Source organism: Mercenaria mercenaria, chromosome 11, assembly GCF_021730395.1.
Source record: "Mercenaria mercenaria strain notata chromosome 11, MADL_Memer_1, whole genome shotgun sequence".
Classification (NCBI taxonomy): Eukaryota; Metazoa; Mollusca; class Bivalvia; order Venerida; family Veneridae; genus Mercenaria; species Mercenaria mercenaria.
In genome coordinates, this window is record NC_069371.1 from 63,357,467 (window position 1) to 63,429,555 (window position 72,089).

The 72,089-nt window shown below is 34.1% G+C and overlaps 5 protein-coding genes and 1 long non-coding RNA gene across 6 annotated transcripts in view; 3 read left to right on the plus strand and 3 right to left on the minus strand.

Moving 5' to 3' along the window:
- The window catches only part of LOC128546614 (17-beta-hydroxysteroid dehydrogenase type 6-like), a 6,203-nt gene extending 2,224 nt beyond the window's left edge, over positions 1-3,979 (minus strand). The window contains exons 1-4 of the mRNA XM_053517572.1: positions 3,607-3,979; positions 1,855-2,113; positions 1,446-1,609; positions 1,017-1,119 (exon numbers count right to left, since the gene is read on the minus strand). Of these exons, the coding sequence (XP_053373547.1) occupies positions 1,017-1,119; positions 1,446-1,609; positions 1,855-2,113; positions 3,607-3,928 (848 nt within the window). The 5' untranslated portion in view covers positions 3,929-3,979. The remainder of the gene's footprint in view (positions 1-1,016; positions 1,120-1,445; positions 1,610-1,854; positions 2,114-3,606) is intronic.
- Positions 3,980-13,560: 9,581 nt separating this feature from the next.
- On the plus strand, positions 13,561-19,609 carry LOC123531318 (retinol dehydrogenase 7-like). The gene is made up of 5 exons (XM_053518146.1): positions 13,561-13,893; positions 15,150-15,438; positions 16,283-16,446; positions 17,019-17,121; positions 18,486-19,609. The coding sequence occupies exons 1-5, from the start codon at positions 13,572-13,574 to the stop codon at positions 18,589-18,591; spliced, it is 984 nt and encodes a 327-aa protein (XP_053374121.1). The 5' UTR covers positions 13,561-13,571; the 3' UTR covers positions 18,592-19,609.
- Positions 19,610-23,973: 4,364 nt separating this feature from the next.
- Positions 23,974-27,557, plus strand: LOC123532664 (17-beta-hydroxysteroid dehydrogenase type 6-like). The gene is made up of 3 exons (XM_053518147.1): positions 23,974-24,325; positions 26,305-26,548; positions 27,308-27,557. The coding sequence occupies exons 1-3, from the start codon at positions 24,004-24,006 to the stop codon at positions 27,555-27,557; spliced, it is 816 nt and encodes a 271-aa protein (XP_053374122.1). The 5' UTR covers positions 23,974-24,003.
- Positions 27,558-40,121: 12,564 nt separating this feature from the next.
- Positions 40,122-47,335, plus strand: LOC128546906 (uncharacterized). The gene is made up of 2 exons (XR_008366212.1): positions 40,122-40,329; positions 46,564-47,335. It is a non-coding gene; the product is annotated as an uncharacterized LOC128546906 (long non-coding RNA).
- Positions 47,336-54,309: 6,974 nt separating this feature from the next.
- Positions 54,310-57,534, minus strand: LOC128546799 (17-beta-hydroxysteroid dehydrogenase type 6-like). Its single transcript, XM_053518148.1, has 4 exons — positions 57,222-57,534; positions 55,751-55,869; positions 54,987-55,246; positions 54,310-54,457 (listed from the first exon to the last, which is right to left on the minus strand). The coding sequence occupies exons 1-4, from the start codon at positions 57,532-57,534 to the stop codon at positions 54,310-54,312; spliced, it is 840 nt and encodes a 279-aa protein (XP_053374123.1).
- A 6,179-nt stretch (positions 57,535-63,713) lies between these two features.
- On the minus strand, positions 63,714-68,315 carry LOC128546800 (17-beta-hydroxysteroid dehydrogenase type 6-like). The gene is made up of 5 exons (XM_053518149.1): positions 67,916-68,315; positions 65,435-65,693; positions 65,022-65,185; positions 64,597-64,699; positions 63,714-63,828 (listed from the first exon to the last, which is right to left on the minus strand). Exons 1-5 carry the CDS (start codon positions 68,235-68,237, stop codon positions 63,714-63,716), a joined length of 963 nt encoding a protein of 320 aa, XP_053374124.1. The 5' UTR covers positions 68,238-68,315.
- Between the last annotated feature and the right edge of the window lie 3,774 nt (positions 68,316-72,089).

The following is a 72,089-nucleotide window of genomic DNA, read 5'->3' on the forward strand; positions in this document are numbered from 1 at the left end:
GCCTAATAAAGATGCTACAAATCAAGTTTGATTAGAATACATGAGAAAAAATCAATTAAATGATTTTTTTATTTATTATTTTTATTTATTTCTAAAATAGGCCAACTGATTCCGCTTTAACAAATGCATATTCGCTATTCATGAATCTTTGGACAGTGACGTCACACCTATAAAAAAGTGAAGGTCAAGCAAAACATACAATTGTAATTATTTCAATATTTCTGTTTCATAAGCAAAGTTTGACCGTAGTCATACCACATAGATAAACTGTATGCAGCGTACCTTCATTTCAGTGTATTGAGATTCAGTCATTATATAGCATATATATAATAAAACAGATTTCAACTGAGTTCAATATTTGCATACCATACTAAAGAAAAATATCCATATAATTATAATAAATCAGTTAAATAATTTATAACAAATATATCAAAGCAAACAAGTACTCATTTTAATATGCAATCTGAATAAGTCACAAAAGCAAGAAACCTTTTCATATACAGACAATTGTAACAAGGAAAATCTTTTAAAAAGTACTTCTCTACATAAAAGACTCTTATCACACCCTTATTCATGTGATACGCAGACCTTATTCAGCTCTTTCTTTAATTCGATATATGTTGGTATTTGAACAGGTTTTAATCATATTTATTAAACGTACTTATCATTTTGAGATATATCAATATTCTTACTAAATATACTGAGCCAAAGTTAACTTTAAAACGGTGAACAGCGTCGTTTAGGATAAACGCTTTGTCTACATTTCACTCAGCGCAGCACAATCAACAGTGTGAAAGAAATTGACACTCTAGTCCAATCAGACAGAGTGTTGCAAAAATCTTCCATTTTGATAAATTATCTATAATGTGTTATCAAGTGGTTTGATTTGCAAACTGAAGTCACGTGGCATAGGTAACGAAAACGAATTTAGACGGCGTCGCCGAAAAACAAACTAAAGCAACAAAAGACTCTGACAGATATAGTTTTCTGATCATGTAGGCTATATTATTCTTTACCTTTTCAATGGATACTTTGCAGTAATGGCATGTATGTAGGCATCGACAACCTCATTGACGTTAGTGGAGGCATTAGAAGTTGCTTTCGTGAATCTGGCCATACCTTCAATACAATACTTAGTAATAATAACGATTTCAGTCTTACAGTTTAGGAAATAATATTACACCGTGAAAAACATATTTAACGGTTTACGGTTTGTTTCCAGATAAAGATGTTACTGTCATTACATGAACTTTTATTGTCAATGAGATTTTAAACAAATTTCAATTTTGAGCATCAACCAGTTGAAAAAAATATGCTAGCTTCAAAAACATCCATTATTTTTTAACAATTCAATACGTAATGAAAAGATTGAATGAACGAAACATTTTAAGTTCCTGAATTTGTTTTTGAAAGAAAAAAATAATTACTATAAACAACTTAAATACTTATGCTAATGTAATCCTCTCGCAGTTTCCCCTTTATTTCTTCTGGCAAGCTGTTGACTTTATTTTCAAGCCTTTTTAATTGAGCACTTGGATCAATTATTCCAGTTTTAAATGCACCAGGCTCAACTATGCATACCTTCACCCCTGTTCTGTAAAGTTCTCGTCTGTAATACAATTATAGAATAAAAGTTTTACCAGGACAGTTTAAATTAAAACATATTGCTATTTTGCAAGTTAATACTATAATATTATCTGATACCACCGTAAGTCTATTAACTTACAATTCAAGAACAGAGACATTCCAAAAACTTTTAAAAAACTGTTTAAAACTGGAAAAGAAACTGATTAGAAAATTTAAAACTGCTAGGGATTACATTTACATACTGTCTTGAACACATCAATACTTTACCTGAGTACATCAGAAAATGCTTCCACGCAATACTTTGATACGACGTATGTAGCCTGGCCAAATGCAATTCGTCCCATCATACTTGATGCATTCACAACACGACCACGTTCTTTCACTATCAGAGGACAAAAGGCATTCGTTACCATAGCAACACCATAGAAATTAACTGCTAACACAGTTTCAAAATCTTGTCTCGTTTGCCAGGTACATTGCCCTGCAGTTCCGGTTATTCCAGCATTATTAACAACAGCCCAAAGTCCTGAAAGAACATACAAAGAACATAAAGGAAATATTAAAACGTTTTGCTTTTTGAGGCGGCATACATTATCACAAAATAAACCATTTATCAATTAGTATGTTTAACGTAAGAATAGAAACTTTTCTATTTTCAATAATGTATTAATACAATCTAGTCTGAGCAGCTTTTCGTAACTTTCGTTTTGCATCCTCGCCTCCTTTAAACATATAAGTTGTTCGTAATTAGAATAGATCACGATATTTCTTTTAACGGTAATCTAGTAAATAATGGGTTACAACTGTTACGTTTATATGAATGTTTTCTTGCTGAGTGGGTAATATTTCTTTTTATATTTGTGATACCTTACAACAGATGAGTGTGCTCATGAATATATACACAATTATTATTTGTATCTCTAATAACTTTATCTAGTCATTTTAAAATGTGTTCAATCTTCAAAGGATTGACAGAAAAATCCAGGTGTGGAGTTAGACAAGTTGTTAATTTATACATTTATTGACTGCATCAATTATGATGTATGCTTTCTTTATTGACATTATTATTGAAAAAAAAAATCAAGGAAAGTATCCATTACTCCAAATTTTACCACGTATTTCCATAGAAATTAAAAATTTAGACATCAAAATACGTCTCACATGCGATGTCTAGTAAAACTCCATTTAATTATAAAACTGCTGGCGGGAAGTGATTCTGAATTTGCGATAAGTGCAGACAAAGACCAGACTGAACGTCCGTGCAGGCTGATTTTCATTATTTAGTCAGTAACTTTTCAGTGAACATCCAATTAAGCATGGTAAAGGTTGAATTAGACGTAAAAATGTTGTTTGTTTCCAGTATCCTGACATCCTCTAAGTTTTTGGTCCGACCCTAAATGTTTTCATAACCTTTGGGAATATTTGTTTCCACATTTAACAAAAAGTTGCGAAACTGCACTTTTTATGCTATAAACATGGTCAATGGTGTTAGAAATCAACATACTGATGCTCCAAATGCATAACTCCCTTTTTGTATTCTTTTTTTTTTTTTTTTTTTTTGACACGATATTAATTTCCGAAAAGTGTCACTAATTAAAACAAAATTTAAAAAAATAAGATTTTAAGGCCTTGCTTAGTAACACTGATTGTCAAAATATCAGCTTTTCAAAGCAAGTAGGTATGACCTTGAATATATGAACATGTGTGAATGTCAAGGGTTTAAACTGTCAAATGATGTACTGCGTTTAAACGTGCTTCACAAGAAGAAATGTAAATGCTACGCTTAAACGTAAAATTCAACGACCTAAATCTTTAATTATTAAATTCTGTAACCGTACATGGCTGGGTTATGTTAAACCTAGTTCATTGACGGATTTTAAACCACAACAGTTTACTGCACTTGACTGTATACATAACAAGTATTACGATACGTTATAGATAGTCCAACATACGAATGGTTGTTAGGTTTGTTAACATCTGACACGTATTTGCTTTTGCAAACATAAAATATCTACTAACCTTTATCTTTGGGTAGTTTTCTTTTAACTGTTTCCAACATTTGTTCAATACTTGCATCTTTTGAAACATCTACTTGTATAGCTGTCATATTCTGCGAACATTCTTCGGTCAACTGCATAACTGCCTTGCTTGTAAAACATCCCGCAAAAACATGGAACTGCATGGCGTCCAGCCTTTTAGCAAGCATGTTTCCAAATCCCGTATCGCATCCAGTAACGACAACATAACGCTGATTAAAGTTACTGATCTTTAATTTTCTCACTAACCTTTCTATTAATAAGGATACCAGAGATATGAACAAAATAACCCAGTATATATCCATCTTTTTTCATAAAGGTTTCTTTACTCAATGTTTTGCATACACAACACAAAAATTTCCCCATGCGTAACGATTAATACTTTGACCTGTTTTACCAAGGTTAACAGTTTATACATTAACTAAAAACATAGTCATTTAAGAAAACGCGGCGATTGAACAGACAAATGTCAACAAGTGACAAAAATACATAAAAAGAAAATTGTGGCATTGTATTTATTTACATATCATTATTATAGGAACGAGTGATATGTTTACCTGTATCAATAAGTCATAATCATGTTTATATTTATTAGCTCAAGGGCAGGGTGTGGTTAAATTACTTATAAAAAAACAACAACGCCGTTTTCTTATTTTGTCTTGAATTTTTTAAAATTCTTCAATATGAAATTTGGCGCATCGATCCCGCATATGGCGTGTAATGTTTTGCAATATTATAGCTTCTATAATTATTTTCTGCCTTTGTATTTTTATTCAATGTCGTGAACTATTTATTGCAAAACAGAAATATTTGTTCAATGTATTCATATATATCATTTCTATCTCTTAAAATATTCATTGTAAAACTAAAATAAATCTGCAATGCGGCAATATATTTATTCAATGTTTTATAATAATTTAATCACTTCTACAAAGTATTTGTTGCAAAATAAAAATATTTGTTCCATAAAACAAAAATATTTATCGCATGTCGCAAAAGATTTATTCAAAAATTTAATATTCTTATTCAGTCCTACACAATTTTTGTTCAATGCAGCAATAACACGGGTATGAAACGTTGCCTGCGGCACAAAATGTGCCGCACTGAAATGAAGGCATCGTGCCTCCGGAGGCGCAGGCATTGCGCAGGATGTTTACAAAAATAACGAGCAAGGTGAGTAAAATTGAATGTTTTTGGTTATTGTCTTTTTACAGTAAAAACTTATTAGAAATTGGGGAATGCAGCGGGATGTAGTTGTGTCTTGCCGACAAATCCATGCCCAATTTGTGAACAAATATGTAATATTGTTACTTTGTGCGTGTTTTTCATCGGATACAGTAACGTGAAAATTACAAAAGCAGTGAATATTCAGAGTCATTTCACCTCCTGCTGGAAAAGAAATGATGTATTTCTGCAGTATATCATATAAAGACATGATATCTGATCGATTGAGATAAAATACATGCCTAGGAAATGGCATATCCCCACGTTCTGCCGACTTTTCAGTCCAGTGCCGCAGGCATCTTTATGGTGCCGCAGATATCGCGAGAGGCGCAGTCATCTTGAATACTATTGTAGTCAGTAGTACGTGTAATTTCGACCTTTTAATATGTATTGAAGTACAAAAATATCAATGACAATGTTGTTCCTCCAGTTATTATAGTAGTAAGACAAATCTTCTCAATCCGAACTTTGTAATATAATAGCTATTTTAAGAAGTTTGCAGTATTTTTTCTCGTTGTGTTTGGGAATGGGGCCAGGGTAAATCACGTCATTTTGTATCAAGTTGGGATTCATTTTCTCCCGTAAAATAGCAATATTCAATTACTAAATATCCCATTTGTAACAATTATTGATGATTATAGTTCAAAGCAAGGTATGAAAATCAGCGTCCGAGCACAAAAACTGTCATAATTTTTGCCATTTTTCAACCAATTTTAATGTTTTTGTTTTAGCATCGAGGTTTTTTTTACAGTTTAGGCGTACTGTTTTATTAGCGGCGAGCTGAATTTCACCCCCGCCCCGTCCCCTCCAAAAAATAATAAAAATAAATAAAAACAAAATAATAAAAAAAAGAATAAATGGTGAGCAAAAAAAAAACCAAAAAAACACACACACACACAAACATGAAATCTCTCTCGCTTATCTCGCGTTATGTTTTTCTATAACAGTATATCAGCACAAATTTCACTGTTAAGTCAAGATATTTACATACGAACGAAGAATATTTAAAACGATACTGTTCCAAAGTTTTGTGTTGAAAAGAACCAATGAAAAAAATGTCCGAAATGGGGCTTAACTTGTTCTAATCATTTCTGAAATTCTACAAAAATATTAACATATTTTACTCACTCTTAGTCGTTCAACTATGATTTAGGTCTGTGCACTGATTGTACACATAAAATTTTCGTTTGATCATAAGGTGAAATGATTTTCTTTTTCCTTTTTATATACACTGAATGCATGTACATCCATCTGAAAATATAATATAAACAAGATATTTAACTATAGATAACTTCATTGTTTCTTTTCCACACAAAACTTGGGAACGGTATCGTTTTAAGGGAAGTTTCATGTTTTTACGTTTTTTGTGTCTTCAGAAAACCCCAAAACAGTGATATTTCGCCATTTTATTCGGGGGGGGGGAGGGGGAGGGGGGGGGGGCGAAATTCAGCTCATCGCTTATCAAAATAGTACGCCCAAACTGTAAACAAAGAACTAAAAATACAAGCTCTTTGCTGTGAAAAATAAAAACTTGATGCTGAAACAAAAACATCAAAATTGGTTGAAAACTGACAAAAGTTATAACAGTTTTTGTGCTCAAATGCTAGTTTCCATACCTTGCTTCGAACTTAGCAACTATAATTGTTACAAATGGGAATGTTTGGTAATTGAATATTGTTTTTCAGGAGAAAATAATCCTAATTCGATATAAAATGACGCGATTTTCTCAACTGGGAGGCACCTGGTCCCATCCCCCAAAAGAGCAAGAAAAAATATTGCAAACTTCTTAAAATAGCTATTTATATTACAAAGTTCGGATTGAGAAGACTTGTCTTACACAATAACTGGAGGAACAACATTGTTATTGATATTTTTGTACTTAAATACATCTTTCAGGTCGAAATTACACGTACTACCGACTAAAATAGTATTCAAGATGACTGCGCCTCTCACGATGTCTGCGGCACCATCGTGATGCCTGCGGCACTGGACTGAAAAGTCGGCAGAACGTGGGGATATGCCTTTTCCTTCACATGTATCTTATCTCAGTCGATCAGATGTCATGCCTTTATATAATATACTACAGAAATACATCATTCCTTATACAGCAGGATATGAAATGACTCTGAATATTCACTGCTTTTGTAATTTTCACGTTACTATATCCAATGAAAAACACGCGCAAAGTAACAATATTACATATTTCTTCACAAACTGGGCATGGATTTGTCGGCAAGACACAACTTCATCCCGCTACATTCCCCGATTTCTAAAAAGTTTTTACTGTAAAAAGACAATAACCAAAAACATTCAATTTTACTCACCTTGCTCGTTATTTTTGTAAACATCCTGCGCAATGCCTGCGCCTCCGGAGGCACGATGCCTTCATTTCAGTGCGGCACATTTTGTGCCGCGGGCAACGTTTCATACCCGTGGAATAATAAGTATCTGCTAAAAAATATTTGATAAAAAGAAGACTTGTAAATTACATTTTTTTGGACATTCTGTGGCCGTTTTGCCAAATTTGCACTTATATATACAGCCAAATGCGGCACATTTTATTAAGCTCCCGAAGGAGCGGGAGCATATAGTCGCCGCCTTTTTCATCTATCCGTTCGTCCGTCTTTCCGTCTGTCACAATTATATTTAATTGTAAATTCACACAATAATAGAGCTCTTTGAGAGAAAATGCAGTTATAAGGAACAAGAGCTTTAATTCGAGTACCAGTTATGCGACATGTATATCGTATAGCCGTATGAAAACGTAAATCCCATGCAATCAGCTCAGTTAGCTAGTTAAAACTTGACAGTCAACACAAACTTTCCCGCCCACCACATCCCGTGGTTATTATTGCATTATTGTTGTTTCTGCTATTTTGAATTAAAGACTGTTTAAAAACAGTCTCGGGTTATACAACATTGTCATGTAGTGTTTTCGATATGAACATCTCCATTGTTTTTTGTTGTTTTTTTTTTCTGTAGTTATACCGATGCAATACTTCTTGTAAATGTGGTTATGGAAATGGCCCTGTATGAACAGAGAATACCTTAATCTGTTAACAACATGAACATTGTGAGTCGTTAATCGATCGAGGAACCTTGTCTAGAGAAACATCAACTGGCTGTGTTTGGAGAACATTTTCAATATAGTCTGTTCCACCAGTGCTGTACAGTAATGCACAGACACTTGGTGTCAGAATAACCCAAACCCACCCCACTCTCCCCCGCCCTTGCCTAAGTTTAGCAAATCTTTTTAGCATTTTAACATGTATTTAGCATATGCGATGATCATAAAGCACATTTTGTAACATTTGCGTGTTTAAAAAAGATGCATTTTTACCATCAATTCTCTTAATACATGAAGATTTGGAACTAATACAGTGAAACTGAAATTAAAAAAACATTAGTCGATTTTGCTTTTTAATTAACACCTACCTATGAATCCCCGGTATCAATCTACGATTCTGTTACCATTCTGTCAAATGAAACCAGTCCTGACAACTGTCGTTCGGGTTCCAACGAGAAATCAATAATTCATAAATCAGTCAATCTTACTTGTATGGCACACATGCAAATAGATCCCTACTTTGCACTGCGCATAGCGTACGCGGGTACCAAACTTGGATTTTTATCATAGGAAGTGGAGATCCGGCATAATATAGTCGTAAGCGTATTAAGTTTTGTACCCGGTTTATCATACGCACAGTGCGAAGCGAGGGTTCAAGCGGCAAGCAAGTGTTCCCTGTGTAAGTTTCACTGTTGCAAATCTTCATACATAAAGAGAATTCATAGTAAAACACATTAAAAGAAAACACTCTAAAATGTTACGAAATGCATTTAATGATCGTCACATATGCCCAATACAACGATACATTTTAAAGTGCTAAAATATTCGCTAAAATTAGACAGGGGCGAGGAGAGCGGGAATGGGGGGGGGGAAGGGGGGGGGGGTCTGATCCCAAGTGTCTGTGCAGTAATGCAGGTATTCAATATAAAGTATGCTATCAATGGGACAGACATTCCTTACATACTCATCTGATAAAAGCAGTTCTGTTATACAGGCCTTTCTTAAACATTGACATAGATCAGATGAATACTAAGTTTAGTTTTGGATTATAAACAGATGAACAGTTTTATATTCATTATACAAGTTCACGTTGTGTGCTTTTTATGTGATATGAAGTTTGAAGATTTGTGTTTAATCTTATGCAAGAAAGATGTTACTTTCAGTGTCAAAAACAATTAATTCAATCACCTTTATTTACTCATTTGTTTTTCTTTCTTTCTTTCTAAATGTCGCTCCCGTCACAGAAAAATTCTATTTGTACATACCGAAAGGCGATCAGATGTGTCAAAATATTGATTGAAGCTCTGAAAATCCGCGCAGTCTGGTCAGGATCCATGATGTTCGCTTTCAAAGCCTATTGCAATTAGAAAAACCGTTGGCGAACAACATGGATCCTGACCAGGCTGCGCAGATTCGCAGGCTGGTCTGGAGCTATGCTGGTCGCAAAGCCACTATGTTGGTTTTCTCAAGGCGCAGCTCAAATATTGATTGAATGTGATTCACAACGTTATTATCTTATGCATACACGAACATTGATTTTATTGAAAATGTAATTCATTAACATATCTTAATAGCAACAGAATCTTTCGTAAATTATGCGGATGTCGACGAAAACTTACCTGTATAAAACTGTGTTTTAAGATAAAATCAAAGTTTACTAATACATAATAATAATGTATATTAATCTTAATATAATACATGTAGTATGGTCGGATTACTTTTTATGCCCACAGGCAAGCAATCTATATCAAAGTAAAAGTAAAGAGTGTTAAAAACACATTACATTTTGAAATCATTTGAGGAAAGAAACGTATCAGTATGTTGATCAGTAAATGTAAGCAATCTTTCCATTAAATTGGTTTCATGTTGACAAAATATGCAGTTCTATAAGTTCACTGGAACTAAGGTGCTGCTGGCCAGCTTTGTCGGATCTTTAATTAATAATATGTTTTTCGATTGTTCTACCTGAAGTAGCATTTAGTGTATGAATATACTGAATAACATGCACGAATATTTTTACATCTGCACCTTATGTCTTAGTTACCATTGCGTGTGTAAGGGATCAACCTGACAGGACAAATTTTGCTTCTACTGTCCTTGGCATTGGAATGTGGTTGGGATAACAAGTGGGGTTTGTGTAAAATTAATCGCTTTATCTTAGAGCGTGGCTTATTCATTTTATATGTTTTGTATAAACTCTATATATTTATAAAACGAAACTGTAATTAAAGAAAGAAGTAATGGGGTTTAAAAAATTAAACAAAGAACAGAAGAGTTCTGAGATGATCTCATTCATTAAACATTTGTCATTCTACACGATGCTACAGGAGTATGCATAACAAGTAAACTATCAAAAAGTGTAGTACACCAAATGCGGTCTCTATGTTGTGTTGTAAACCTTCAAAACTAAAATAAGATGTTTTAACAGTGTTGTTATATTTTCTGGTCCTTTGGGATTATGGAGTTCATTCAACATTTGAGCCGCGCCATGAGAAAACCAACATAGTGGGTTGGCGGCCAGCATGGATCCAGACCAGCCTGCGCTACCGCGCAGTCTGGTCAGGATCCATGCTGTTCGCTAACAGTTTCTCTAATTGCTATAGGCTGTGAAAGCGAACAGCATGGATCCTGACCAGACTGCGCGGATGCGCAGGCTGGTCTGGATCCATGCTGGTCGCAAAGCCATTATGTTGGTTTTCTCATGGCGCGGCTCATATGTGTAATAGGATTCCTCTTAAGCCGGTGCTAGGGGACGTGAGAGGTTTTGCACATTTCATTACCTCTCATGAAAAAAGTCAATAAAACCGAATCTACTATTATTCTTCTTAGTTGCATTCTTTGCTTCCAAAGGATCGTTTTACAGATTTTATTTAATTTAATAGGTAACAAGGGGAAATTGAGCCTACATTATTGTTTTTATTTTGACCTTTTTATTATTTACGTACAAAACATAATTAGTACGTTAGGCTTAAATGAAAACATTTTAATAAGACAATAATGCTTATTTTTCAATTGATGTGTACAACATCGTGTATGTATGTATATATAATATATAATAATGCATGCTGCGCATGTGCGGTTTGTGATTTCTAGTTCGACTCTCGGTAACATTTACATATCTTTTAAAACGTTATAGTCAAACGTCTTAAAACAAAATGAAAATTATTTTAATCGAGTTTTTTTTAATCAAAATTTTGTGATATTGATAAAGTACATGTAGTATCACAATTTTGCAAAATATAAACAAAAAATAAACACATAAAACTTGTGTGGTCCTCAGAAATATTGAAAATAAATTTATCACTTTGATCAATGTAGATCTATGTCCATTATGATCTTATTATTTTTAAATTACGTAAAGGACGGCTGGTGAAAAATGATATCGTATTTTAACTAACTCGCCAAAAGTATTATAAACACATCCGCAATAACGTTACATTTATAGTTATAATTAACATAATTATATTACTACTTCGTACAGAAAGTCCAAGCACCACCTGCCCACGTTCCGGCCGAAAGGTTGTTATTTTGACATTCATGACCTGTCAAACGCTGAATATTTTACAAACAACAACTGTTGATCATAAATGTGTTTGTTTCAATAAAGGATATAGATACACTAGATAGGGGTGGTAAGTTATAAGAGTTAAATAATTTGTACTGATTTAATAGGTATGCGTAGAAACTGTGGTTAGGTCATCTTTAAATAAAATAACGTATAAAAGTGTTAAAAAACTTTGGATTTAAAAACTGTCTGATTAGTACCCATATGTAATACGACGATAGGTAAATTTAAAGAAAAATAACTTTATACAACACTGATAAATGTGGTTGTGTTAAAAAAGACCCTAAAATACCAATTTTGAGGAACAAAAACTGCCTTTGTTGTTTTTGTCTTATTGATATTGACAGTTTCACAAACAAGCTGAGAGATAGCGTTATGTTCGGATATATTATATCAATTGTATTTTCTTTTATTCTATGCGAAAAAAAATTAATCGTTGATTGATCTGTTCAAATTTGGTTCCAGAGAACTCAATCTTAGCTTTGCATTATTTTCAAAGAAGAAATATGTCGACTTCAAATAAACTATTTCATATGCCTTTAAACATTGTATACATTTTAGTATTGAAATAATTCATAGTTTGACCATTGTTTAGTTTAGTTTACACATAATTTATTTTAGGTCGATTGTGAAGGAAGTTCTACAACTTATATTAATCACTCTCGACGTCTCATTCCTAATGGAATCCATCGCCACGAGGGTATGAGAGAAGAGGCCAGTTTCCCTTTTAATGCTGAGCGCCAAGCAAGGGAGCTACTGGTACCATTTTTCACGTCTTTGGTATGACGCGGCCGGTGATCGAACCCACGACATCCCGCACTCGAAGTGGACGCTTTACTACTAGGCTATCGAGGCGGTTAGTTTGCGTCATGTCTCTAAATTTAAGTTGTGATTCTATTTCAGATATTATGATAACAATATGGCATAAGTTTTGTCTAAAATTTGTTTAACAGTAGCATCTTTTAAACAGTTGTAAAAACAATCGGTGGGCACTATAGTAGTATAAACTTGCAACGAATTTTTATACATGATTCAATTTTAAACAACACTAAACAGAGTTTTTACTTTTGTATATAAGAACCTCAACATAATAAAATAATGAAATTAACTAAAATAGTTATGATCCGTTCCAGGGACCTTTACAATAGATATGAAATTTAGATGTCCATATGGAAAATATTGACGTGTCAGGCTCCAATATAAGTGAATATCAAACAAACGTGTCGAATGGTTAATGTGCCAGGGCTATTTCTAAATTTGGAATATTTGAATAGCACTTTTCTGCGTGCTAGTTCAATCATTTCATTATTACGGCTTGATGTTGCAAGATTCATGAATACAGGGCGAGGGCCACGCCAGCCTAAACAAATACGTACTATTTTTCACGTCTTTGATAAGACTCGGCCAGGGAGCATAACCACGAGCTCTTGAACTCGAAGTGGCCGCTCTATAATTAGGCTGCCGAGTCGGTAGGCAATATAAGTAAAGGTTACTAGTTACATAATAAAAAGAGATTTGTCATTAAAAAAGTATCAAATAACTGTATTCAATACTGGCCAGTAGGTAGCCTGGTGAGTGGCGGGTCCGTAACATATTAAACAGTTCAAGCGATACATGATCGACAAAATATACAATCGTTTGTTTCCGCCTTCGCTTGCTTGATTAAACGACTTGATAAAAGGGTCGCAGTGCGGTTCCGCATAATCCGAACTTAATCGAATAATTTCATTGTCTGCTATATCATACATGATGATACATGTATATTGTACACAATGAAAAAGTAATTGTTATCCACATCTAGGTCTAAATAAGTTTGTAAATATACATTCATATAAAAGAAGACATATACTTTCTAAAAGTGCAAACTCGGCTATTGGTTAGGCTATAAATTAAGATTTTACATTTTCCTATAGCCAGTCACACTAACTGTATAAAGGATTTAAATCTAGGTCTCTGAATATAACTGAACACTAAACGTACAGTCGTCTGACAATGGCTCAGAAACCCAGACTTTTTTATCATTTATAACATTTCTTTATATAATTTCAGGTCTTTACTCGTCGGATGAAAGCGCAAAATAATTAATATTAGAATGGATCTTTTACTGCTATTGTCTTTCGTTTTCATTGTTGCATTTATCCTTGACTGGCTGTTCAGGAAATTGAAAATCGGCAATTTCGAATCACGTTATGTACTTATTACCGGATGTGATTCCGGTTTCGGACATAAACTGGCTAAGAAGCTGGAAAAATTAGGATTTAATGTGTTTGCCGGTTGTCTGACAAAGGCTGCAGTTGAGAAATTTAATCAAACAAGTTCTTCTAAGTTGAAAGCGATAGAAATGGACGTATCAAAGGATACAAGCATTGAAAAGGCAATGGAAATTGTACAGCGGACACTCCCAGGGGGAAAGGGTAAGAGACATGATCTACAAGTGTTCATGTAGTGTGTGTGATAAACGTTGTTGTCCTAATTAATGTCACAATTCTCAGTTAACTACAAAAGTATTAAAGTTTTGGACGAGTGCTTATTCGGAGAATTTATATTGAAAATGATATATATTAAGAGCTACTTTTGTACTTTTTGTACCTATCCATTTTCATTCGTAAAGTTCCAGAATCATTAACAGTATTTCGAGGGTATTTTGTGAGTGTGTTGATGTTATATATTTACGGACTAATTCAATAGCATACTGGATAGCACTACTTTTTTGTAAATGTACCATATATGTTTTTTCTCTCCCGACAAATGGAGGATCGTACCTTCTTTTAAGCTAGTGAATTCGAAACGATGTTTCTCATGACTGATCTGGTGCGTTCTGCCCATGTCAGAAGTCCATTGTACTCGGGTGCAGGGCAAATATATGCAATTTTTTTTGCATGTTCGCACGCATAAAGTGTATGCTATATACATTATACTGTCTAAAGGTTAAGGTTAAGATTACCATGGTTACAGAAAATATACATTAAAGATGCTAGATATTTAAATTGCTTTAATCCGGTATATACCGGTGTCTGCAATATATCAAAGGCGCTTCAGATCTATTTTTAGTCAGTCAACTCGTAATGACAATCGGCCCTTCCCGTTCTTTTACGTATTTTCCGTATGCGTTTTATCAACGTCCAGTAGTTATCAAAATGAATTTTCTGCTACGGTACGGCTAAAGGATGCCGAAATAGTATACGAGAATACGCATTATACGGAGATTTGCAATTGTCATTGCGAATTTACTACTTAAAGACCATAAATGCAACAACTTAAGTGCATGGACTAGACATTTATTACCTTTTAGGATATAGATGACATATAGGTTGCATATAGTTAGTGGTTTGTTTATGTATTAGTGCTCGTGACAATGTCTGTTTTTAATTAAGTCTACAAGAAAGTTCTGTAGAAACACAGGAATCTACCCAGTAAAATCTTTGTTCTCAAAAGTAGCAGACTGTTGAGTCTGTTCAAGACCTGTGATGACATCGGCAACACCCCTGTTGCCCCTGATGCCCGCTTATGACGTTAAAACGTAACTAAATATAGATGAATACTTTAAACTCGAATCTTTCTCATGATTTATTAAGACGTCGCAATTTGTTTCATATACTTGCAGCAAAATTAATTTTAGATATTTGTTATGAAATAATGAGTTATTGTTTTTATATTGTACTATAATCAGCCCATAAATGGCCAGATTTTACATTTACAGGACTGTGGGCAGTTGTGAACAATGCTGGTATTTTGGGTGGAATTGGGTCGATTAAACTTCACACAAGACAGGACTACGAAAACACACTTGCTGTAAATCTGTACGGCGTTATCATGGTAACGAAAGCATGCATGCCATTAGTTTTGAAAGAAAAGGGGCGTATTGTTAATACAGCAAGTGTTTTGGGAAGAATCGCGTTGTTAAACTCGTCCTATTGCATATCCAAATATGGTGTAGAGGCCTTCTCTGATGTCCTCAGGTAAGTATCACTTTATCAGTTAAACTTTACAAGACATTGAGCAATTTATTTCATGAAAGAAAATGTAACGGTAATCGGTACGTTCCGTGCGATAACGTATACTAGTATGAACCTTCGGTATTTTTTGGACGATAATATAGCTCTTGCATATGGAGAATACATAAGCAAAAGGGAATTTCCAGGATCTTCATGTAAAGTGTTTGCTGCAGTCAATATTTATAAAAATTAATCTTTTTGTCGAAGGTAATTAAAGAAGACATTTAGAAACATTGTTCAAATTTTGTCTTTAATTACCTTGTAGTAATTAGATAAAGAACCTGCAAATCGCGGAATGACAGAAAATACAATAAGATTGCATGAAACAACATATAAATGTATTATCTTAAGGATTTAGTCATAACTAAAACTACCTTCGCTCGATTGTTGCAAAAAGACGCACTAGCAATTAAAGACACGATAAGTTGTCTAGTATTGTCGAAACCTGCTAATAATCAAACTTTGAACCATTCCAGATGAGCAGAGTTTTTGCTTTACCTCAACACTATATAACTATGTATATAGTCACCAATAGCATATACTTCTTTGTCAAATCAACTTGGATGTATGCCTATCTTTTTATAATTTCTTTAATGCCTGACTCGCTATGTTGTTTTCGATGCGTCTCTAAAGAGCGAATTAAACAAGGTAGTACGGTAACTAATTTATTTCATCAAGCAGGATCATCAAGCTAATGTTTCTTGATATTCTATCTTCATTTTTAGCGACAGCATTTCTTTAAAGTAACAATTATATATCAGTTTCTAAAAACGGCTCCTAATTTTTTTATACTTTTTATTTTTAAAAGGCGAGAGCTGTATAGAACTGGCGTGAAGGTACAAATTATTGAGCCCGGGGCTTTTAAAACGCCCATATTTGGCAGAGAATATATCAGGCGAATGGCCGAAAACAAGGTAGCAAGTTTACCAGCTGAGATCAGATCTCAACTTCCTAACGACGCCGTTGGCCAGCGTAAGTTCTTTTTCTTAGCTAGGGGTTCAGTTATGAGATAGCTGGTCCGAGTGTCAATGACTTATGAATATGAATCCTCTTCACAAGAAACCAGCACTATTCTCCCATTAAATCAGCTGAATACTATATCGTGTAAAATTAAGACTTATATAATATTTCCTTAAAATACTGGAAAAGCTATTAGTAACTTGTACCTCTTTCACCCACGATTCCGTAATACAGTAACTTGAAACTGGCCTTACAGAGTATACTGTTGTGAAAAATGTTCTACAGTTCTACCGACAACATAAAGTTAATGATACAGCTTTTTAATGTTTAGCCGTTCTTGTGAAATTTCTGATAATTGAAATATGCATAAACTTTATTGTAAATGTGGTTGTTAATATACTGGTAACAACATTGTTTAAATATTATTCATTACGTTTATTTTTCTTCAAAATTTTCCAAACTAAATGTACTTACTTAACATAAAAGTTTGAATATGAATAAAGCTGGGTGTTAGTTTATTGTTCTAAGGGCATTGTTTGCTGCATATGCAAAGTCTGACGTAGTTTTCTTTTTCTTTTGTCCAGTGGAAGGATCCATTCATCGGTTAGAGGAAACAGGGTCAACAAACATTCATATTGTCGTAGATGCCTATATTCATGCTATCACAGCCAAATTTCCGAAAAAGAGGTAGGACGGATAAGTAGATGATAATCAGAAAAGCACACGATTTTAATGAGTGCAGGATGAACCGATCATCTCTTATTTAGCATCAATCACATTTAACCCTTATCCTGCTAAACTATGATGAATCTGTTCATCTTTCCATTTGGACAGTACCATTAACTGTTAAAAGGTGTGCTTTCCAAAAATATACTGACTGAATGGCGAACGGTGCATATCATCATCAGTCTGTACGGATGTGCAGGCTGGTCATGATATGCACTGGTCGCAAAGGCAAAATCAATCGTGTCCAGCATGGTAAGGCTTATTTTTTAAAGCAACAATTTAGTAAAACGAAGAGTTGCAAGGTAATGCAGAAACTGTGATATATATTAAGATTTAACTGTAAACATGCACTGTTTGTGGATAAACGCAAATTCTAACCCGACCAGATTGGTTTTCCTATTTAACATACTTTAAGAAGACTGAAAAGTGTGTGTTATTATGAAACAATTCACTGTTTAAACATCACAATTATAACGTCAAACGTCAAAGAAGCACTCACAAAACGGCAACTATCTGGTGGATGCCGTCAAGGATGTTCATAAGAAACCTTCAGAACGTGTATAATCGAAATAATATATCTCAAACAGTGATTTGTTTTTTAATAAAATCATTGTTTGCCGTTTAGTTGGTATTATTGTATCAGACAGACTGCGCCCTTATGACATAACTCCAATGATTTAATCCAACAACAAATCACTATTTTGAATATATTGTTTTTAAGTAATGCACTGAATAAAATAGCTGTTTGAAACCTAAGTAGTGACTTTTTTTTCTATTTCTGAAATGAACACTATTGATGATATTTCAATCAATACAGTAGATTTATACTCAAGCACTGTTTTTGGATAAACGCAAACTCTAACTCGACCAGATTTGTTCCGCTTAAGCCGGTGCGAGGGGGCGTGAGGGGTTGCATATTTCATTACCTCTCATGAACAGACTCAATCAAACCGAGTCTGCTATTATTTTGCTTGGTTGCATTCTATGCTTCCAAAGGATCTTCTATCAGATTTTATTAACTATCACAATGGCAATCTTTAAGTGCCGTATGGCGGCTGTAAAAAGTCTTCCCGTACTTGAATTCAGTGTTGTTATATTTTCTCGGGATCATGGAGTACAATTGCGCTTAAGCCGGTGCTAGAGGACGTGAGGGGTGTTGCATATTTCATTACCTCTCATGAACAGACTCAATCAAACTGAGTCTGCCATTATTTTGCTTAGTTGCAATCTGTGCTTCCAAAGGATCTTCTAACAGATTTTATACTGTCAGCATATTGTCATTCCGTAGACGTTAAGTTTTAGAGCAGCTTATTTTTCTTTTTTAGATACCTGGTTGGCAATGATGCAAAGTATGTATACTGGTTCTTGTCGGTTCTTCCCGAGTGTATAAGCGATTTCTACATAAACTGGCGAGGCGCGTACTCAATTTAGAAGGTCAGAACTTCTCAATCGATGGAGTTGACCACCATATGTCATAGACATAGTACTAGAGATCAATCAGTGACCCAAATAATAATCCTACCTTGCATTTACATTAACACCTGTGTGACGACAATTAAAGGGCAGAATGCAGTAACTGTATGGTTAAAAACTCAGTGATAAGTCATTTCATTTAAGTGTCCATTTTCATGATAAATACTGAAGAGTTTTTTCTTGTTTTTATATATGATGTGTGATACGATATAAGTAACATTATATCTAAATTTCAGCGTAAATAGTGGATCTGAATTTATTTTATATGTCTTAAAACATTTTGTGATATCATACAAAAAGCATGTATTTGACAATTCTTTTGCATTGACATAAGCTTTTTCTGCAATAATCCAGTTATAATTGGGGATTAAATATTTATCAATTGCTAGATAGGTAGGACTATCTGCAAGAGCGAGTACATGGAAATTAAATAAGAAATTTCAGAAAATCATCAATGAAATGCTTGAAAATGATCAGATCAAAACTTGAGTATTTTTTTGGTCTTAATTTATATATATAAGCAATCATCTTTATCTTTTTAATGGTTTTTCATAATTTGAAATTTTAGGTACTATCTCTAATATCATATGATTTAACCGGATGATTTTATGTGTTCAATATTTCTAAATTAACGTTGTTATCAAAGTAGACAGACACGTTGTTACGGACTGGTAGACGGATATTCCTATGTTTCCTAGCGTAGTTTGCTTTTTATTTACTTGAGCATATAGTAGCAATCACTTTGAATATAGAATGAACATTTACTAGACATATAATGTTCAAGCGGACACATGAACTAAAATACCAACACCTCCAGGTACGAGAGATTTTTTATCAAAGAGCGTCCTGGAAATATTTTCATAATTAGTACAGTTTGATAACCTTTAAATTTAAAAGTGTAATTAATCATAGTTACTTTTTTGCTTATTTATACATGTAAATATAAAAGCAAAACGTTTACGACACAGTTAATAAAGCAAAAGGGTCGGACACAAGTTGTTATGTAACATTGGGGGGAGACCCTCCTACAGAGAGTGAATATATATAATAATATCACCACATGTGATATCAGAATTTTGAGCTATTTGTAACATGCATATGTATATATTAAGCAAAAAAAAACGAAAATGTGTTACATTGGAAATAATCGTATTTTTTCCGGATACTTCAATTTAAATTAATATATATAATAACAATGGTAAGGCCTTTGAATCCCGTACGAGAGCACCCCAAGAACATGGAGTTTTTTGATACCAACATAATTATGCATATAAGAAATGTTTGCAACAGAGTAACAATGTAGTAATCAGGCTTGTATCTGGGTGTACGCCTATACGCCTGTGCGTACAATTCAAATTTGTCACAAACTGTCAACGAGGACAAAACAAACATATAAAGGAACACAGTGGGCACCGCAAAGGAATGGCCGGGGGCAACACCTTCGAACGATATACCTATGTATATTTTTCTTCTTTCTAAATGATGCATTGCTTACAAAGCTGGTTATACTGACAGTGTTTCATTTCTTTATATCATACTTAGTCTAATCTTCATTGCACTTTGCAGTTCACGTGATCAGTGGCATCAAGATTATTGTACTCCGTAGCGTAAAAGTGAACAAACCTTATTTATGGAGTACGGACATATCAACTGATGCTGAACATGTATTGTTAATCGTTTTAAATTTCGTATAATTGAATTCGTAGTGTCATATGATCTTGATTACATATGTGTATAACTTGCATCCTTTTGGTCGAAGTTTCCTATACATGTAGAAGACATTTCGCATAGATACATATGACACTCAAGAACCAAAAATTCTGTCTGCCTAAGTGACAAACCTAAGTAGAAACAAGTGAAATGGAAGTAAGCAAGTGTTTTAATGCCACGGAAAAATAAATTTTACAAGTGTATTTTTACAAGTACATGTTTATGTCTCAAAAGAACTGTCCAGCTTTTAACACTGTTTAATGTAGAGCGGAAGATCCAGGATATCTCCTTCGGACATAACATTAGGTATGAACAGAAACCTCAATAAAGCCATACACTTGTTCACAAAGGCAACCTGATGGTTTCCTCACGACGAAAAAATAAAAATAGACACCTCGTGCGGGGTTTCGAACATACAAAGATTCAAGCGGATACAAACTACAGACTATGTCTCAAAGGTATACTAGATCCGAGTTTCATATTAGAAAATATGAAAAGTTACTACATATAGTTTATGTAAATATAAAGTAACAGGTTTATCTGTATTAACAGTACTATATGCCCTAGGTTTGAAATAAGACGTAATGCATGTATAGCTAAACACAGTAAAAATATTTGCTGCTATTACAAAAAGTTTAGCCAATTATTTATTATATTTAATTGGCGCTAAATCTCAGCATACCGATACATGTATACAAATTGGATGTTTGGATGTTTTAGATTTAGAGCACCTCTTCAGTCGAAACATTTTGCCACAAACCCCTAGTTGCGATACTCAGTCAAAAGTGAGATTCTGTTGTGCATGCAAGTTTCTACGGCAGCTACCGAGCGCTCTTTTCTACATATCACTTTGCCCATTGAACCTCGGTATACTCAATTTCGGCATGTCGGAATCTATTTTACACAAAAGATCACCCGCTAACTGCTATTCAATTATCAATGAGATCCAATAAAACAGAGCAAGGGGAGAATAAAAATGATAGTCATCCGTTATCTCGAGTAAGAAAAACGAGAACCTATATCTAGATCTGAATACAGAAGTACTATTTAGCAATTCGCGCAGTTTGAATTTGCCTTTGCCAAAATTAAATGTTTACTTTTACTAAACAAATGCCAAGTTTCCCGCGAGAAAACTTGAGACATTGGCAATCTACATCTATCAAAATAAACCTGCCAAAATGCTGATGCAGACGCAATGCATTAAATTAAACACAGACAAAGATTTCAAATACGATAACAACCCCAAAAAAAACACCCTAGTATACCTGTAATGTGCGAGGTAACGTTCCATTCATTGCCTATGTAATCTTGACGTTGTGGAGGATATTAAATGAATAATAAATAAATAATGATTATGACAGCTTTGCACACGGTTCGAATATGCGATTTTTTCACATGTATAGCATTTAGATGCAGTTACCCAAACTGCCCTAGTGTTAGGTCCCTTTGGCGTGCGCGGGTCTTGGCAGTTGTACAATAAAGTTTATCATAGAATGACAAAGTTTCAGTGACGCAAACATTTTGAAACATATCCATATATCTACTGTTACTCTACTAGTGTACGAAAACAGGAAGTATATTGTGTAGAGCAATTCACAGAACTCTTATTCTTCAACATTCTAAGTCTCAGCCGTGCTAGAGCGATACATAAATTCATCGTCAAATTAATTAGGACTCTTAATTGTAAATAAAGTATACGAAAAATGGCTGTATTCCTCGAGTTGCAGTTTTTGCGTCACGATCCCTGCCATTAAGCATGAGCGGTGTGCTAAACTATGATTTTAAATGATTATCTTTGTAATATGTAGTACAAATGTGACAAACAAAATATATTAACGCTGGAATATAGGAAATATTTTACACTGTGAAAAAAAAAATACAAAGCGTGGTCTTAACTTAATTTAAAAACATCCAGTAGCGTGCATACTGCTGCAATAATTCAATAAAATGTTAGGACATTAAACACATTGCCTTGGTCTGATATATACATGTATATGCAACTATTAATTTGTAACTGGATACTAGTTTTTTTCTCATTTTCTTGGGGGCCAAATTATGTATAATTCCCATCAAAAGAATACAGTTATTTTGTGTTAGGTCTTTCATCTTAAATGTCATTATTGCAATATACATTATGCCACATCTTTCTTATTAGGATGAATTTTATTTGGTCTTCATTTACACAGTCTACTAAGACAATTTTATCGCTGCGTTCAACAATATCTTCTATACAGGGGCCGTATTCATAAAGCATCTTAAGTATAAGTATAAGAAATTGATTATTTACTTAAGTATTACTTAAGTAAGAAATTTATTTTACTTAAGTATATTTGTTATTCATAAAACAACTTAATAAGTAATTATTGGCTTTTATTGTGGACGAAAACATTTAAAAAAAAAACAACATTAATTTCAGACAGATACAACATACACAATTATGTTTAAAGTGCTTTTATATGAAAAACAACACTTTAATCGTACTCACGACGCCATTTTGTTTTCTGACTTAAGTAATTTCTTACGTATCTTAAGTTTAAGCTATTTTATGAATAGGTCTTAAGTGTTTTACTTAGACTTAAGCTGAAATCACCACAAACTTAAGTAAAATCTTCAACTTAAGTCAAAACATATACTTAAGATGCTTTATGAGTACGGCCCCAGATATTCAATTTGTTCCAGAATTATACGGATGCATCTGGCTGCCTTTATATACTGTACAGATTAGAAACTTAGAATATCTGTTAATTCAGTCAAGATTGATTGATTCTCGTCAGTAATCTTTGAACTCTGATTTACGCTTTGAAATTATATTGATCATAAGTATAAACTAAAATTCATAGAAAAAGGATTTTACAGAAAAAAATGTCTAATTCCGTATTGCAAGACATATGTCTGTGAAAATCGGACCACTTTTCTTCTACTTTACGATATAGAAGTTTTAAGCCCCGCTCCATGACCCTGCCTTTCGCGGTTGTCAATATTCGGCGGTTGAATTTCATCTGTGCTTGATAATTTCTATATACGCACGGGATTCCCCTGGGCTATACATGTGATGGGTATCATATTGTAGCTTGGAACATGCACTTTCGAACGACTATAAGCCGTCTGATATGTGTCATTGAACGGCTGAACACCAGTGCAGTAAACATAGTGCCAAAAACAAAATTTCCTATACATAATGATATACATGCGTACACAGAAGCGGCGTTTTACCCGAGTCCTGACCGGGAAATTTTGCTTGTAAGCCCGAGATGACTAAGCATTTACGACTTGACAGTATTAAGTGTCACCTCAGGGCCCTTCCCCTTTAAGTTGTCACTTTTCTTCGGTTTAATATTTCTATTACCGCAGCCTTCAGCTTGGTGTTAAAGGTATCCTATTGTAGCTTGGCTCATGCACTTTCCAACGACACTAAATGTCTACAAAAAGAATCCATAAAACTAACCGGTACATTGATTGCACTGCATATTTTAGAAGATACAAATGGATACAAATGGGTTATTTCGATAATATCGTTACAGTGTTTGCCTACTGTCAGCAGTTTAATGCAGTTTAATGAAATAAAGTATATTTTCTAATTGGTTGATCAATTTATTTTTGTATCTTACTTCTACATCCGTTTTACTTGACAGTGCTGAAAGTTTAAAAGTAAAGTTTAATATGGAGATTCTGTTGCTATTTGCTTTTGTTTTGGCTCTTGCCTTTGTCATTGAATGGCTTTTGAGGCAATTGAAGATTGCAGATTACGAATCACGATATGTACTAATTACTGGATGTGATTCGGGTTTCGGACATGAATTAGCAAGGAAGCTGGATAAGTTAAATTTTCACGTGTTTGCTTGTTGCTTGACCAAAGATGCTGTTGAGAAATTCAGTGCGACGAGTTCGTCGAAATTGAAAGCGATAGAAATGGACGTCTCAAAGGATGCTAGTATTGAAAAGGCAATGGAAATAGTAAAGAGGGTATTACCAGATGGAAAAGGTAAGGCTCAAAATTGATAACTTGTGTAATGTTTGCAGTTACTGCATTCAGTATGCATTCGTATGCCTAAGAGTATGAAATTTAAAGTGATACACGGTTTAAATTTTAGCCTGCTGGCGGAAAGAGGATTCTGCTTTTGCGACCAGCGCAGACCAAGATCAGCCTGTACATTATGGTCTGCACTGTTTGCTATTCAATCAATAAATTTTCAGTAAACGCCTCTTCGAATGATTAATGGTGCTGCTCAAATGGAATGATAGACCAGTCCATTTTAGAAATTTAGCAGGGTAAAGGTTAATTACCATGTATTAGACTGAACAAGATTCTTCAATGTAAAGAAATGACTGTTTAGTAGTGTTTAATACGTTAAAAAGGGCCTATAAAATGTCATTTTTGCCTTAAACTAATCTCAACCTGTTTATCATTTTCCAGTTTGATCGAGAAAAAATCGTATTTTGTATGTCGGAGAACTTTAATTTTTATCTTTTAGACAAGGTCAACCTCCCTTCTAGTCGTATGATAAGCAAATATCTTCTACATGCTGGATTATTTTATCATAAGTGTACTCTAGGGCTTTCGTAAAACATGCATTTTTATGATGTATTTCTAATTTATTTTGAATGCCATTAAATAGCATCGGTCTGATGTACACGTTTACAGACGATATTAATCATTTGTTAATTCACGAGCTACCCACACAGTTTACTAAAATACATATATGTTTAAGATCCCAGATAAAACACAAAAAAGCCATTATAAATGTTTATTACACGCATTTAGAAGTAGGTATTTATTTAGGCCAAACATAATAGTAGGTAATGTTTCTACATTCAATTTGGTCATTTTCTGTTTAAGTACAAATAGAATAATTAAAGAAATTCCATTAAAACATTTTGCTTTACAAAGAAGAAATGATTAAAAAATACACATTGAATTACAATCAGTATCATTATTAGTCTAGGTGAAAAGCAATGGTTATACTCTTTTTTATTTTTATTTTCGCTCGCTGAACAAAATGATCGGCGGTCAAAATGTTGTTTAATAATTTTTTGTTTGTTTGTTTGTTGGGTTTTTTTTGTTGGTTTTTTGGGGGGTTTTTTTATCAACTGAAACGTACCTATTTCGGGCCTTATACCTCTTTGAAAATTCTATGCGCGAAAATGTCATCATCAACATAGTGATTTTCCTCTAGACTTAGATTATGAAAACTTGAATGAGGTACCAAATAATCTAGCAAAAGATCAGGCACACTATCCTATCTTTTTATGCGCCCAATTTTCTAAGTGCATTATGAAGTTTTGGCAAATCAAGGATTAAACAAATAAATGAAAATATTTTGACCCGAACGTGCAGGGCTTTATTTAGTCATATGCTTAGAATTGCCAGGCACTTCCACCACGAGCTGGGATTCGAACATTGCCGAATATTCTGCTGTCATAGAAATACACCTGCCCTTACCATTTGGAACTTCCGATATGTCTAGATCTTATTATTTTTCCATCATAAAAGTTACAGCTCATCACATTTGTATGCTGTATTTGTCTAAAGTTAGTACACGTTATCAAGATACTTACATTTTATTTCACAGACAGCGCAGTACAATTTGTTTATTTTTTAGATTTTATTCCTGTTAAGAATGGCAATTGGATACAATTGAAATGTTTGCCTTTCAGGTACTATTTAAGCACTATCAATATTTTCTGGGGCCTCCGTGATTAAGGTCACTGATTTTGAACCATTTGCCCCTCACCAATGTGGGTTCGAGCTACGGTGCGTTGAATTTTTCATGAAATGAAGCCATCCTGGCTGTATTACAAAAGGTCGGTAGTTTTTACACAGATGCCCCGTCCGTGACGAAATAATGCACGGAGGGGCACCTGGGGTCTTCATCCAAAAGCTAAAAGGTCTCCATATAACCTAATATTATGTCCCTGTGACGTTAAAACCAACAAAAATATTCTCTTATTTTACATTGACAGGACTTTGGGCAGTTGTGAACAATGCTGGTATTGTGGGTGGAATTGGGTCCATTAAACTTCAAACTAGACAGGACTACGAAAAAACACACGGCGTTATCATGGTAACGAAAGCATGCATGCCATTAGTTCTGAAGGAAAAAGGGCGTTTCGTTAATACAGCAAGTGTTTTGGGAAGAATCGCATTCTTAAACTCGTCATACGCAATTTCCAAATACGGCGTAGAGGCCTTTTCTGATGTACTTAGGTAACTATTTATTACATTGTCGCGTTCGCCCATTTAAACACCGCAATAACAGTTGATAAGGAAATGAAAAGTGACTTTGTCTGAAAATATTCAGATGGTTTGAGCTCATGAACACGATAAGATTTGAAGTTCTGTGTTTATCTGATGTCTAGTCATTTATGGGTATTAGAAGTATTTCAAGTGCAGTTAGTTAAGTACACATTCGAGAAAAAAAAACAATGTGTTTCCTGACATGTAACTAATCCGATGAAGTCCGGACTAATGGTTACATTTTTAAGTTCGGCGACATCTACATTATCATATTGTAAGTATGGGAATCATACTGCCATTGCTTCAGTAACATACAATGGACATACGACGTACATTGTCTACTCTACACGTAAGCCGAAAGAAAGAAGCAGTTACTTTCATGATAATTCTTCTTTGCAGCCAGTTTCAAAACATATGGTACATTACCACACCTATATTGAGATAGTGTATGTCTGTTGGCAAACAGAAAAAGAATGTTAATACTGTTCTGCAAAATCTTTTTAAAACAAGTTTGATATCAGTGATGCCGTTACGTATCTAAACGGAAATGAAATAAGAACACGTTTCTGTAAATCTAGAAAACAATTTCCTTCTTTCCAATACTTAGTCTAGTAAACATTTATTTTCTATACCAGTCGCAGTTTATTATTCAGTTATCCGCACATCAGAATTTGTAGTTTGTAAATGTCATGATAGTGATTTCAAATATTCTGTTTTGTACCTATAAAGACGAGAGCTTTATAGAACAGGTGTGAAGGTACAGATTATTGAGCCTGGGGCTTTCATAACGTCAATTTGGGGAACTGTCAGGCGGTTGGCTGAACAGAAAGCAGCGGGCTTGAATTTACCAGCCGAAGTCAGGTCGCAACTTCCTGATGATGCCTTAGCCCAACGTGAGTACTCTTTATCACTTGCACAAGCTGGTGTGTATTCGACAGTTCGCGGCATTAAACTACAACAGCAGATTGTGATAATGTAATTACGAATGGTGATCGCTTACGAATACAACAACTTCAAACAGATAATATTACCCGTAGACTGATGACGAAAATTTATCTGAAAAACAAAGTGAAAGAAGGTTTCGAACTCATGTTTTAATATTTTGGTTTTGTCAGGTTTAGCTTTAAACCAACATATTTGTATGTCATATTGTGACCTTCTAGCTTTCAACGGTAGTGCATGACCCCATTTGCCCCTGAGTAGAATCATCAACATTCCGTAAACCAAAAGAAGGGCTGCTGAACATGTGAGAGTTCTATACCCGAAGCGAGGTTTTGAACCCACGCTGGTGAGAAACAGGTGAATCAGTCTCAAGTGTACCTAAACTCAACTTCTTCTCCAGTTTAAAGTGCACATACGTCAAAAAAAAAACATATCTAAATTGACTCGACCCCAAATGCGGCTATAGCTAAAGGGGGCCAAAAGAGGGGTCAACGAACGATTAATCCAGCAAGAAAATTTTGTACGTTATTGAAAGGAAAAATTTTGCTACGTATCTGGCTTCGGAAAAGGGGTCATTAATGGAAGAAAACATTGTTTTAAAACGCCATCACTCACTTTTACCTTATTTTTGAAACCCCCCTCTTGACACTATTTTGGACGGGGGTCGGGCAAAATAAATCGTAAGAAGCCAAAACAAACGAAAACAATGAAAACTTGCCGACTTTTACCTTTATCTTTGCAGTAGGGACTCTCGAACATCGTAAGAAAAACCAACCCCCAGATTTTTTTTATTTTGTTCCCCCGTCATACATTTAGAGGGTCGGGGACTGTGCTGTGACTGAATTTCACTTACCTCATTTTCCCAAGAAGAAAAGACTGATCGTCTGCATTTGGTGCGAGAATCTTACGTTAGAGCCTTTATTTTCCCCTTCTAAAGGAAAAAAGAAAAAAAACCAGGTACAAAAAACTTAAATTTTTTAAAAAATAGCGTCCGGTGTATCTCCAGACTGTGAAATTTCTTTAATTCTGTGAGACTCAATTTTTAAAGGGAAATTTTCAACCTTGGAATTTAAAACGATCTTTTCCCGGTATTACCCTTTAAAAGTTTACCCATAAAGTGTACGATTATAAACAAAAATTTTGGGTACCGGGAATAAAACCGGGCCCGGAAAATGATACAACATTTTAAAAACCCCCGGACGGATACTGCACCTGGTTAAAGGGCCGTTACATCGTGGGTAGCGGTCTCTCTTAGGAAAAAGGCAAATAAAAAGCACCAGCATAAATGGTACTCCCTAGCAAGGCGCCAAATCCCCATAAATAAAAGTAAAAAGGAAGAGGGGTGAAACTCTAAAAGGGCTGTGGCCCCCCCCAAAAAAACCGTAAAAATACTCACCCAAAAACGTATACAAACCAAGAGATCAAACTTTGCAAATCCTGACTTCAGCTCAAAAAAAACATGGAAATTTTCATAAAAAAAGAGTTCTTTTTTCATTTACCCCCACAGCCCGACCTACAATCCCAGGAGTGGGTCACTTTGTCCAGAAATCAAGTTTCCACCTTTCGGCACTCGAATTTAAAATACCCCTCAGTCTCGGGGTATTTGGATCTGAAAGAACGTGTTGAAACCCTTAAACTGCAAATTGGAAAGGGTGCGCCCTGTAAACGCTGACGAAAAAGTTGGTCCATCAATCTACCCTTTTACACTGTTTTCAGCAGGTTGAGTATCTTTTCGCAGACCCTTTTGCGCATACTGAACAATTATCCCCCACAAAAACTTTCAAGACACGATTTTAAAATCAAAACCCAACAAAAAGGAAAAAATTTTTAACAATCAAATTTATCATGAAGATACCGGAAACGTTGGCACCCGTGATGGTAAAAACCGAAATAATTACGGTTTGGCTTACGATATGCGCATTTAAAGGTAGTAAAATTTTTGGTAATGGAAGGGCCTTACATATTTATTTGTTTCAAAACCCAAAATTTCTCATCAATGGGGGTCGCGTAGGATTAAACACATCTTAACTTGCGTAAAATGGCGGAGCTTATTTCAAACCCTATTCGTAGCTGAAAAAATGACTATTAGTTTGCGCACGACAATCTCATTAAGACTGTCGCCATTACCCTTACTTACGTAAGAGATAAACACGTCCCTTGCTTCGGGCAATTTAGTTACAGCGCGACGATAATTTAAGGACTTTTCCATGTAAATTTATATAGCTTTTTCCTAGTGCGGCATTTAAAGGCGATTTTGCAACAAACCCTTCAAATTCAAGCTTAAATGTAGTTCCATCGGCCTATACGTCGATGGACATCCGTGCCTTCCACCGATGCAACCAAATTATTCGGCGGGTCATACAGGATTTTTTACGAACAATGGCTCTGTTTTGGAAAGCATTAAAATTTCAACCGAGATTATAAGAAGGGAAATTTTTCTGTACCAATTTATGTAAACCTTACTATCGTTTTTGCACTAAAAGGCGGGACATTGTCGACTAGAAATCAAATTTCTGAGGATTCCAGAGGGGGTGACATTTATTATGTACGCCACTTCCCAGAAGTACTCCATTCAAAAAGTGCCCGGGGTCTATTTTAATTTAAAAATATAGAACTTGAAAGTTACTCATTTGGTATCCAGTAATTTTGTGCTCTGATCAATTAAGTTTTAAAAAAGGGCAGTTTGTTTTTCTAAAACGGATACGAGTGATGGGCCAGGAAAATACTGGGTCACTTTTTTTTTCCCCTACAAGGACCTTTTAATTCTTTGATTCCTTTTGGAAAAAATGCCCAAAAGACTACGACGGGTTTTAAAACCCTATTAAAACGGCACTGTTTTCTATCCTATTCAGACTCTAAAACGGACACCTGGGATTTATTCGTGTATCACGTCATGACTAGATGTACAGGAAGACTTTAAAAGCATTGTCAAATTTTTTGTGATAAAAAAAATGGAAGATATCTGTATTGAAGAATTGTAAACAAAAAACAAAATATAGAGAGTATTTTATTTATTTATTTTTTATGTATATAACAATAAAATAAAATAAAAGAAAAAAAAAATGTCTTTGTTTTAAAAAAGAGATCCATCTATATTTGTTTTTGGTCTTTTTAGTATTTTTCTCTTTCTTGATCACGCGTTCCCCCGGTGGAGTTAATGAGGTTCTAGCTACTTTAGGAAGTATGGGCTCATCATCTTTTGTTTCTCCAGATCCTGTATACTTGAAATGTTGCATACGCTTATATTTTTCGTAGAAAACCAGAATAAACTTTTCCATTATTGTAACACAGGTTCCAAGTAAACGGAAGCAATTTTCACCAAAATATTAACCGTTCGCACCTTATGTTGAATGGCTCCTTTCTTTTGTTTGAATCCAATTCGTCTGTTTCCCAAAAGATGAATGAACCGTCTTTGACGTTTAAGACGAGCTTTTTCAGAAGGTGTCAGACGTAGTTTAAATCTGAGAATATTGTAGGCAACCTGAGTGAGAGCTTTCAGTTGATTTCTAATAACTGTACTCAACAATGCTTTCCTTTGTGATGCTGTAGTGTACACAAGTAAGTTAAGGAAATGACGTTGTTGTTTGATTAGTTCAACCATGGTTACTCTTACGCTGATTCCGTCTTCCATCTTACGTTAATTTGTAAACGATAGGGTCTTCTCCTGGAAAAATATAGGTCCTTAGACGATATTTATCCTCGGCGTGAGGGCTCATATCCACCAAAAAGTAACAGTGTTTTGTGCTTAACGCATCTTGATAGGCTTTCATGAATCCTTTTGTTTTACCAGGGTAGAGTTGACGTCCTAAAATGCCCACCTGTGATATGTCTCAAATTTTTCATCAGCAGCATATACCACGTATTCAAAGCAATCGTTCTGGCGTGCTTACCTCCGGGGTATAGATTCTGGGTGATCAGTATGACAGATACTCTCCTATGGTGACAACCTTGCGTGAAAATCAACTCCATGTCTTTGTTTTGCATTACTTCGTGCATGAGATCATCAACTTGTACATCTTGTCACGGGTAAAGTCATCGACTTCTTCGCCAGTTGGCAGCCCTTGTTTGCTATAAAAGTTTGGAATGGACCTTTCCATGTCGTCAAACAAGTCTTGACGTATACTGTAACAGTATAATACGTGCGAAGGCGGATCTCTCGAATACATTTCCTTTAAATGTTTCAAAAAGATATACACCCATTGCGTTTTTCCACTCCCAGTTTGACCACTTATACAAAACTTGAACAAGGTTCGAAAGGTAGGGATGATTTCATTATTTCTTTAGTTTAGGACTTGGCAAGGCGTACCCGATACAACTGCTGAGTAAACTTATCCACAATTCGCTAGTGCCGTTTTGAAGGGAAAGGTTGACAATGGAGGTGATGATAATTACATACACAATGATCATTTGGCAAAAGTAAACGATTTCTGCTTGTGGAACACGAGTTCCTAATCAATGCCAACGATCACTATCGGACCCGTTTTCGTCTTCATTAGAATCAGGAAAACGTATAAAGGTTTCCCTTTCAGGCTCGTGAGACTCGGTAGCATTCATATTCTTACGTAAATATTGGAATAATAAAATCGAGAAGACAGGTTGTTCTTACAAAATTTTATTCATGATATACAAATTTAAACAATTCTTTTCAATCATCATAGACAAAAATATAAACAGTGTAGACAAAACTTAAAATTTAGATGACAGATACAGTAACACAGATGACAGAAACTGTAACAAAGGTGACAGAAACGGTCGGTAAAACAGATGACAAAAACTGAAATAGACCCTATAGAAAATTACATGTTAAAGTGCAAAACCTGAAACGTAGATAACAGAAACTGAAATGAAGATGACAAAAACTATAACACAGATGACAGAAACTGTAACGCGGATTACAAATATTGTAACGCAGATGACAAAAAGGTGTAAACCTTTAAAAAATTTTTAATTTTTAAACCCACATTTTAAACCATAAATAATTGTATCTAACTTAATATCCAAAGGGTTCAGGTCAAAACTCCCATTTTTCTACGTTTTGTGTAACACCCCTTGATATTTTTTTTTTTTCTTCTCGATTGACAAAATTTTTTTTTCCCCCTTATCTCTAAAAATTTTATGCGGTTTTATTCACTGAAATGCTTGGAAACCCCTTTTTGGGATCGGTAACAATTTTGTTTTACACTTTAAAAATTGGATAAACCAATTTTTTTTTTATAATTCAAAGTAAAACCCTTACCTTACAGTCTCTTTTTTTTTTAAAGGGTTTTTGTAAGCGTAATTTTTAGGGCCACCAAAACACAAACTTTTAAAAATTTCCCCCCACCGTAAAGCCCCTCCGTAAGTTCCCCAAGTAATCACCTATTTACATTTATCACACTTCTGTACAAAATCCCGTACCCCCCTTTTGAGCTTTTCGGTAAAATGAAAAAAGTTTGGGGTCGGGCCCCCCAAAACAATTTAAAAAGTAGCAAAAAGTTGTTTGTTTTTTTCCCTTCGGGGTTGACAGCCCTTTTTTAAAAATTGCCTTCAAACTTGTAACATGTCATTGGAAAGGAATGAAATTGAAGGTTTTTTTGTGGGAAAATCAAAAAACATTGGGAAAGGGAAAAGGGTTTTCCCCCTGCTTCCGTGAAAAAACCTTGTCTGCGATACTGAGACTTTGCCCAAAAACTTCCCCCAAAAACTATTGAGACATATTTTTGCCGGGGGCTCTAAAAGGGGGATTTTTTCCAAATTTTTTTGACGATCCAATAAAACCCCTTTTCTTTCTCCATATTTGGGGTTATGAAATTCTTCATGTCTTTTCATTTTTTTCCCATTCAGGGGACCCGCTTGCCTCTTTTTTAAAATTTTAAAAAATTTTGTTTTGTAAATTGGCAAAAGCCCCCCTTTCACGGGTTTTTAGGGTCATATTGGGTTTTTTTCCCCCCGTGGGTTATTTCATTTTTTTTCAAAGGGTAAAACCAAATTTTAAAGGGTCTGAATCTCTGGAGAAACCCCAAGTCCCCATTTAAAGCTTATCACACCCGGGGCAACCCAAAGGGGTTTTTTGGGTTTTCATTATTGCGAGGTTCCTTTTAAAATTTGGGAATTTCGCTTCCTTTTTCCTAAAAAGGAAGGAGGGGATGGTTAGACCTTTTTGTGGTTTTTTTTTACTTTGGCAATCCCAAAAGTACTTTTTTTTTTTTTTTGGATTTAACGCCCGAAACCAAAAAACCATAAAAGGTCATATGGCGATTTTCCAGCTTTAATGGTGGGGGAAGCCCCCTTTTTCCCCTCCGTGATTTTTTAAAATTTCAGGGGCGGGCCCCCTGGGAAAGAACCCGCCTTCCGTAGCGCGGGAAAGGCTTCCTCACTAAAAGAATTCAACGCCCAGTGAGGCTCAAACCCCACATCGATGGGGGGCAAGGTTTTGGAAGTCAGCGACCTTAACCACTGGGCCCCAGGGAGGTCCCCAGAATTCACCCTTTAAGTCTTTAAAAAATTTTTTTTTCGTTATTATGACGGGGTTTACCTCAGGATATGGCAATACTTGTTGCCCCAAGGATACAAACTTTGAACTACACATATTTGATTTGCTCGCTTTCATCAACTTGGTAGAGGTCTACTGCATTGGTGCGTCCCCCCAAGAAAAATTTCCCCAGGGTCTTAAACTGTTTTTAAAACTAAATTTTCAAGGGAAAGCTTCACTCAGAATTTTGAATTTTTTTTTGTTTGTGAAATTTTTGGTCCCAAATACTAAAATATTTTTTTCCTATTGTTCTTGTAAGCTTTCTTTTTTAATGTCAAAAGTAAAATTTTGTTCCCCAAAAATTGATTTGGGGGTGGAGCACGTATTTTCGCGGACATAAATGAAAAAATCCCGGCCTCCATGGGGAAAATGCACCCCCTATAACTCATACGCGTGTTTTTTTTTCTTCACAATCCCCTCTAATTTTTATCGTGTCCTGGTAAAGATTTTTTCGCCCCCATTTAAAAGCGTTTTTTAATTTTGATTTTTTTAGGATTTGCCCAACCCCCCTAAACCCTTCTATAGAGACCTTACTATATTGATCAAAGTAACCAAACCCGGGGGGAATTTTTTTCTATCATTGTACGTACAAATTTTTTTCCCCTCTCACTTCCTTTTCCCGGCATTCGGTTTTTATGGACCTTCATTTTTGTGGGGGGGGGGGGATTCATACAGCTTTCCATATATAATTTTTCGGGGGACCCAGTCCCCCTTTTGTCCCCTTTAAATTTTTTTTTTCCATTTTTTCTAAAAATTTGGTTTTTTAAAAACGTTCATGCCGAAGGAAGCATAGTCAAAGGAACAAAAAGGAACTACGGGGCCCCTATAAATTTTTTTCTTTCCCGCCCCTTTTTCATTTTTTTCAAACTCTCTTTCACCCCTGCATTCATAAGTAATTCTCTAAAATTTTTTTTAACACGCTTTTCAAAATTCAACTCCTTCTTCAAATTTCTAGCATTTCTTTTCTAAAAAACAAACAATATTCTTTTTTTTACTCAAACCCTGCTAACAAATCAGATCACTTTTCTAACTCATTAAAAAAATGTTCCCTTTAAAATTTAAAACCTTTAGGGTAGGGGGCCTTTATAAATTTTTGGGTTTTTTTTTGGGATTTTAAAAAAATGAGGGAACCCCCCCTTTTTCAATTCATCTAATCCAAAGGCTTTCGGTAACGCACATAATTTCATGGGTAAAAAATTGAGACTGTCAATCACTTTAATATGCAAATCTTGCTCTTACGTCATATACATAATTTTGGATCCGCTATAAATGATTTTGTCGGGTCTAAGGGATTGGTCTATAAGGTATTCTAAAAGGAAATAACCGTCGTAGCTTTTCATATTGTGGGCAACAACTTTAAAGTATCTATGTTGATCAGAAAACAACCATTTGCCAAATTTTTCCGCGGTATCCATTCCTTCAAACGTGACTTCTCTAAACCCATAAGTTCCGGGACATGGCTCTTCATCTTCGTTAGCAGGCAACTCAGAGTTGTCACATTCGTCGCAACGGGTACCGCATTTTTTACATATAGACTCGGGCGTTAATTCTTTATCAATGCATTCCGGACACACCGTATGGGCTACTACAAAGTTGGGACGATGCGTTGTTTTACCGCAGCATGACGTTCTACAATTTTGACATTTGGAAGAAAGATTTACATACCTGTTGCGATTGGCAGTCTTAACAATCAATTTTCCTATTAGGTACATATCCATTTTCACACATTGATGTTTCATCCTGGCTACACTCAAAATAAAAAAATATAAACTTTGGACTGTGATCTTCTTTTGCTGGGATGGCTCTTAAATAACACAAATGTCCTTCCAAAACATATTCGTTACATGAACTGCACATATACTCTCCGCACTGATGTTCTTCTTTTTTTCGTTGGTCCAATCTTAAAACTTTGTAGCATAAAGGGCACTTCCACCATTTGTCGCACTGTGAGGTTCCGCTGGGTTTTCCTTTATTTTTTCCTTTCTTATGTATGGGTATTTGTTTATGTTTTTGATAGCACTCTTCTGATCTACAGTCCATATTACAATCTCCACAAGTCACTTCATTTTCCGTTTTTGGGCACTGGTCTCTTTTACAGATGATACAATGTGTTTCGCACTGGTGTCTTTCTTTGTTATTATAATGTTTGAGGCATTTTTCGCAAAAAATATCCGGCGCTAAAGAAACCGGTGATACTGATGATAGCGTGAAAGTGATTGGAATCCACTAAGTATATATAAATGCATGGACGCTCGTCAGAACTGGGACTTGTAATGAATTTGTATCCCAGTATGGCACTAACTACTACCACGCGTACTCCAAGGACTTCTTCAAATGCCGTTATATCTTCTAAGCTCGCTGGTCTGTCTGTGGGCACTCTGGCTAGCTGGCATATTGCAACTGCTAATTGTTTTTGTTGCTTCAGATTCTTATTGGTCAGATCATTGTAGTAAGTTAAAGGTACTTTCTGATTCTCTAGTATGAGCTGTAGGTTACTTTTCTTTTGTCTGTTTTTGGTTATTTCTTTCCATTCTTCTGGAGTACAACGGTTGAGTTTTGCCCAGCTGGCTCCAATCGCTCTGGCCATACACATCTGATCGTCATTTTCTATAGTAACTATAGATTTTTTGTAATGAATTGTTTTTTCCTTTTAGTTTAGTAATTCTTCGTCTTGGTCCACCGCTTCCTTTAGGTAAATCAATGGATCCTACTGAAATTTCAAAATTTTCGTCTCTATTATTGTTGAGTACTTTCTTTATAGTTCCCATTACTGTGCCTGCGTTTAACTGGTCCCAGGGCTGGAGAGGAACAACAATAGGGTCATGAAGTCCTTCGTGATGTATAACAACACGGCCTAAATCGTTCCCCGCCAAATTGCCCCGGTCTTCCTCCAACACGTGGTCAAACATCTGGTGAAGACCTTGTCTCACATCTATTAAATTTTGTCCTTTATACTGTTCGTCCACTTTAACTTGATACGTCCTGTCCACTGCCGCATTTTTTGCATACGTTTTTTTTTATTTTTTTTCTGATTGTATATTGAAGGCCCTTAGGATCGGGTCTACTAGACGGACCCGGCTGGGGCTCTTCTCCGCCACCTATCTGTAACCCTGGTGATGTAGGGTGCCACTCCCCATCGCTCATACACGTGTTGGCTATCTCGTTAATTTCTTCGTCAAAAAGTAAAGCTTTCACACACTATTCTATCTCTCCCTGCTCTCTTACGTATTCCAGGGCAAACTCCAAATCGTTTGTGTTCTGGTCAGTTGGCTCTCCAAAATGTTGAAGTATGTTATTCAACTCTTTGTCAACAAAGTCATTACCGTATTGTGGGTTCCTTAATTGAAACAAACGGAACCGCACCCCAAGGGAATCCTGTATCCCCCATGTAGCCGCAAAATTCATCTGCGTCGGTGAAAATATTCACGATAGAATCAAAGTTTTCCATGTTGCCGGTATGAATTCTAAAGTTAGAATGATTTAACTGACTCGAGCGCGTTCTTATATACTCTCCACAAAGCCTCGATTTCAAAAAGAGGCTTGTGTTTTTAGTAAGAACGTCATTTATCTCATTCTGATTGGTCAATTAAAAAATACCATACTGGTTTAAACTAGTCAACCTGAATCGTCAAGCATGGGCAAGTTGAAAAAAAATACCTTTATTAAAAAATTTAATCTTTATGTTAATACTTTTATTGATAAAATCAATATCCATTTACTACGTCCGGCTTCAAAGTTGCATAAGGTAGAAATTAGGACGACTTTAAAGGGGATTAACTTTGACAGTTGAATAGGCTATTGTTTACGCATCCGCTCTTAAGCTAACATACGCTAAATGACATTTGTTTTTATTTCTAAAAACGGTATATAAATTGTTCTAACAAAAGGAATTGTTCTGCTATTTAAGGGACAAACTACAAATATAAGGAAACATATTTCTTATTTATTTAATGAAATGCAAACTTTTACGGATTGAGATATATAAAAATAGCTCTAAAGTAGGCGAAATTCTAAAAAGAGTAAAGTAATACATTTCTCACCAATCTAAATTACAAGACAAATTACTAATATTAGGAAACATATTTCACATTTATTTAATGAAATGTTGAACTTTTATGAACTAATTTTATATCAAAAACACACATCTAAAGTAAGCAAAATTCTAAAATGGATAAAGTAATATATGTCTCATTAATTTAAATTGAATGGGCTGTTCTGCTATTAAAGAGACATACTACTAAAATTAGAAACATATTTGAAACTTATTTAACTCATTAACACCTGCAGCCATATCGCCGCTTAATTACTGGTATCAATTTTCCGATACATTCCGGAGTATGCCTGTGGATTTTCACTGATAATCAATAATCGATAATCATCACTTTTTCTTTGAATGTACACTTTACAATGATTGCCGGAACGATTTTCTTAATAATCTGCGAAATTTTGATATTGACTTTGGATACTGTTCTTTTTGGTAACCCATCCCTTTCTGATCAGGATAACATGACTATATTCTTCTACGTACAGTCCTTCATATCGGACAGCAAGAGATTCTTATAAGACAAATGACCCCTTTCTTTAAGACAGACTTCAACACTTCTATCTTTATATTTATAGTAAGACTATAACGCAATAGATATCATTTCATTATTATTACTTCACTTTATAACAACTCTATCTTCTTTTACTAACCCTTTTTCGTCTTTATTTTTCTTTAACAAAAATACTGAACTGACAATCTTTGTACATTTGTTTTCAGATAACATAACGACAACATTTTTTTTCTTTCAAGTCCCATTTAGCTACAAATTTATAGTATGTATACAAGTTAATTGTCCGCGAAGGAGAAGAATTCTATAAGACTAGTCTTCCATTCTTATCCTTTCCTAAGTTACAATATTCACTGTATGACTATGTATCAATGTATATGTTAACTATTTGGGAATAAATATGTTTAAACTAATAATCGATAAGATCTAGGCATCCTTTGATCAAAATTAGGGACAAACATCTGTTTATAAAAGATGAATAAAACTGAAATTTTTACAACTGATACTACGATTCATGATCTAATCAATAATTTAAAATTTTCTATTATTTTGATTTGCAAAATTGTTTTACAGGCCAACTGAAGTAACATGAATATGGAAAACTGCAATATTCAAGAAAGATTGGACATAGAAAAACTGCCATTATTTGATTATTTTATATATTTATTCAAATATCATCTATTGCTAAACGTTAAAGCAAATGACATTATGAAAGAACAAAAAATACGAAAGACGTAAAATCACGCCACGCGGCATACAGTACTATCAGGCGGATAGCGCATTTATGCGATCCTCGGCATACACGTCTGTTATCTTTTGACGGATAAATACGACATGCGGTACTCGATAAGAGTTAAAATGAACGCATAAATGGGATCTGCGTCCTTAATGAGTTAATGAAATGTGGAATTTTTATGGATTAATTTTATATCAAAAATACACATCTAAAGTAAGCAAAATTCTAAAAAGGATAAAGTAATACATGCCTCATTAATTTAAATGGGATGTTCTGCTATTAAAGAGACAAATTTACTAATATTAGGAAACATATTTCATATTTATTTAATGAAAGGTTAATTTTATATGACATAAGCTGTTACAACTTGTATATCTGAAAAGTGACTTATTTCTCTTCTAATTTTATGTATAAAAGACCAAAATAAGCTAGATTTCAAGCTTAAACGCAACAGTGAAAAACAATGACAAAAATATATAGAAACATTAACTTGGTTCACAAATATCTCTAAAACCCGTTAAAAACGGACCATTGAATTGCAATGGTACAAAAACGTCTTTTCATCTTTTGTAAACCACAGCTGTGCGTGACTTTGAGTAATGAGCGTCAATAATTAAAATTATATTTTACACAAAGGACTTTTGCTGAAAATAGTTCCGCTAGGTATTGTTTGCCTAGACAGAGCGGCGCTTGTACTTTGTGGTCAATAGTTTTGAATAGACAAAGAATCTTTTCATCTAGGGTTCAGGGTATATTCAGTTTGAATGGAACAAAGACTTTTTGATGGATATTAATGGTGCAGGTGAATAGTGGATTTAAAGAATAGATGAGTAACGCACGCATGATGTTTATAGAGCTAAGCATTCGCATTTTGAACTAATATATTTGCCACTAGAGTCATTTAGTAACAGTAGTTTGTGGAGTGAACATATATGAAAAAGCAAGTTCCTACTTTATTCTATTCCTGCATTTTAGTTAAAGAAGGCTCGTTTTCAATGATCTATATTTTGTAAGTATATAACTCTTTCCATTTAGATGTGCTAATATAAAGAAATAGAATACTGTAACTAGATAAATTATCGTTGTACTAAAAACAAAGATGATTGTATTCTAAAACATAGATTGACGTGTGCGCATTTTATTGTAACTAAAAATAGACAATGTTCTCATTCTAAACTAGATTGACGCATGCGCATTTAGAACTAGTATACTTTCATCGGAGTCATTTATTCACTGAACGCCCTAGATAGGTATATGAGTCAGCTCCGTATACTTCTGGAAGATATAGATAACAGAGTGAGGTCATTCGTAAAATAAAAAGATAATGTCACTCTAAAATAGAATTAAAAATGGCCGCCGCGCATGTGTAGTGAATTCATTTCTTATATGGAAATGAGTTACTATTTATAGTAACTAGGTCATCCAAGATGGCGCCCGTTTGTTTACAAGTGAACCATCCCCTACACTACTCCAGAGTGTCACAGCTAGTCTAACTCCAGGTTAAAGGTGTGCACTGTACAAGGTACGTTTCTTTGGCAACCTGAAGCTCCTCGAACCTCGGGAGAAACATTCTCAAGAAGTGCTCGAAGGCTTCTGGATTTTCCACCTCGAGCTCAGCTATCTGTGCCTAATACTGTCCGTGGATATGGTGTCCTCTAATGGCCTTATTATCCCCGTGTATGTTCTGGAACCACATATGGGCCACGATTTTTACGTTGTGATAGTCAATCACAATCATTGTAACATCAGTTCTTTACCATTTATTCAAGTTTTCGTTTGTACTTGATTGTTATATAATTTGACATTATATAAGGTGGATGTCATGTGAACCTCACGTGATGAAACCTTGTTGAAATTCTCATACATTCGGGACACAATGTTATCGAATTGTAAAAGGCCGTCAATTTCAGTTATATTCCTACCGAAGCCTAAACAACTCTTAGGTAATTTTAATTCGTTCCAAAACAGTGCAAATTCGTATTAAGTCCGTACCTAATACTCATCATACCAGTAGTTAAAACGTAAATGTTTTCGTGCACGGATACAATATGAATAAAACACGATCTACTGCGGATAAAGAAGGATAACTTTCGGACCAGTACGTATATTTTAATGGACTTCTTATCCGTGACAAAAACTGAGCAAACACAAAACGGGTCATGGATAAAATTCCTAGACGGATTTTTTCCTGACAGAATCTGGTGCTCCAAGACGCCCTTTAGAAAGGAGATTAATATTATGAATACGTATGATCTAAAAAACACTCCCGCCAAATAGACACATAATGCAACAGCCGCTGGTCACGTGATGTTTTTAGCTAATGCTGAAATACAAATGTGCAAACTCTTCTTTTTATTTATCTTTTACATGTCTAGATTTTCATAAATGCATATTTGTAAACTTTTTGTGTATTTAAATGCAGGTGCTCGCGTGTGTTAACATCCGGAAGGGCTAGATATTTAATTCTGCATAGAACTCAGAAAGATTTCAAAGTAAGGGTTTATAATAACAATTATTTAGATTTCACGCTCCTATGCAAATTAAATTATTTGTCGTGGGACGCCATTGCCGGGCATATTTATTTCACCAACATGATGTCCTATCCTGTCAAAATATGATTAGACATAAGAAGAGAATAAGAATATTTACACTTATCAAACAATCGTATGACAGGTCATACGACCTAAAAGTTTTGGTTCAGCTAAAAACGTGTACTAGAATAATAACCAAATGTCAGCTGATTTAATTTTTCATACAGCTGGTCGTGACATAATATTTGTACAAGCTGTTTGAAAAAAAAACTTCTAATAGTTAGTTACAAAAAGATGCAATTGATTTTAAAACTTCAAATAGAACTTGTAAAAACTGAAATATTAAATGTACGTGTTTTGGTAAAGTGTATGCCCTGTTGTTAAATTGTCTTCAAGCATTATGCACAGTTATGTCAAATGTGGTATGTGTATAATTAGAATGAAAATCGATACTTTACAAGTAATTTTCTTTTCTACAGAATATATAGATTTAATAAAAATAATTAAAATTACAAATAATACATATCATTGGTGAATAACATATTAATTAGATTAAAGAATAGATATTAAATGGAACATAAAAGGATCTACGAAGTTCCCACATGGCAGACCGTACGACCCAATGATTATATCTCAGACTCTCAGATAGCATTGCAAAACAAGGAATAATTAGGTTGTTTCTTTGTGATGTTGATATTAAGTCCAGTTTTAATCCAGTCGGACACTAAAATTTATTAAAGGAATGGAAGAATTTCATAGTGAAAATTCGAGTTTTATGTTGTTAGTGCAACACCGAATAACGACCAAGACCATACACTTCATAGGCTTAAGATTTATATAGATGCCACTTAGTACTGCACTACCTGACATGTTAAGGATGTAGGACCAATTTGTTCTAAAATTAAGAATTTTATACTTTGTAAAATTTAAGGACGTAGTTTCTAAGATATGTAAGAGCAAAAAAAGCACAGGGCACCACACTAGTTTTTATTTAATAGGTCATTTTCTTCTTCCACTATTAAAGCCTCTCTGAAATTATGTAAAATTAAAACCAATCGGGGTATTTTATAAAAAATATAATATCTCACCTAATGTTACAGGGATTTCAGGTGTTAAAGGTTACTATGTATACATTATGATACTAGTATTATATCAGCTTAAATGTGACAGTCAAATGTCTTTTATTTTTTACATGTTGACATAAGGAGCTCAGCCATTGTTTTTTCAATGGAAAAATGTATCCAAATCTTAAAAAAAAAAGAAATATGTATTTAAGATTTTCAAGATATTTTACTGCTTCAATGACACACCAAAACAGCTTCAAAATGGAAAGAAGAAAAGGTGGGATCGCCGTACATCTAAGAGATACATTTAAAACTGGTGCATTTTGATATTTCTATTATTTTTTTATTTCTGTTTATACGTACAAGATAATATAGAGTGCTACAAAGAAAAGCTTTATTTCAGTTGTAGCTTATCATTATGTATATCAATAACAGAAATATCAGAACCAAACCTGATCTTCTTAGATATTTGAAGTTATCGACCCCAACCATCATTTTGCACTTAACATCAGATAAAAAATAAGTGAGTTTTATTTTCGCAAGACGAAGAGCCTGTTTTGTTAAATGGTACATTATTAACTATATTTTAATGATTAAGTGTTTATTATTTTCGGTATATATATAAATAAACGTTTTCAAAATGGCGGATATCTTGAAAAAAAAAACTCTTCAATATCCTCAGGTCCCTAATTTTATCAAACAAAAAGGCATCATTTTTAGAAGCTAAACATACAAAAAAACAAAAATATTCTGAGGCGAAGAATGGAGTATTGGTGAGTGTAAATGGAATTTTAGACTGAAACTTTCCAACGGTCTACAAAAAGGAAAGATTTTTTCACTTTTGACGTTTTATTTTTATATATTTGGCCGACTACTTTAAACAGACGTTTTAATTTTTATCACGACTCATTGTTTTGCTGCCTAATCGTTCTACGAATTTAAAGGTTTGAAGTAGAAATTAAATTCTCTTCTTATTTTTAAAGGTTGCACGTTTTAGTCTAGTCTAAATAAATATACAAATGTTTCTATAAGAGATTCGAATTGTTTAAAAGAGTAAGTAATGTCAACGTTGAAAACATGCCTTAAATGTATTGGGGGAAAAAGTCTCAGAGAAAGGTTTTGAGGACGCTATAACACATGCTTGTGACAGGGTACAACGTGATGACATTATTTTGTATTTTTACAAGTCAGAAGGTCCAGATGAGCTGCATTTGCATACCGAAAAGTCAAAAGTTGATTATATTTCACTAGAGATAATTGACACAACTAAAAGTATGATGACCGTTGGGAAGTGATAATCTGTTTTATTATGAAACAAGTAAACAGTTGGACGTCAGGGATCATCCTAGCGTTAATTGTATTTAAAAATTTCATGGCCCTTACTCTGCTAATGCCGCTGATTTTTCGATATCAAAACTTGGGTATGCTGTCCTTTTCTTATTCCAGTTATGAGTTTTTTCGCATGGGAGTTTTTAAAGAAGCATATCTTTCAATATTTGTGACAGTGAAATGACTAACCGCCTATAACGATGTATTTCATTGAGAAGTGGCAAAAATGAGTTTTAAAAAGTGAAATCATCACTTAACATTAGTCCAGGAGTAATAGAAATTCAGTTGGATATTTCTTTTCATTTTTATTTCAGGCCTCATATGGGTAATCCCATTTATTTACCCCGTCATTGACATAATAGGGGTCGAGGAGCATCCGCCTATCAGCCTTCCAATGATTATGATATAACTGAATAATATTATGAATAAATAGAATCAAACTTTAACAATAGTACACATATTCCCAAGCAATTCACTAAAAATCAACAACAATAACTGTGTTTGCATAATTTTACAGATAACTAATCAATATTTTAGTGGAATATATTAATTAAGAAAAAATAAGTTCCAAAGTGTGGTTTATCGTAGAATAACCCGTGTTTTGAGTTCTTATGCATGAGAATATATTACGAAGGCTGAGTGATACATTCTTTCCCATAAGAACAAAACACGGGTTATTCTACGATAAATCACACTTTAGAACTTGTCGTTTCGATTCTAACACGACAAATTTGACTACTTTTTTAAGCTCCGAACTACACTTTGAGCTACGCACTTGGATTTGGCTGTGAAAATTTCCTCCCACAAAACTGTAAAAGTTGCAGATTAATTCATAAAACTTTACACTCATAAAACACTATGCGCGCGCAGTACATTTCAAGGGTGGTTTATTGCAGAATAACCCGAGATAGATTTTGTTCTACATGTGTGTAAGTTAGTCGCGCAGTCCACCAAGCTTATCAAGCGACATCTTAGGCATTTATTTTGCCAACTCTGTAATTTTTGGACGACAAACCGGACAAATAATCGGATTGAAATTATCACATTGAAATTTTTGGGATTTATTTGCATATTTGAAGTTTGAACTACGAAATTTTTAATGTAATTGCAATCTCATGCTGTCCTTTATTAACAAAATAATCCGTATTTTAGAATTATTACATTCTAGCACGACTATTTCTCCACCAAATAAATGTGTACGTGCATTGTTTATAACTGTGTGCAAGTGCGATAATTGGTTAGACCGAAGCAAGAGTTCGGCAGTAATGTATTCTTGATTTAAAATAATTATGCACGAAAGGACTGAGTCATGTTATATGGAGGACAAAAACAGATAATTTTGCTTAAGGTTAAATGATTTTGATTTGATATATCAATGTACCGTTTTATAATTTGAAATCTTCCTCAAAATTACACGTCCTGTCACATGGGCAAATACAAAACCATTATGGCCCTCTGGTTACTCAGACCTTTCTGTTGTATCAGTCATATTACAGATAAAACCAGGCGTGTTATAAAGCATCGTCGAAACTAATCCTATTGGGTTTATTTGACTTGCTGCCGCATATTCGTGTTCGTTTGTACTGCTGGGCACTTTGCCATAATTGTGATTTAGTTCGTATAATTTGTCTCTACTATATATTTTATAGAATGTATATCGTCAAAAGGATCATCATGGACACCTTCGATAATGACATTTAACACAATATCAACCTTTATGTAATTTATTCAGTGTGTATTTATAGCTAAACGATCTCATGCATTACTGGAAAAAATACATGAAGTTATCCATCCTAGTTAATTTGGAGATTTTTAATGCCAGATTATCACCTTGATATTTCTTAAACTGGATGGTTGAAAAGGTTTTACCTTAAATCTGCTAACGTGAAAACACACAAAACGACGAGCGTAAAAGCAAAACAATACATGAGAGCTTATTTAGTTAATAAAAGGATAATAGTAACAACAAAAATACTTATTGCAAGACAATTTTTCTTCTTTGAAAAACCACTAAAAATATAATGTAAAAAAAGATCGGGGAGGCATGAAAAGTAAGGGGCGGGAAAGATTCATTATGACATGATATTTGAAAATTTGATATGCAAATGATTAAACTTGAACGGATTTTTCATGGCCCCACTTAAAATTGTGCTTCATAAAGTTGATTGCTGTTACTATTTCTACATGAAAATGTTTGTGATAAAATCATGTAAAACTGCATATATTCCGAGATAGGTCTTTGTTATTATGCTGAAACTTTTCAAAAACATAAGAAATTGAGAAAAAGTGTCGTAATGTGTTTGCACTTTTTATTTGCAGTCATGCTTACAGAAGATCCAAGAAAAATGAAGACTGAAGCTTGGGAGTTTGATATCTATTTGCAAAAACCTCCTGCCCAGAGAGTTATTCCTAATCGGCTCCGCAGAATGTTGATCATGAGACAGGGTGTTGTTGCACCAGGTCAAGACGAAGAGCAAGTACTGCCAAACTTTGAGATGTTATTTTAATAATGCTGAGTAATCAAATGGATATATGTTGAGAAGTAAAACTGTATAAAATGGAGTTTAATGCGTCAGTTACATAGCAATACCTTTATAATGTTGATGATTACTGACAGTAGTTTTTTTTATAACGATAATTTATTTATTTTTATCACATGATTGACGTCGCGAGAGTGTAATAAAGTCATTATTTTAAAATGATAATACGCTTTGACGACGACGTCATTTATAGTATTGGAGACGTTGGTGAAATTGATTTGTTGATACAGCAAAAGAATGCAGATATTTTATGTTCCTATAGGAAAAGCTGACATGTTATAAAAAAAGAATATTACACTTGTGACTTTCCACACTGACTTTATTAAACTCGTTGAATAAAATTGATAAAATGCTAGGCACAGCCTCGCGTTTTATTATTTTATTCAATAGGTTTTAATAAATTCAGTATAAAAACTCATGTAATATTCTCTATGTAACGCTGGTGTCAGAATGATATTTCCTCTTTACTTGTACTATATGCGGAGAATTTTAAAAATAACGTAGACTGTCAAAAACCGTTTAATGTGTATATAGTGCGATGTAAAATTATACATTACTGTCTTTGAATCATTTTGTTATTTAAGTTTCATAATATTTTACTTTACAAATGAAGCGCGTAGAACGTTTTAATTACTTCAGCTACTCATATCTACATAAATGGCTTTTGTGAAGCTTTTCAATTTTCATCGAAAAAAGAAGTAAAAACAGCAAATTCTCATGTGTTGTCGTAACATATAAAATTATACTTTATCAGTAAAAAAGTTTTAAAGCCTTCTTAACAAATATAACAAATATAGCATTTATTTCCAAATATCTTTTCTTTTTGTTTCTGTCGAACGATCTGGAGGCCAATCCCTTTAAGTTTTATTGATAAGTATTTACTTTGCATTTATCATTTACACTGTGTATTTTATTGACAAAAATATTATAATATTTGCTGTTTTCATAGTTTAATTCGAAGAGAAGGGCAACATTGAAAATTTTACTTTTTATTGCCATCCTCTTCTTAACTTCAGTAACTTTGTAAGGTAGATAATTCATTATTGTTTGGAAAGAACTTCATTCATTCAATTAATTATTGAAAAGAAAAAACATGTTACTTAAAACTGTTTGTCGAAAAGTAAACAAAACGATTCTTAAAAGTTAATACGGTATTGAATATTTTATTTGTTATCGCTTAAGCATTTACATGTATGTTAGGATAATAGATCTCTATAAAATGTGATTGTTTGCAATTTTAGTATCTTTCGACTTAAATCATAAAATGATTTACAGTTACTTATCCTCTTCTTAACCTAAATAAATCTGCATGGTAGCGGAATTAATTATTGTTTGAAAAGGACATCATTCAGAGCAGATTTAAAGATGATATCGCTACCTTATTTCAAATTTTCTAAGATGTTATCAAAGTGACTGTTTGTTATTTGAGTATCTTTTAAATGAAATCTTGAAATACTTTCTTATTTTGCAACTGTATGCTACTATTTTATAGGGTAAGATGCCCATAGTCATCTAATCGTTTGTGTGCTTAAAATATGCATTTATTTGGTGTATTATATGAACGCATTTAGGTGAAGTGTTTTGATGAGGACTAAGAGAGGTAGAGAAGATAAGTGCATTTGTTTTCAAAAAGTCACACAACACCGTACTGTAGTATAAAATGTGTATTGATTCCGTGTGTATTGTTTGATCTAAATTAGCCCAATTTTTTCATTCATATTCATGTTACTTGATATCTCTAGATAGTACTCGTCATATTTTGATAGACAGTTTAGCAGTTTACCAACATATTTGTTTTGAAATCCTGATTAACAAGGAAAATGGTAATAATTTCCAGTTCATAGACTGTCATTCATTGAAAAATGTAAAATAGAGACATTCATGAAACTTGATATGGCTTTTATTATAAATCTTTGTAAATCTTTTAAACAGTTCATAGCTTTAAAATTTACCTTTATGAACATTACACTACATATATGTAATTAATTATTTATGATATTTATGCGTAACATTTTTTCCGAAATAATCAAATTTTCTTGTCGCTTATTGCAATGTTAGCATATTATGTTGCTTTTTTTTTTTTTTTTGGAACCACGTTTAAAGGCCGTTTATTTCGTAAATACATCAATACATCAGATATTTATACAATATTGTAATATTTTGAATGCACTATAGCTAGAAAAAAAGGGGAAAACATAACAAGAAGAGTATTAAAAGGAAACATGTAAAGAAAAAGGTAACGGCTTTGGTAGTAAACATCGTTTGTACATATTACATATTCAACACTTGTATGAAATTTCTCCAATCATTGTTGAAACTATCAAGAGAAGAGTTTTGAAAAGCCCTATACTTTTCGATTTTTAATCTGCTGGACAGTTTTTTAATATATGTTTGGTATTGTTTTCTTCGTTTTACAATTATATTTGTAATATTTGGAAAACAAGAGAATGAATGATATTATTTTATTTCTTGAATGAAAAAAAGGATATAAATTTATCTTGAGTAACATCTATACCAATTTCAATAAGCCATTGAAACAATTCGTTCCAAAACTTTTGTGTTTTTTTGGCAACTCCAAAACATATGTTCTTGACTCTCTATTTCCATATTACAAAAATCGCAGAGACTGGACTCATTCAACCTGCAGTTAAAATGAAACTTGTTTGTTGCAATATTTCTGTGCAAAAAGTTGTAATGAAAATTTTGTAGAATGTTATCTCGAGAGATAACAAACGCATTCTTATATATTTTGTGCCAGGTAAAGGATCTGTCTGGGAAGTGTTTCTTCCATTTTAATTGGGACTTTTGTTTTATATTTTGAATTATTAGCCTTTCCTTTTTCTGTATTTGTGTTATTTTTTGTTTTTGTTTTTTTTTGTTTAAAAGGTATGACTCTGTTTTTCTAGAATTTCATAATATTTGTTTTGTCAGATATTATAGGGGGTATGTTGTTTTGTTCTAATATATTTTGAGGATTTTCAATAAAGTTTATCTTTCTCCATGCGACTAATATATCATTTATGAATTTGTTTTTAAGCTTTAGTTTTATTATGTCTTTTGTATTTATATTGTATTTGAATAAAGATATTCTTCCTAAATGTTGCATGTGTTTCTTTATTATTTCTTTCCACAGTCCATTATTTGAGTCGCTTATTATTCTTTTAATCCAGCTTGATTTTAAGGAGTTTAAAAATATTGGTACGTAAACCATATTCAGGCCCCCGTTTTCAAATTCTTGTATTATTATATCCATTTTAACTTTATCTGGATAAAATTGAAAGTAATGTATGCAATCGAGTGATCAGATTTAAAACTTGACCTTATACCCGACTTTTTAACGAGATTCATCAAATCATTTGAAACAAGAAAATAATCTAACCTACACGCTATATTTGAACGTACTTTCGAACGCCAAGTTAATCTTTTTGTTTCAGGGTTCTGGATCCTGAATGCACCTGAGAGATGATATGTTTCAGCTATATCTTTTATCTTTTTACGACATTTCAAATGTGTTTGATGTGTGTTCCCACCATGTTTGTCAATATAAGGGTCCATAACAACATTAAAATCGCCTCCTGTTATAAACACCTGGTCATTTCTCTCTTGTATAAATATTTCGAGTTTTGTAAAAAATAAAACATCATCTTTATTTGATCCATAAACATTTATAATTACAACCTCCTTATTTTCAATCTTTACCTCCGCTGCTAATATTCGTCCTATTTCAATTCCATACGTGTTTATCAACTGAACATTTAAACCACACCTGAACAAAATAGCCACGCCTGCTTGATTACTAGAATTCCCACTGCAAATAATTGTCCCACCCCATTCGTTTACCCATTTTTCTTTTTCTGCTTCTCTAAAATGTACCTCTTGGTGTAAACAAATATCAACGTTTTGAGTTTTTAACCATTGAAAAACAGCATTTCTCTTCTCTTTACCTGATATTCCATTTACATTATATGTAAAGATTGTAGTATTAGTCATTCAAATGACTTTTTAGATAAAACTATACTACCAAAGCAGTTCCTTTAAAGCAAGATTTCAAGTGCGAGACTAAACGCAAGAAAACAAAACTACTAAAAAAATAAACTTTCTTATAAGGATAAGAAAATAGTAAATTATCCGGTCGCCATTTTAACAGTACGTAAATTACATATTTTATTGGATACTCGTGTGTTAAGTTTTAGAAAATTAAGATAAATGAATGTTTAAAAACAGTCAGAATTTCATAATTTATACAACCTTAATTAAGTGTCTGAGAATATTCATCGCGACTGACGTAATTCTAGTCATCATACAGAAACCAACAACATAGATACCTACTTCTAATACACATACATCAAATGAGAACAGTTACCATACCAAGCTTAAAAAGAAATACAATTGTAAATTGTCAATCCATGTTCTTTTTTCTCCTTTCGAAACAAAAGTAAGAAGAAAAAAATCAAGAGACTCTGTATATTAAAATATAACCACTTTTACGTTGATTATGTATATACACATATCTATAATTGCTTTTTTGAATACAATTTGCTCAATCCAAAATTATAGTATTAGTCATTTTCTATTTTATTTTTTTTAAAAAGCCCACACATTTGAATTCAAAACACCCAAAGTTAGATTTGATAACTTTCTGGGATTTTTTTCCGACCTTGAGTGTTTTCTATGATATTTATTACAAATAATTATTGAGGTTCTTTTATTCTTTTATTCGATCAGTTTTCTATATTTCAAATGTTTGTTACAATGCTTGTTGTATATGTTGGTGTTAAGAAGAACAAGCTAAATAAAGCATGCAATTTCAGAAGGGTGTAGGTATAAATTTTATGTACTTAAGATCCTTTTTCAGTCGGCAACATATCTTTCAAAACATAACCCTGTTTGTAAAAACAGGACAACGGAAAATGAAGCATACAATTCCAGAGGGAATTAGAAGTAAAAACTCTTTACATGAATCTTCAATATGTGGTGTTTTGAGCATTTTGTTTATTTAAACTATCTTGTATTGGCTAATAGTAAATAAATGTTTGATTACAAGAAATCGTGTTATTTTATCACTGAATTAACTTTGATGTTACTGTCAATGTTGATATTTTTCTTACATCGGCAAGAGGAAGTAAAAATAATTGTGGGCATCATCCTATCTGTTTATCCGTTTCTTCCGTCCGTCCGATCATGCTACTATTACAGTTTTCAAATAAGACCGGCTTCAAACTAAAATACCGCAATTATACAATAAGAAACGTATGTAGCTCTCTGGGAAATATGATTGCATGGGTTAAATTCGGTCCTTGATTCAGTTATGATATGTGCTTATTTATGACACAGGCTCTTGCACACATGCGCGAACATAATTTTATTGAAAATTGTACATGAGAGTATTTTCTATAAAATTGATAACAATAATAGTTATAATTATATACAAATGTCATATCTTTTGGTTTTAAAATTGGATAGACATTTGTTTATTCCTAATTAGTAATATCAAAATCACAGGTACGAAGTTCAACTTGCTGGTAATCGTGAATAAAGTTTCAGAATCGAACGCCGGCGCAGACGACGGCCCAGGCGACAGTGGCTTGTAGACATCTATCTGGATTTTCGTTACTGAAAGCTTTGATTTTCATGCAGTGTTTACAAGCAGAGTAGGTGACGCTGCAATGATACCAGTAGTTTTTTTGCCCTTGCTTCGACCTTTAGGCTAAATAACTGAAATCGACTTTTCATGTTTAGAGTTCATAACGCATTACATTTTAAATCTAACTAGATTGTATATTGATTCAAGAGAAACTAAGATATTTTTAGACAAAAAGAGCGTAATATCTATTGATTGTTATAAGGAGAAACAATCTACTCCTTATTTATATCCACTACACTCAATTTATTGATGATGAAATCGCTTGCACATTCAGGAAGCAGCCACAATGCCCGCATAAAACTTTTTGCGTCTTTGCCAACCAGATATCTGTAAATAAAAATACAAATCTATATTCTATTACAAGTTAAAGCATAGCAAAAGATCCTTCTAGGGCACATCTATATAACTATATAATGATCACCTTGTAACCTTTGGTTGCAATGTCTGTTTTATATATTGGTCATCAGTGTGTGGAACTCCAGGATCGGACACAAGGACAAGACAATTTTACCTTATTGACATTTGCCTATCCCCACGTTTAAGCGCCCCCCCCCCCCGGGGGGGCGTTACATTTTGCACCAAGGGTGCGTTTATTTCTGTACCAAATACAAAAAGAAAACTAGAATTTTGAAAAAGTACTATGTTGTTTTCTACTACGGTAACCGAAAAATGTCAAGTCCGCTATTTCCAAAGTATTTACGCTTACATACATGTAAGTTGTTAAATCCTACAACCAAAGTAAATTCGTTACCACTTTCAGTTGAGTAAATAAGGCAATGAAGAATAAATACAGTAATAAAGAAACACTAGCTATAAACCTTCTCCCGACCAGTCCGCATGTAGAGTACCATTCGATGCATGAATTTGTTGCGCACAATTAAAAGGTCGCAATATGGTTTGTTTTCACATATTTACCGTGTATTCAAAGGTAACGAAGTATGTCAACCTTAACAATAACAATGTGTATTCATTAGCTGTATTTTCATTTGTTTTGGCACGGTTCTCTGACTAACTGACGGTCCGACCAGTCGATCGATCGATAATGGCTAATTTGCTAACCGATTAGTTTATACTAATTATCTTAGCCCATTTGTGATGGTATGGGGATAAATTTCATTTGTTCTCAAGCCTGCTTCCTGGGAAAATCAGAAATGGTGTCATGTGAAGGATATTGTCGTTACCCCTGTTGGACTCAGTGTCCGAAACTTTAAACACTAGACCACCTCACCTGCTAACAGTTTGACACTCTTATATGCTCCATGTTGTACATACTGTATCAACTCTCCAGAACGTGCGGGTGGGTGCATGCATGTGCGAAGAGGAGGTTTGTGTCGAGAGCGATATAACTTATGACGACAGATCGTTAAATGAGGTGATTACAGACGAAAAGCGGCAGACAAAAGACCCTGAAAGATAGTTTACTGATCATGTAGACTATATTTAATTTATTTTTTACCTTTTCAGAGGATACCTAGCGGTAATGGCATATATGTAGGCGTCGACAACCTCATTGATGTTAATGAGGCATAAGAACTTCCTTTTATGAACCTGTCCATACCTTCAATGCAATATTCAGAAATAGAAACGATTTCAGTTTGGCAGTTTGAAAAATGATTAAACGACGAAACACATGCTATACGTTTCGTTCGACAATGAAAAGTGTTAATGGTATTACAGGAACTACTTCTGAGGTTGTAAATGAATTTCGCTTTTGAGCATCAACCAGTCTGAAGAAAATATGGCAGCTTCACAAATATCAACTACTTTTAACCAGTCAAGACGTAGAAAGTTTTCAATGAACAAAACGTTTTGAATTCCTGAATTGTTTAAAGGGATATTGTTTTTAAAAGAATAAACTATGAAGAAATTCAAATACTTATGCTAATGTAATTTCCCCTTTATTTCATCTGGTAAGCTGTTAACTTTATTTTCTAGTCTTTTCAATTGAGCGCTTGGATCCAAAATTCCCGTTTTAAATGACCCAGGCTCAACTATGCTTACTTTTACCCCTGTTCTGTAAAGTTCCCGTCTGTAATATAATTGGGGGGCCTCCGTGGCCGAGTGGTTAGAGTCGTTGACTTCAAACCATTTGCCCCTCATCGATGTGGGTTCGAAACCTCATTTGGGGCGTAGAATTCTTCACGTGAGGAAGCCACCCAGCTGGCTTACGGAAGGTCGGTGGTTCTACCCAGGTGCCCGCTCGTGATGAAATTATGCACGGAGGGGCACCTGGGGTCTTCCTCCACCACTAAAACTGGAAAGTCGCCATATGACCTTAAATTGTGTCGGTGCGACGTTAAACTCAACAAAAAAAAAAAAAAAAAAAGTAATATAATTGGACAATAAAAGACTTCAATATTGCTATGTTGCAGTTTAATGTTCAAAAAGCAATATCTGATATCACCGTCAATCAATGTACAAACCAAGAACAGAGACATTTCCTAAAACTGGAAAAAAATCTGTTAATTTAATAAAACTGGAAAAAAATCTTATTTAAAATTCAATACTGCTAGGTAGTTTACGAGTACATAAATGCTTGACCATGACCAATGATTTACCTGAGTACATCAGAAAATGCTTCCACACAATACTTTGAAACGACGTACGGAGCCGGACCAAGTGCAATCCGACCCACCACACTTGCTGCATTCACAATTCGACCATGTTCTTTCAATATTAGCGGGCAAAAAGCGTTTGTTACCATAGCAACACCATAAAAATTAACTGCTAACACAGTTTCAAAATCTTGTCTCGTTTGCCAGATGCATTGCCCTGCTGTTCCGAGAACTCCAGCTTTTATTAACAACAGCCCAAAGTCCTGAAAGAACATACAAAGAGCACAAAATAAATAGTGACATATTTTGCCTTTCATGGCCGCGTGCATTATCAAAAATTCTAATATGACTAATAATGCTGAAGTCATAACAACGGTATTACGTTGACGTCACGTCGACGTAATATTTAGCGCAATGTATGCATCTAGAAATTCCCTTTTCAAATTTTATCAAATATTTTACTTAATAGCACGTTTAAAACGGAATATCACATTGCACAAACTAAATCCTTCCGCAAGACGCATTACCGCTTCCGGTCCTGGTGTGTATACTATACATGCGCAAAGAAAAAGTTCTGTCATATTTGATCAAAAATATTTATACACTCGAACAGTTATACGTCGTTCGAAATAATTTCACGAGCGCATTTTGAAACACTCGGACTGATATACGTCCTTCGAAATAATTTCACGATGACGGTTTTGCCCTCGTGAAGTTATTACAGCCAACGTATAACCGCCCATCGTGTATAAATAGTGCTAAATCACGGTTTTGCTCTTAAATAAGTTTTGAATGAGTTTTTGTAAGAATAGAAACTGCTCTATTTTCAATGATGCAATGATAGAATCTAGTCCGGGCAGCTTTTCATAACTTTTCTCTTCGCCTCCTACCAACATATGTACATATATTTAGTTGTTCTTAATCAGAATAAGATCACGATATTTCTGTTAAAGGTAATTTCAATTGGTAAAAAATGCGGTACTACGGTAACGTTTATATAAATATTTTATTTCCGAGAGGGCGATAAGTGTTACTTTTTATTATTGTGATACCTTACTGTGGTTGCTTTATGAATTTACGCACAATGATATGTCTTTTTTTTCCATTATTGTGTTTTATTTTTTATTTGACTTAACTAGTCATTTACAGATATGACCAATTTTCAAGGTTTGTCAGAAATAAGAAATAAAATTCCAGGTGCACAGATTATCTTTATTACTATATATCCTGTGCATAAATTTTAAAATATATTTTTCTTACTTTTATACAGACTATATGTTCTAGAAAATTATAGTTTTCGTGAAAAGTGTTCATTACTCAGAATCGTACCACGCATTTCCATAAAATATTAAAAAATCTTCTTAAGTTAATATCAAAATACTTCTCACATGCGGAATCTAATTAAACTTCTTTTAATTATCAACCTTTAACCTGCTGGCGGAAAGTAATTCTGCCTTTGCGACCAGTGCAGACAAAGATCAGCCTGCACGTCCTTACAGGATAATTTTGGTCCGCACTGTTCACTCCTTCAAATAATAAATGGTCAAATTGAATGATGGACCAGTCCATTTAGAAATCTAGCAGGTTATAGGTCAAATTACTGAGTGAAATATGTTGTCATGAATATCAGTTGAAGCGAGTAGGAAAGACCATGAATATACGAACATGTTTTAAATTTGAAAGCGGGCTTTAATTACCTTTTCAAATGATGTATTGCGTTTAAAAGTAATATAAGGACTATAACATCAATTTTGAAGATTTAAATCTTTAAATAGTGTGTTCATGTGTTTAATACTAAAACCTTACATGATTGTTAAACTTTACATTGATTTATGTGATTTAACAGATCTTAATAGTTCACCGCACTTGGCTGCATATATAACAAGTATAACGATAGGTCAATCGATATGTTACTACAAATAAATAGAACAACATATGAATGGTTGATAGTATTGTGTACATATCTGACACATTTCTTCCTCTCCTTCTTCTGTTTTGTCAAGTATTATGGTTGGGTAGATTTAATCCATCTAGTTCATACATATACAACGATACGATTCAACAAACGGTCTTAAACACACGTTTTAGAATCCGAAGTGGCGATAGTGACGCGCCTAATGTCAATTGATCTCGTATCCTTTATGAGTAGAAGTTGTCGCCTTTATCAGCGAAACAGGTTATTTTCTGTTAGAAAATAAGAACAAATTTCTTATCGTAAACATTACATAATTCATTTACCTTTATCTTCGGGTAGTTTTCCTTCCAACATTTGTTCAATACTTGCATCTTTTGAAACGTCTACTAGTATAGCTGTCATATTCCGCGAACATTCTTCGGTCAACTGCGTAACTGCCTTGCTTGTAAAACAGCCAGCAAAAACATGGAACTGCATGGCGTCCAGCCTTTTAGCAAGCATGTTTCCAAACCCCGTATCGCATCCAATAACGACAACATAGCGCTGATCAAAGCTACTGATCTTTAACTTTCTCACTAATCTTTCTATGAATAAGGACACCAGAACAATAAACAAAATAACCCAGTATATATCCATCTTTTTTTCCAGTTTCTTTACTCAATGTTTTACATACGCAACAATAATTTCACCATGCGTAACGTTTAACACACTGACCTGTTTAAAAAAAAAATGGTTAATATAATCAGTTTATGTGTAACTATAGATACATGTATAGTAATTTAAGAAAACGCGTCAATTGAACAGACAAATTTATATCGACAAGTCTGTCATTCATTTTTTAATAAGTGAACCACATACTTATAAAGAAATTTTGGTATAGTAATTACGGACACATCTTCATCATAGGAACGAATAGTATGTTTATCTGTATCAATTTTAAGTCATCAACATGTTTATATTTATCAGCTCAACTTCAAAGTTTTGTTAACTGATAAATACGAAAAAAACACTGTGTCCTTATTTCTTCTTGTAACTTTTAAAAGAAGACTGCAATGTGAAATTTAGCACCACGATCCCGTGTCATGATTAGTATCAATAAAATATATTTTTATTGAAATGAAATATTCGCATATTCGAAGGCAGTATCACACCCTGTATAGCTTCCTTCGTATATACCGCCCCGGGAAACTATTTTCGGAGCACGTTTACGAATATCGCTCCTTGCTATAGAGGAGCTGTATACAAACGCAAATCCGAATATGATTCCCTATACATGGATTAAAATTCAAAAACGGTAATGTAAGCGTAAAAAGATACAATATGTGAGTATTTAGAAGTGTTATTTTGACCGAGGTTGAGCGAAGAAGGCATACATATTTGCTCTTCTCCGTCCATGCATACGAGTGAGTAAGAGAGCGAGTGTACGTAAGTACTTTGTTTTGTTTTTGGATTTAACGCTGTTTTTCAACGGTATTTTAGTTAGGTACGTACATCATGAAAATGGGTACCTCTTGACTAACAGCTACCGAACTTCTAGCAAGTGATGTAGAGCATTTTGGTTTTAATCTTTGCATCTGGTCTGGCAGATATGGCACTCGATTTAGTCTTTATAGTTTATACTTACTTCATTATACTACTTCTGAACTGTGCGAAAGAGTCGCCAAATTTTGAAACAAAGGTTAATAATTAGGCGTATGAGAAGATTTTGATTTTGTATCAGATCAGTATATTCAGAATTTCAATTGTTACCGGAATAAAGTAATTTCCCAAAAGTCCCAAAATTATGTAGAAGTACTATCTTTAAGATTGTGTTTAAGTTTCGATCCATACATAAGATTTTAGTTATTATATAAACTGTATTCTATAGACAGAGTTCTAGTTTTTGTTATGTGATGAAGCTTAATGCGAAAACAAAATGTCTTCGAGACAATGTCACGACATACTGAGAATGACTCCCAGGCTTAGACAATCAAATACTGGTAGCTGACGAGTGAGCACTATATTCTAGCTCGGCATTCATTTATTTTCAATGAATGCCGAGCTCGACATTCCGTCTCTGGATTACTTAAAATTTGATACCAATGGCCGAACTTGGCATTGCACCTCAGCATTCGTTTTTCACTACATACAAATGCGAACTGAGAGCCAACTTTGCGCACATTACTTAACATAGAGTGCGGATCCGGACTTTTCTGCACTTTATGTTGCTTTTAAGAAATTAATTTCAATTTCTTTTATGAGTCTATGATGCATACAGAGACCGAGGCCGAGGAGTTATATGCGAACAGAAATACAGGGATCCGTGTATAGCTCCAGTTTTAGCAAGAGAGTAATATACGGAGAATATAGCTCCACAGGACCTATATACGAATACATGTTCAGGATGCAATTCCCAGAGCAGCTATAACCGAAGGGAACCAAATAGGATGTGACAAGGTAGTTTCCGACGAACACTTAAAATAGAAGTTTCGTCTTGATATATATTAACAATGAGACATTTCAGTGTTTTCTTTTGGGAAAAGTGCCTTTGGATTTCATCTCATCTTAGAAATGGAAAAATTTGTATTGTTTAAAAGAAGATTTATTGCGTAACAGGGCATAATAAGGCGTCAATGTTAGAAATCATACAACATTTAAAATAAGATCCTGGATATAAGGTAAAATGGTTTTTATTCACATGCAAACCGGCGAAGAATTAAATCTACAAATAATGTTTCTAATCTAAAAGATAAAGTATTATAGCATAGGTCGAATAAATTTGCTAATTTCAGCATGTGATTTTCAGTAACATTTATTGCGGCTATCCCATTCTACAGTAGAAGTATACAAGCAAACAAAGTGAGAACTCCAGAGGCCGCTCAACACGACTAAATTCAAATGTTGCAAGCACGGTTTGGTGTTCATGTTCATAGACGGTAGTCAAAATGCATGCTGCCGTCCACGCCCTCTACATATAATAAAATCTGTAAATGACATAGGTTTACAAGGTCTGGCTGTAACAGATTGTAAGCGTTGCAATACACTGCAAGCCACCTAATAACAGCCATTATTAGAAAGTATATATACCATGACATTAGATGACCAGAAATAATAACATCACTTACTGTCGATGGTGTTTTGCGGCCTTTCTGCCTTCTTGGACGTATCCACCGTAGTTAAACATTTGAAACGTACACTTTAAAACGGAAACTGTTTCATTTACTATACTTTATTTAGGGCAAATTTGTAAGAGAGTAATGTTGCGTAGATAAGATATGATGTGATATGAAAAAGAACCAAGTATTAACACATCAAAAACAATACGAAAATATAAAAGGCAGTTCATAAGGGAATGGGTATGTGGCTCAAAGTTAACACGTTATTTTAAAAACAACTATGGATCATGAGTATATATCCCTCCTCCCTAATTCACTCCCTCTTCACGTATTCTGTCATATTAGGTCTCCGTGTATGACGTTAATTTCCCTAGTCACACACACACAAAAAAAAAAAGTAGGAAAATTTTTCTGTGTCTCTGGTTATTTGTTTCGGGGTTAACACTGTTTTTCAAGGGATTTTCAGTAATGTTACTGCGGGCAGTCAATCAAACTAGTCTTCCTGGACTCTGCACCAGAACATACCTATTCTCCGCAAGTAACTGCCAAATTCCCCACACCCGACATGATTCAGAGACAGAGGACGAATGATTTCAGACATACTGTTTTTAATCAAATTGTAACGCAAAACGTATGACTCGCGCAGTGTTCGAACTCACTACCCCGTGATCTGTAGACCGTTGCTCTCCGTACTGAGCTAAGTGGTTGGGCTTTTTCTGTGTCTTGCAATATCCGAAAACAAAACTTGGAAGATTCCTGAATTCAAAGTGATAACTAACATACAGTCTAGATATTTTTTTCTAAACGAAAAGCATTTAAAAACATGTAATCAGAATATAGGGAGGTGCATGTTCGAATGGTGAAGATCCGTTCAGTCAGTTCAGGACAAGTAAAAAAGAAGTGTTTTCTACTTTTAGTTGCGTGTCTAAGGGATTCACATGACAGGAATGATTTTGCTTCCACAGTCCTTGAGAATTTTCAAATGTTTAACAAAGAACAGAAGAGTTCTGAGAGGATCTCATTCATTAGACAAATGTCATTCTATACGATGCTACAGGAGTGAAAGCAAACAAAATGAATAATCAACAGGTGTAGTACACCAAATGCTGTCGTGTTGCGACATTTTATGCCCCAGAAGGGAGGCATATTAGTTTTCAACTTCCGTCCGTTCGTTTCTTTGTTCGTTCGTTCGTCACAAGGTTAGTTTTTTGCATAAAGGCATTTTACTCGCGAACTACTGCACACAGAACCTTCAAACTTCACATGCTGATAGTACTTATTGGGTACACGACCCCTACTGACTTTCGGGTCAGTAGGTAAAAGGTCAAGGTCACCAAGTCAAAGGTCAAGGCGCCGCGGGGGCATCTTTACCATTAGTGAGAGCTCTTGTTTTTTTGTAATCCTTCAAAACAAAAATTTATGAGATGTTTTAAGAAGTGATAGCGGAAAATTGAGCCTTAAGTATTGTTTTCATTCTTTTTTTCTTTTTTTTACGTGCAAAACATAATTAGCTACGCTAGGCTTAAATGAAATTATTTTAATAAACTAATAATACTTATTGGTTAATTAGTGTGACTGTACAATATGGTATGTTTAGGAAAGAAAATTTCACGTGTTTGCTTGTTGCCTTACTAAAACTGATGTTGAGAAATTCAATGCGACGAGTTCGTCGAAATTGAAGGCAATAGAAATGGACGTCTCAAAGGATGCAAGTATTGAAAAGGCAATGGAAATTGTAAATCTGGCCTTACCAGGTAGAAGAGGTTAGGCTTAAAATCTTTAACTTACGTCGGTATGCACTTGCAAGAATTATTTACCCTGTATTCCTGGGTCTAAATATGTGTCATTTATTGTGCTATACGGCCTAATTAGCGTATAGCCGAACAACATGTACGGAAATGGCCGTAAATTCATATTCTTTAACTTGTTATAAAAGGCAGGGGAGAAAAATCTTACTCTTGTCCCTATACATTCATCATAAGCTTAACCGCTTTGACATATTCCTTTTAGATATAGAATAATTCATATTTTATATGTATTTTCTTGTTTTTAGGAACACTATAACATTTATCTGTTAGAAAGGATTCAGCCGCATGAAAAGAAAACCTCTACAACATACTGGATTAGAGGGCATTCATAAAACATGCATTGTAATGAATTGTTTCTTATATATTATGAATGTAAATAAAATTGCAACGGTCTGCTGTATATGTATACATGTATACAGAATGTATTAATTCACGAGATAAACACACTGTTTATTAAAATATATATGTTTAATATGTTTAAGATCTACAAAAGAAACACTTTATAAATGTTTGTTGAACGCATTCAGAAAAAAAAGATATTTATTTAGACCAAACAAAATGGTAAAATTTCTTCTTTTTCAGTAAAGATATAATGTCTAAAACTGTTTATTCATACATTTGTGTAACACAGAATAAACGACTAAACAATACACGTTGGATTAGACTTAACATCATATTTATCTAGGTAAAACGCTATTTAAGCCGCGCCATGGGAAAACCATAGTGGCTTTGCGACCAACATGGATCCTAACCAGACTGCGCGGATGCGATAACATTCGATAACATTTTCTCCAAATGCAATAAGTTTTGAAAGCGAACAACATGGATCCTGACCAGACTGTGCGGATGCGCGGCTGGTCTGGATCCATGCTAGTAGCAAAGCCGCTATGTTGGTTTTCTCATGGCACTGCTCATTTTTATATTCTTTCAGGCCATCACTTCCAAACACGACTTATTTAAGCACTATCAATGTCTTCTGGGACTTCCGTTGCCGAATGGTTAAGATCACTGATTAAAAACCACTTGTCCCTCATCCGTGTGGGTTCGAACCTCACTACCGCTTTTGGCGTTGAATTCGTATTGAGGAAGCCAAGGCCGTTGGTTCAACCCAGACATACATAATGAAAGAGCATTATCGGACGAAGGAGTATAAGCCTTTATATATATAGACAGACAGGATGATAGCTACATAGAGAATAGTATAAATCTCTTTTAAATAAATGTAATCAGGTCATGGTTTTCATGGGCTGGAAGGGGTCAGTTCATGTGTGTGTGTTTATTTCTTTATTCCTTCGCCCGACGATGCTTTCATTGCATTTTGCAAGTACGACCGACTTCAAACTAAAATGCATCAATTACACAATAAGGAACATGATAATTAATATGTTACTATTTCGGAAATATCGATGAGGCAAATTGTCTCCTTTATTCAGACTAATGATATGTACTTATGACATGAGAAAGCATTTTGCACAACTGCGCGAACATTTTGTTGAATAAAAAATATATGTGAAGATGTTCTATATATAAATGATAACAATTATAGTAGTTATATATACACTTTCATATGTTTTGTTTTATAATTTAAACTTGCTAGCGATCGTGAATAAAGTTTCAGAATCGAAGGCCGACGCAGACGACGGCCAAAACGCAACTGGCTTGTAGATTGTAGACATCTGTCTAAATTTTCGTGCTGCAAGCTTTGATTTTCATAAAGGTTTATATATAATGTTTAAAAGCTGATTTTATCCCGATATGCGACACTGCTTGGCGTAGTAACTGAAACCGACTTTTCATGTTTAGAGTATTACATTTTATATCTAACTATATTGTGTATTGGTACACGGAACACTAAGGTATATGTTAGATAAAAAGACCGTACTATCTGTAGATTGTTATAAAGAGAAAACGTCTACTCCTTATTTATATCCTTTCCAATCAATTTATTAATGATGAAGTCACTTGCACATTCAGGAAGCATCCACAGTGCCCGCATCAAAAATCTTGCGTCTGTGCCAACTAAATACCTGTAAATGAAAACACAAATATATATTTTTATGACAAAGTGTTTCATAAGCTGTATTTTTACGCGCCGTAAGGATAAATTCTCGCCTTTTCGCTTTGTCGCCCGGGACAAAGCGAAATGGTGACAACCCACCAATACATGAAAGCTCCCCTTTTCTCTCTTCCGCCTTCCTGTAGCGCATGCGCTATATATACATTCTGTCATATCTCATAACAATGGTGTGCGCATGTGCTACAGGAAGGAGAAAAGGCGAGATTTACCTTTCGGCGCGATATCAGCCACCATATCAGATAGGCATCATACGAAATTAAATGGCTAGTTGACTGACCGATTAGTTTATACCAATTTATCTTAGTCCAATTGTGATGAAATCATACTAATTTTTTCAGTTGTTCTCGAGTCTGCATATTGGGAAAATCAGTACTGGTGTCATATGAAGAGGTGTAGTCATGACCTCTGCTGGGCTCGAGCACACGACCTCGGGTTCAGTTTCCGACACCTTAAACACTAGACAACCTCTTCTGCTGACTCTTTGATACTGTGATTTGTGTCCATGTTGTGAAAACTGTAACAACTGTCAAGAAAGTGTGTGTGGGTGTGCATGTGTGTTTGTGAAGAGGAAGTTTGGCAAGAGTGATTGTTTTAACACTGAGCTAAAGTGTTAAAGAACTTACGACGAATGTCGTAGAAAGACTTTAAACAAACAAAATGCAACAAAGGACTCTGAGAGATATAGCTTTCTAATCATGAAGGCTATATTATTCTTTACCTTTTCAATGGATACTTTGCAGTAATGGCATGCATGTAGGCATCGACAACCTCATTGACGTTAGTGGAGGCATTAGAAGTTGCTTTCGTGAATCTGGCCATACCTTCAATACAATACTTAGCAATAATAACGATTTCAGTTTTGTAGTTTAAGAAATAATATTTAACCGTGAAAAAAAACATATTCAACGGTTTGTTTCCAGATGAAAATGTTACTGTCATTACATGAACTTTTATTGTCAAAGAGATTTTAAACAAATTTCGATTTTTGGCATCAACCAGTTGAAGAGAATATGCTAGCTTCACAAATATCCATTATTTTTTACAATTCAATACATAATGAAAAGATTGAATAAACAGAACATTTTGAGTTCCTGAATTTGTTTTTGAAAGAAGAAAATAATTACTATAAATAACTTAAAATACTTATGCTGATGTAATCCTCTCGCAGTTTCCCTTTTATTTCTTCTGGCAAGCTGTTGACTTTATTTTCAAGTCTTTTTAATTGAGCACTTGGATCAATTATTCCAGTTTTAAATGCACCAGGCTCAACTATGCATACTTTCACCCCTGTTCTGTAAAGTTCTCGTCTGTAATACAATTATAGAATAAAAGTTTTAACAGGACAATTTAAATTAAAACATATTGCTATTTTGAAAGTTAATACATAAGAAATATTATCTGATATCACCGTATGTCTATTAATTTACAATTCAAGAACAGAGACATTTCAAAAACTTTAAAAAAAAATGTTTAAAACTGGAAAACAAACTGATTAGAAACTTTAAAACTGCTAGGGATTACATTTACATACAGTCTTGAACACATCAATACTTTACCTGAGTACATCAGAAAATGCTTCCACGCAATACTTTGATACGACGTATGTAGCCTGGCCAAATGCAATTCGTCCCATCATACTTGATGCATTCACAACACGGCCACGTTCTTTCACTATCAGAGGACAAAAGGCGTTTGTTACCATAGCAACACCATAAAAATTAACTGCTAACACAGTTTCAAAATCTTGTCTCGTTTGCCAGGTACATTGCCCTGCAGTTCCGGTTATTCCAGCATTATTAACAACAGCCCAAAGTCCTGAAAGAACATACAAAGAGCAGAAAAGAAATATTAAAATGTTTTGCCTTTCGTGGCGGCATACATTATCACAAAATAAACCATTTATCAATTAGTATGTTTAACGTAAGAATAGAAACTTTTCTATTTTCAATAATGTATTGATACAATCCAGTCTGCGCAACTTTTCAAAACTTTCGTTTTGCATCCTCGCCTGCTTTCAACACCTAAGTTGTTCGTAATTAGAATAGATCTCGATATTTCTTTTAACGGTAATCTAGTAAATAATGGGTAACAATTGTTACGTTTATATGAATGTTATTTCTTGCTGAGTGGGTGATATTATATAAATATCATATAGCAGTTTGTGCGACATTGATATTGTCAACCCGAGGGCAGAATGTCACCCGAGGCGAAAGCCGAGTGGTGACATTCTGTTTCGAGGGTTGACAATATCAATATCACACACGCTGCCATATGATATTTATTTTATTATACCGAACAAAATTTAGTACATAAAAAAGTTTTAAAAATGTTTTTTATTAATCTAATTCAACAGTTTCATCTTAATCGCGGTAATCGCCTGTGTACACATTAAATACTGACGTCACTACTATAGGCGACAAGGGAGGCAATCATTTGGCTAAAAATTGAAGCAATTAATTGCCCTTATATGACATTCAAAATATCAGCGCGGTCATCAGCGCGGTCACATGACCTGACAGTCACTTTCGCTTGGTCACGTATGAAAAAGGTTGAAAATGTTTTCGATAGTCAAAATATCTCTTTCTCGGGTAATGGGATTTTATCATTGTAGACAAAAGAGAGGTATAATAATTCTTTTTATTTTTGTGATACCTTACAACAGATGAGTGCGCTCAGTGAATATATACACAATGATTATTTGTATCTCTAATAACGTTATCTAGTCATTTTAAAATGTGTTCAATCTTCAAAGGATTGACAGAAAAATCCAGGTGTGGAGTTAGAAAAGTTGTTAGTTTATACATTTATTGACTGCATCAATTATGGTGTATGCTTTCTTTATAGACATTGTTATAGAAAACAATCAAGGAAAGTATCCATTACTCCAAATTTTACCATATATTTCCATAGAAATTAAAAATTTAGACATCAAAAGCCGTCTCACATGCGATGTCTAGTTCAACTCCATTTTATTATAAAACTGCTGGCGGGAAGTGATTCTGAATTTGCGACTAGTGCAGGCTGATTTTCGTCATTTAGTCAGTAAATTTTCAGTGAACATCCCATTAAGAGAATAAGAGTTGAATAAGACGTAAAAAGTTGTTTGTTTCCGGTATCCTGACATCCTCTAAATTTTTGGTCCGACCCTAAATGTTTTCATAGCCTTTGAGAATATTTGTTTCCACATTTAACAAAAAGTTGCGAAACTGCACTTTTTATGCTAAACATGGTCAGTGGTGTTAGGCATAACTCCCTTATTTGTATTCATTTTTTGACACGAAAATAATTTCCGAAAAGTCTTACTTAATAAAACAAATTTTAAAAAAAAATCCGACCCTATTTTTTAGCCTGTAACCGGAAACAAAGATTTTAAGACCTTGCTTGGTAACGTTGGTTGTCAAAATATCAGCTTTTCAAAACAAGTAGGTATGACCTTGAATATATGAACATGTGTGAAAGTCAAGGTTTTTTTTTTTTTTTTTTTTTTGTTATTTTATTTTATTTAACGTCGCACCGACACATGATAGGTCATATGGCGACTTTCCAGCTTTAATGGTGGAGGAAGACCCCAGGTGCCCCTCCGTGCATTATTTCATCACGAGCGGGCACCTGGGAAAGTCAAGCTGGGAAAGTCAAGGGTTTAAACTATCAACTGATTTAAACATGCTTCACAAGAAAAAAAATGTGAATGCTTAAACGTCAAATTTAATGACCTAAATCTTTAATTATTAAATGCTACAAGCGTACATGGCTGGGTTATGTTAAACCTAGTTCATTGACAGATTTTAAACCACAACAGTTTACTGCACTTGACTGCATAGATAACAACTATACTATACATTATAGATAGTCCGACATAAAATAGAGAAAAGTAGAAACTTCACAGGTCGATCAACACGACAAAAAGGAAAATGTTGCAGGCTCGGTTTGATTGAGCCTGTTCATGGACGGTAGACTGGTTGTTAGGTTTGTTAACATCTGACACGTGTCTGTTTTTGCAAACATAATATATCTTAAACATTATATGATTCATTTACCTTTGTCTTTGGGTAGTTTTCTTTTAACTGTTTCCAACATTTGTTCAATACTTGCATCTTTTGAAACATCTACTTGTATAGCTGTCATATTCTGCGAACATTCTTCGGTCAACTGCGTAACTGCCTTGCTTGTAAAACATCCAGCAAAAACATGGAATTGCATGGCGTCAAGCCTTTTAGCAAGCATGTTTCCAAACCCCGTATCACATCCAGTAACGACAACATAACGCTGATTAAAGTTATTGATCTTTAATTTTCTCACTAACCTTTCTATTAATAAGGATACCAGAGATATGAACAAAATAACCCAGTATATATCCATCTTTTTTCATATAGGTTTCTTTACACCATGTTTTGCATACGCAACACAAAAATTTCACCATGCGTAACGATTAATACTTTGACCTGTTTTACCAACGTTAACAATTTATGCATTAACTAAAAAACATAGTCATTTAAGAAAACGCGGCGACTGAACAGACAAATGTCAACATGTCTATTATTCATTTGAGTGACAAAAATACTTAAAAAGAAAATTGTGGCATAGTATTTATTTACATATCATTATTATAGGAACGAGTGATATGTTTATCTGTATCAATAAGTCATAATCATGTTTATATTTATTAGCTCAAGGGCAGAGTCTTGTTAAATTATTTATACAAAAAAAACAACACCGTTTTCTTATTTCGTCTTGAATTTTTTTAAATACATCAATATGAAATTTGGCGCATCGATCCCGCATATGGCGTGTAATGTTTTGCAATATTATAGCAAAATAATAATAATTATTTTCTGCCTTTGTATATTTATTCAATGTCGTGAACTATTTATTGCAAAACAGAAATATTTGTTCAATGTATTCATATATATCATTTCTATCTCTTAAAATATTTATTGTAAAACTAAATTAAATCTGCAATGCGACAATATATTTATTCAATGTTTTATAATAATTTATTCACTTCTACAAAGTATTTGTTGCAAAATAAAAATATTTGTTCAATAAAACAAAAATATTTATCGCATGTCGCAAAATATTTATTCAAAAGTTTAATATTCTTATTCAGTCCTACACAATTTTTGTTCGATGCAGCAATAATAAGTTTGTGTAAAACGTAAATATTGATTCTATCTGCTTAAAAATATTTGATCAAAAGAAGATTTGTTAATTACATTTCTGTGGACATTCTGTGGCCGTTTAGCCAAATTTGTACTTATATGTACAGCCAAATGCGGCACATTTTATTAAGCTCCCGAAGGAGCGGGAGCATATAGTCGCCACCTTTTTCGTCTATCCGTTCGTCCGTCTTTCCGTCTGTCACAATTGTATTTAATTGTAAATTCACACAATAATAGAGCTCATTGAGAGAAAATGCAGTCATAAGGATCAAGAACTTTAGGTGGACCCATTCTGAACTATCACCCTTTTTTGTTAAAATATTGTCTGGTCCAAAACTATGAAAGGAATTCACCTGATTCTTTTACATATTCAATTTGATAGAAATCAGTGAGAGAAACTGCAGCATAAAGGGAGACAAATCAAAAACAGGTAAAGTAAAGTTATTGTTTTTTGGCACTGCACTCCGTCTCACTGATTTCTGTCATGACAATATATAAAGTATTAAGTTAGTCTCTCATAAGATTTCAAGTTATTCTCTGAACAAGCTTTTTTTCACAAAAGGGGAGATAATTTAAAATTGAGATCAGTTAGAGTTATAGTTCTTTACCACTGCGTATCCCCTGACTAACCTATATCTATATATCTATAAATGTATCAAGTCACTCTCTTTCACAGTTTTGAACTTACAGGTCCTGGTTACTGAACTTTCTTTCAATGACCTTCATTCCTTTCTATAGTTTTCAAATTGTGCTACGGACAAACGTTTTTCACATAAGGGGAAAAATTCAAAAATGGAGTAAGCTAGAATTATGGTTCTTTAAAACTGCACTTCTTCTTACTGACCTCTGTCAGAAGGTAAAGTATCAAGTCAATCTCTTTCATAGTTTTGGACTTAGGCTCCGGACAAGCGTTTTACAAAAAACAAAGATAATCCAAAAATGGAACCACCTAGAGTTATGTTTTTATCGCTACACTTAATAATAACTCTTAATAAGTTATATCATTATTTAAGTTACAACTTAGTTCATTCAAATACTTTTTGAGTTATGCTCCGGACCAAGAAGTGTGACGGACGGACAGACGGACAAGGTGGCGACTATATACCCTCCCCCCACCCCCTTCGGGAGCATAATAAAATGCCCCCAGTTGGCCGCAAATTTGTTCGCATGGCCGCAGATAAGAGATGTCCACAAAAAAGCAATTTACCCAGAATTCTTTTGAACAAATATTTTTAAGCAGATAGAATCAGTATTTACGTTTTACACAAAAATATCATTGTTGCATCGAACAAACATTATGTAGAACTGAATAAGAATATTAAATTTTTGAATGAATTGTTTGCGATACAGCTATAAATATTTCTGTTTGCAATAATTTGCAGGTTTGCATAAATAATTTGAAAATATTTGATAAATATTTTGTCGCATTGCCGATTTTTACTTTTACAATAAATATTACAAAAGATAGAAAAACTATATGAAAACATAAAAAAATATTTGTTTTACAATGATGAAAATTATTTTCGACTAAAAATAACTTCTTTTACTTTTCGAGAAACAACGGCGTCATTTTCGTTACTAGGCATTTTCTACTTGTTCCACTTTTCTACTTGTCTCGGCCGTGTTATAAACCCGTTAATTCGGGTACCAGTTATGCGACATGTATATCGTTTAGCCGTATAAAAACGTAAATCCTATGCAGTCAGCTCAGTTAACACGTTAAAACTTGACAGTCAACACAAACTTTCCCGCCCACCACATCCCGTAGTTATTATTTCATTATTGTTGTTTCTGCTATTTTGAATTAAAGACTGTTTAAAGGTGCAAAATAAAGACAAATGAATAGATATAAATCCTAAAAAAACAATACACATTTTGTAAAATAGTACTAAACATTATGATAGCCGTGCAATATTCCCTTGAAATCAACACAAGAACAGAGAAACAAATGATTGTTTCTGTATTTTCTTAGACTGACATGGGGGGGGGGGGGGGAGGGGCGTCATTTTTTCCTACTTTCATGTTTATCGTTTTTTCCGTAATCGGTCGGAAATTCTTCGGGATCACGTGATTTTAAAATTGTTTCAAACGAATATCCGTTTAAAGACGCGCGACAAAATAACTGTATTTCCATGATGGTAATTATACACGACTTGCACGAAAAATATGAAATGTACAAAAGTATAGGATAGACAACGAGTGCTGATAGACAACGAGTGCCGTTGTCTACGGGATATATACAACGAGCAAAGCGAGTTGTATATATCCCGTAGACAACGGCACGAGTTGTCTATCCGACTTAGACCACGTGACATAAAAACTGCAATTATTGAAATCTCTCCCACGCGTTCTATAGAAATTAGGATTAACGTGTTTTTGTAAGAGTAATATCATCTTTGTACCGTTAGCGCTTAATGTCAGTAGGACATATGAAAGAATGCAGGTTATTTGTATAAATTCAGTTTTACTCAAATACCGGATTTACTAAGATTTAACGTTCATTAACACTTTGAGTCATTTGCAATCACAAAATTAATGCTAAACAGTTAAAAAAGGATTTCTCAAAAATACTCAAAATTGGACTGCATGCTGAACAATTAGTCTTTGTGAGGAGTTTGCATGTTGGCGAAACACGATGACAGATACGTTGATTCAATAAGATAGCCAGGTTATTTATTTATTTAGTTTAGTTAGTTATTTTTTTTTTTTTTTTACTTTGTTTATCAGGATATAGTTAGTGCGTAGATGCTCGTTGGACTACGAATACCTTTACTATATCGTGCCCTTCTTGTAAGAATGATGTAGTTGTTTTATTTTTATAACTGGGCCAAGTTGTTCGAAACTTTAACGGACTGTAATTTAAAGTTTAGTTTTAGTTTATACTAATTGTTTTTAGCTCGATTGTGGTGAAAGCTTTAACTGTTTAAGCTTATTGTAACCACTCTCGAGTCCGTTTTCCTATGAAAACTAGCACTGGGTCATATGAGAAGTCATGGTCGTGACCCCAATGATGCTCGAACCCACGAACCATTAAGCTGTTAAACAAAACCGC

Coding starts and splice junctions, on each gene's coding strand:
- LOC128546800 (XM_053518149.1), bottom strand. CDS start 68,237: ATGGATATATACTGGGTTATTTTGTTCATATCTCTGGTATCCTTATTA. Junction 65,694..67,915: donor AAAACTACCCAAAGACAAAG/GTAAATGAATCA, acceptor ATGTTCTTTCAG/GACTTTGGGCTGTTGTTAAT. Junction 63,829..64,596: donor GCAAAGTATCCATTGAAAAG/GTAAAGAATAAT, acceptor TTTCATTTACAG/GTATTTAGTTGGCACAGACG.
- LOC128546799 (XM_053518148.1), bottom strand. CDS start 57,534: ATGGATATATACTGGGTTATTTTGTTTATTGTTCTGGTGTCCTTATTC. Junction 55,870..57,221: donor AAAACTACCCGAAGATAAAG/GTAAATGAATTA, acceptor ATATGTTGGTAG/GAGGCGAAGAGAAAAGTTAT. Junction 55,247..55,750: donor ACTTATTTAAGAGCAAAACC/GTGATTTAGCAC, acceptor ATGTTCTTTCAG/GACTTTGGGCTGTTGTTAAT.
- LOC123532664 (XM_053518147.1), top strand. CDS start 24,004: ATGGAGATTCTGTTGCTATTTGCTTTTGTTTTGGCTCTTGCCTTTGTC. Junction 24,326..26,304: donor GGTATTACCAGATGGAAAAG/GTAAGGCTCAAA, acceptor TTACATTGACAG/GACTTTGGGCAGTTGTGAAC. Junction 26,549..27,307: donor GCCTTTTCTGATGTACTTAG/GTAACTATTTAT, acceptor GTACCTATAAAG/ACGAGAGCTTTATAGAACAG.
- LOC123531318 (XM_053518146.1), top strand. CDS start 13,572: ATGGATCTTTTACTGCTATTGTCTTTCGTTTTCATTGTTGCATTTATC. Junction 13,894..15,149: donor GACACTCCCAGGGGGAAAGG/GTAAGAGACATG, acceptor TACTATAATCAG/CCCATAAATGGCCAGATTTT. Junction 17,122..18,485: donor GCCAAATTTCCGAAAAAGAG/GTAGGACGGATA, acceptor TTTCTTTTTTAG/ATACCTGGTTGGCAATGATG.